The sequence below is a fragment of the Ammospiza nelsoni genome, chromosome 13 (genome assembly GCF_027579445.1).
Source record: "Ammospiza nelsoni isolate bAmmNel1 chromosome 13, bAmmNel1.pri, whole genome shotgun sequence".
In the NCBI taxonomy this organism is placed as follows: Eukaryota; Metazoa; Chordata; class Aves; order Passeriformes; family Passerellidae; genus Ammospiza; species Ammospiza nelsoni.
Window position 1 is genome coordinate 20,569,069 of NC_080645.1, and position 70,385 is coordinate 20,639,453.

At 50.3% G+C, this 70,385-nt stretch overlaps 1 long non-coding RNA gene across 1 annotated transcript; it reads left to right on the top strand.

Moving 5' to 3' along the window:
* Window positions 1–3,374: 3,374 nt before the first annotated feature.
* Window positions 3,375–35,145, top strand: LOC132079287 (uncharacterized). Its single transcript, XR_009419380.1, has 3 exons — window positions 3,375–3,562; window positions 10,287–10,340; window positions 34,958–35,145. It is a non-coding gene; the product is annotated as an uncharacterized LOC132079287 (long non-coding RNA).
* Window positions 35,146–70,385: the final 35,240 nt, after the last annotated feature.

Sequence of the window (70,385 nt, forward strand, 5' to 3'; positions counted from 1 at the left end):
CGGAGCAGAGCCGGAGCCTCGCCCGCTCCGAGTGCATCATGACCTCAGTTAAGCAAACACTTGCTGTAATCGCCTCCAGATCTGCCCTGGCTTTGATCAGCTGCAGGATCACTTTATCTTATGATATAAATATGTAAAACATGCATTTGTTTTCAGGCAGGATGCAAATAAATCATTGCGTAAGTTCAGGCCCGAGCGAGGAGTGCGGCCTTGGAGCTCTTCAGGCTCCACCTCCTGGAAGGTCATTCCTGCAGGAACACGGCCTTTCTCCTCCCCACTCTGCTTCATTCCAGGCCTTCCTGTCACTCATGGACAGCTCTGGGTGTTCCCAGCAGAGCGGTGACGTCGGTGTGGACATGGTGTCACTGCTGTCCCATAGAACAGCGATCCCAATCCCACCCAGCGATCCCAGTCCCACCCAGTGATCCCCAGTGCTCCAAAACCAGCTTCAAACTCCTTCTGGGATCACTCAGAAGGTCTGGTGGTCATCACTCTGGTGGTCACCTCCCAGCCCTGCCACCCATTCCACATTCAGCTCATCCCCTTTGCTGTTTCCACAGGAATTATTCATCAGGCAAAGAGGGTTTCTGTTTAACCCTCTGGCTCTTCTCCAGCCTTTCTCCAGAGCCTGTGCCCATCCCAGCCCTGATCCCACTGCTCCGGCTGGGATTCCATCCCTGGGTCCTGCTGGGATTCCACCCCTGGATCCTGCTGGGATTCCACCCCTGGATCCTGCTAGATTCCATCCCTGGATCCTGCTGGATTCCATCCCTGGATCCTGCTGAGATTCCACCCCTGGATCCTGCTGAGATTCCACCCCTGGATCCTGCTCATGGCTCTGACCCCCAGCCCCGAGCCCTTCCCCAGGTTGGTGCTGCTCCAGGCTGGAGCTAAGCAGCAATTCCCAGTGGGAAGCTGCTGGGAGTGCTCTCAGGGTGGTTTTACAGAGGTTAAGCTGAGCTCAGAGCTCAGCAGCTCCTCTGTGGTGTCAGCCAGGCTTAAGTGCTTGCTTGGTTGATGGGAAATTGGGATTTGGGCTTTCCCCAGCTGAGATTCCTCAAACTCGGCTTCCTCTGCCTGTTCCCAACCCAGGCACGAGCACAGCCCCTGTTTAGGATGTCAGGGAAGGGAATCTCTTGCCAGGAGATTCAGGAAAAATTATAAAAAACAACAGCTGATGGCTGGGGAATCTAATCTGCTGAGCCAGGAGAGGCAGATAAATATTCCCATTTTTCCAGAGCTAAGGAAGGATCAGGGTCTCCACCAGCTGTGTTCTCCAAAGGTTTCCCAAGAGAAAAGGGATTTTGGGCACCTCTGGCTTCATTCCTGCTTGTGGCCTTATATCCACCTTCCTGCAGGCCCTGGATTTTAACAGGTTGCCCAGAAAAGCTGTGGATTCCTCATCCCTGGAATGTCCCAGGCCAGGCTGGAGGGGCTTGGAGCACCCTGGGATAGTGGAAGGTGCCCATGGCAGGGGTGGGACTGGATGAGCTTTAAGGTCCCTTCCCCCCATCCCATGATTGTGAGATTTCCCCTCATTATTCAAAGGATTTTCCAGTTTTATCCCAAATGCTCTGGTGCACTTTGGGGCAGAGCCATGCCCGTGTTCCCATCTCCCAGAGAAGAACGTGGACACAAGAGCAGGAATCAATATTCCAGTGCTGCTCCAGGGTGTCCTGGGAGGGAGCACAGGAGCTTTGGGGAGATAAGATGGGTGCATAAAGCAGTGCCAGATGATTAATGAACCTTTGTCCTGGCGAGGGAGATAAAACCCCTGCAGCTGCTGCCCCCTGCTAACAGCTTTTCCATCACATTGGAAATATTTTTCCTCATTCCAGAGGTATTTCATTATCTGCCTTTATCCAAGGGCAGATGGAATTGGAAATCTCCCCCAGCCCCGTTGTGCTCTCACACCAGAGCTCCTCCCTTTGCTGTTTGTTTGTTTTCTCACCTCTGCAGGCTCCAGAGCTGGCAGAAACCCACACCAGTTACTGATATCCCATTTCCCCTCCTTCCCAAACTTCCAGCAGGGCATTTTATCTCCTGGCTACCACTGCTGGTGGATCCCTGGCTGTCCCCAAGGGAGGAGGGACAGCTGGATCCACACCAGAGCTTTGTAATTCCACAGAGAGATTTCCACCTGGAAAGGGAGGAGGATGAGGCAGAGATCCCAGGGCACTTCCAGGGAGTTAAACTGGGATGGACTGGGAGAAGACACCGGGATTTGGGTGGGCAGAGCTCTGGAGCCTTTGGAGCTTGGTAAATCCCTGGTGCCTGAAAAAGCCTTTTCTCCTCTTCCTCCTGCAGCTCAGCTTTCTCCTCTCTTCCTTTCAATTTTGCCACAGCTGATCCAAGGAGAACCCTCCTGACAGGGACAGGCTGGGAATTCTCCAAGGAGGCAGCAGGGATGGAGGACGCTGCTGAGAAATTGGGAGTGGGATGGTTTGGGTGCTGAAAACCTCCATTTTTCCCATGGAATTCCCTTGGAATTCTTGCCACACCATCAGCACAGCCCGTGGCACCGTCCCTGGGAGGTGAAGCTGTTCACACATTAAAAAAAAATTGTATTTTCTCTGTTTGGAACTTTTTCTCCAAACTTTCAGCTGCAGAGCAGGCTATGTTTTGTAACTTTATCCAACAAGATTCCAGACAAACCTGTGGATGCTAGAAATGCCATTTCCCTGAGTTTGGGCAGATTTTACAGAGCCAGCACAGAAATCACTCCCAGCACAGAAATGAGGAGCTCAAGTTCACTGCAAAGGTGAGGACTTCAGCTGGGACAACCCACAGGAACATTCTCTGCTGCAATGAGTGGTGTTACTTTCATCGCATGAAATTGCTGCATTTCAGCGAGTTTGCTCCAAATTTATTTCCAGGACAGGGCTTGGAGCAACCTGGGATGGTGGGAGGTGTCTCTGCCATGGCAGGGGTGGGATGGGATGATCCTTTTCCACTTCTTTTGAAGAAAACCCCTGGAAAACGGGACAATTCCAGCCAGGGATTCTCTGAGCGAGGCTGGAAGGAGCAGAGCATCCCTTGAGCTGCTCAGCTCCCTGAGGAAGGACCAGGAACCCATTCCTGGAGAGAACAGCTCCGGGTAGGGCTCTGGGATCCGCAGGGATGGGAGCAGCCAATGCCCTTCCCTGGTGCCCTGCAGGTGCCCAGCGCTGCCCAGGTGGGGCCATCACCGCCCAGAGCAGCTGCAGGTGATTATGGGGTGATTGCGGTGATTATGGGGTGATTGGGGTGATTATGGGGTGATTGCGGTGATAATTGGGGTGATTGGGACGGGCGAGCCCCGCCCAGCCCATTTCCCACCTGCCTGCGGGATTAAAACCGCCCAGAAATTCTGGTTCTGCTCCGGGAAGAGCCTTTGGTGGCGTTTATTCATCATTTCTGAGTTTTTAGGGACAGTAAGTGAATTAGAGGCGGGTTTCCCTCTTCCTGAGGGGCAGCAGCGGTCTTGGCGACCACCTGGATTTGGGGGATGAGGCGCCATGGAAGTTTTGTCGCCTATTTTTGGAACTTTGGGCACCTTCCAGCGCCGGAGCTCAGCACTGAGGTGTGTGTGTGCTCTGTCCTCGGCAGGTCAGGGAGCTTTTTGTCCCCCCTGTGTCCCCAGCAGGTCAGTGAGGTTTCTGTCCCCTCTGTGTCGCTTCTGTGTCCGTAGTAGGTCAGGGAGCTGTGTGTCCCCTCTTTGTCCTGAGCTCTCTGTCCCCTGTGCGTCCCCAACCCGCCGCTGTTGGAGCTAAATTTTGGATTTCCCGGGATGCTCGGGAGGGAGGCTGAGCCGTGCCCGGGTTCCTGCCCGGAGCTGTGTGGGATGCAGAGCCCGTCCTGCTCCTTCCCCTGCGCTCGGAGCAGGGTTCGGTGCCAGCCCCTCAGCCCTGGGGCTGGGAAGGCTCAGGATATGGGAACCATTCGTGCCTCGCGGGATGCTCCCTGCTCCGCTCTGCTTTCCTCTCCATTTGTCCCAAACCTCATCCCTGCTGCTCCTGTGCTCCGCTGGCACCCCGAGGTACGGCTGGTTTTCCTCCTAATCCCCCCTTTTTAACCGATTTTAGCTGTAATGAGTATTTGGCTGTTGTTGGGCTGGGTTTTGCTGGTTTTATTGCTCTCCTTGCGTCCCGTGAGCTCCGCCTGAGCAGCCTCCCTGAAATCCGAATTTTGGGGGGTTTGTGCTATCCCTCTGCTCCCTTTGGAAGGACACAACATTCTGCCGCTGAAAATCCTCTTTTTAAATTATTATTATTGCAAAAAAACCCCGAATCCAAACCCGTCCTGCTCTGGACACTGCTGGGTTTGTTCGGATGCTTCCCCTGCACTCTGGGATTTTTGGGGGGCTCCATCCCAGGCTGTGCCACCCCGACCTGCCCCTCTCGGCTTCCCCCGCTCTCACATCTGGGGCAGGGGAACAAAGGCGCTTTGTGCTCCCTCTGGAGCGGAGTCCTTGTGAATTGTGCAGGAAAAGCAGCGCCTGGGGCTGAGCCAGAGCCTCCGAAGCTGCTGCGAGATTTCCATGCGTCTCTCGGCCTTGGGATGCTTTTCCTCCCTTTTGTCTGAAAGTCGCTTTTGCTTTCCTTCCCCAGCTGAGCGTGCTCCGCTCCCAGCTGGAACCGCTTGGGCTCATCAGTGGCCCCGCCCCACTAATTAACTAATTAACCAATTAACCCCCCCGGGCTGCGCAGGTGCCGCCACTTTGGGGCTAATTAAGGGAAAAACGGCCCCGTGCCTTGCTTGGGATCCTTCCCGGGCTGTGCTGGGTACCAGGAGAGCTTTAAAGCTCCTTTACGTGACCACAGGGTCTGAATATTTCTAGGATTAAAGAGCAGCTGAGCTCGGCTTTTCAAATTTATTTTAATTTTTTTTTTTTTTTTTTTTTCTGAGAGCCTCTGATTCAGTTGTGGGCTTGCCTTCACCTGTCAGGTGTTTGAAGAGCTTCATAAACCTTATTTAGAGGTCCTGGAATTTTTGGCTGCACTCTTGAACCTCTGCAGCAAGTGCTTGTATCCGTGCTTTTCCTAGGGGAAAAAGGGAGGGATTTCCTAGGGGGAAAAATCTGGTTTTTTCAGGAGCTCTTTTCCTGTTCCTCCAGGGGCTGCTGGTGGGAAGAGGGCTCTGATTTGGGAATTGGCACTGGAGGAAACTGGAATGGGAAGCAGGAGCTGGTGCCCCCATGGTTGTCATCTGCTTTAGGAAGTGGGGATGGCTGGGCTGGTTTGTTTTCCTAACTGGAAAATTCTTCCCCTTTATCCCAAAGCACTCATTTCCCTCCTAACTGAAAATTAAAAAAAAAAATAAAAATTGAGGGGAGACAAGGAGAAATCCCACGTTTGGTGAAGGACTTTGTTGCTGGAGGCAGAGATTTGGGAATGCTGTCCCCAAGGGAGGGAGGGGCAGTGTCCCTGCCAAGGTGGCTCTGCTGGGTTGAGTGAAATGAGTCCAGGATTTGACCCCATCCTTGGCTGGGGAGGTGCAGCACCATCCCTGGAAACTGAAAAATGAATTTATGAACACCTGGAGTGCTTGGGGCTCTCAGGGAGAGAATTGGAGAATGAAGAGCTGGGCTGGGGCAGGACCTGGCTCATCCCGTGTGCATCCAGGTCCTGGCAGCTTTTCCAAACCCCTCCTGAGCTCCATTTCTCTCTGCTGAGACCAAATTTCCCCTGGGATGTGCAGGAAGAGCCCCCAAAAGCCTGGGGTGGCACTGGGGGCACTGCCGGGGTGCAGGAGCTGCACATCTGCAGCACAGCTGGCTCAGTATCCCAGCCTTAGCTGGAGCAAATGTGGAAATAAATGGATTTTATTTCGGATCAGGTTGCAGCACAGCCCTGATAAATGAACATCCCATTTTCCCCAAATGGAGGAACCCAATCCTGGAGGTATCAGTGCATCTTTTAATGGCCTTGCTCTGGGAAACACAAGGATTCTGTTGAAATGGGGATGTAATGGTTCCTGCTTCTCCCTGCAAAGCCTTTTGAGCTGGGAAGGAGGCAGGGGATGGTTGGAATGCTGCTTCTTTGTGGGCAGCCCAGTTAAAATCTAATTATCCTGGTTATCAGTCAGTAAAAGGCTCTCCCAGAGAAAAGGGGGTTTTATCTCTATTTGTTTGACAGCAAACCTGAAATGCATCACTTGATACCATAACTGAGCTCTATTCACCCATTTCTGCCATTCCAACAGTAAAAAAAGGGGAAGTTTGATGCTCCCTTTAATGCAAAGAACTACAAAAAAGGTCAATTTAAGTTTTACTGGCTCATTAATTCAAGCTGTTCACTCAAAGTGCATCTTTCCCATGCAATGGCCTAGCCTAAAAATGTTCTTTATTTGGGTTTGGAGATAAATGGCTCATCCAGGGAAAAGCTGCAGGCTCTGGAGAAGATCCTGCATCAGGGAGATGTGGAATAAGCCCACAAAATGGGCATGGAATGATGGGAAAATGGGAAAAGTTTGCTAAATCCAGGTGGGAATGTGGATGCAGCCACTCAGTGCTTGGTTTTGGGGGGCTCTGATGGGATGGAGCTGGATCCCAATTTTGCCAGGGGAAGCTGCAGGAAGAGAGGACAGGTTATCCTGGAATTCTTTTGTCTTTATGGAGGCTGAAATTCAGGAATTGTCTTTGGAACCAGAGGGTTTTGTATCCCTGTGGAAAGCAGGTAACTGATCCCTGGATGAGCAATCCCTCCTGCTGGAAGCTCCACCTGTATGGGATGGAAATGCTGGTGGAGGGAAAGTTAAAAGTGCCCATAAAACAAAATCTGGGTTTTGTACAGAGCCAGAGGGGTTGAGTTCCACACAGGAATGAAAACAAGACCTTGGAGGCTGAGGGTTTGTTCCTTTGGTGTTGGAGTTTTTTTTTCCCTTTTTGGAATGGAATGGAGTCAAAACATGAGATTTTGGATAGGAAAGGCTCCCCCTCCCAGCACTCTGCCTCCCTCCATCCCTCTGGAGGCAGCTGAGGGATCATGCTGGACCTGGGATTCTGTTCCACCAAATATTGCCAGAATTAATCCCATCCCCTTGGACTGTTTGGGCAGAAAACATCAAGTTCCTTCCATGCAGCCAAGAGGAACCATATCCTGAACCCTAATCCCAAAAAAACTGGGATGAAAAGCTTCACTCCCAGCCAGCAGAGATGGTCCTGCTTAAATCAAGTGCCACAGCAAACTTCCTGTGCCTGATTCCCTGCTTGAAATGGGAATGGTGCAAACAGAGCTGGTGGCTCCTGCAGGGGCTGGAATGTCCCCACCTGGCAGGAGAGGGCCTCTGGTGCCATGGGGAAGTGCAGGTGCTAAGGACAAACCTGCCTTCACTGTGGATGAGGGCTCAGCCCTGTTTTTCCAAGGAGTTCTGAGCCTTTTCCAAGTGTAACTCTTGGCTCACGGAGGCTTTGGGAGAGGATGGAGCTGTGGGAGGTGCTGGCTGCCAGCTGCTCTGTAAAAGTCCTGCCTTGATCCTGAATCCCTTGGGAAGCTCATCCTGGGAGGGTCAGGCTGACCTAAATTCTGCTGGAGTGGCTGAGGTGGAGCTGAATGCCACCAAATGTGGCTTTGATTGTTCCCAGAGTGCATCCAGAGCAAGTGGAACATGCAGAGAGCTTTGATTTCCTTGGAAAGCCATTGAGGCCAGAGCTGCTGCCACATGGTTGGGTTGGTTTTTTTGTGATCTCACTCCCTGATCCTTCTGGAGGAGTTTCAGGAGGAGCTTATCAGGCAGCTGGGAATGGCTGGGAGAATCCATGAATTTATCAGACGCCTGGGAGACTCTGGAGGAAACATTTCCTGGGATGAGCAGCTTTTCCTCTTTGAAGTTCCCATGAGTTCAAGGCAGACATTTCTTGTCGAGGTGGTTTTTTGAGGGGGGATGGAATGCCATGGGGAAGGAAAAGTCCATGTTTTTATGGAATTCCTGGATAACACTGGGCAGGGCAGGGTGTCTGCAAGAATTCCCCATGGGAGTTTGCAGCACTAAGGGCTGGTGCTGCTCACAGCTGCAGTTCTGCACTCAGGAGTCTCCCAGAGCCTTGGGGGGTTTGGCTTCCTGAAGGTGCCACCTCCTTATCCTGGAACTGGGATGGAAATTTGGGCATGGGAATTATTGTGTGTTTGATCAGGGGATCCCCAATGCCTGAATCATGGAATGGCTTGGGTGGGATCTGTGAAAGTCCTCAAATCCAGCTCCTGCCGTGAGGATTCCCAACTTTCCACTGTCCCAGGGTGCTCCAAACCCTGTCCAGCCTGGCCTTGGGCACTGCCAGGGATCCAGGGGCAGCCACAGCTGCTCTGGGCACCCTCACAGGAACAATTCCTTCCCAATATCCCATCCAGCCCTGCCCTCTGGCAGTGGGAGCCATTCCCTGTGTCCTGTCCCTCCATGCCTTGTCCCCAGTCCCTCCCCAGCTCTCCTGGAGCCCCTTTAAGCCCTGGAAAGGGCTCTGAGCTCTCCCTGGATCAGCTGAACAACCTCAGCTCTCCCAGCCTGGCTCCAGAGGGTTTCCATCCCTCAGAGCCTCTCCTTGGCCTCCTCTGGACTCACTCCAGTAGCTCCATGTCCTGATGTTGGAGTTCCCAGAGCTGGAGCTGCTGTGGGGTCTGACCTGAGCGGGATAGAAGGGAAGAATCCCCTCCTTCCCCTGCTGACCCCGGGCAGGAGGATTCCCTGTGCTCACCTCCTGGGTGCCATCCCCCCTTCCCAGAAGGGTTTTCCTCCCTGTATGTGCCTTGGACAAGGTTCAAACAGAGGGAAATGGGGTTGGAATCCCAGCTGTGCTCAGGATTAGCCCAGTCCAGGTGTCCTGGTGACATCTGCACACCTGGGCACTGCTGGCCCAGCTTGGCTGGGTTCCCTCTGCAGCTCCAGGGGAAGATTCCCTGCTGTTGGTGTGCAGGAATTGTTTCATGGAGCAGGAACATTTACACTCCAATCCTCCTCCTTTTGGGCAGAGGACAGTCCAGGCCCATTTCTCCAGCCTTGCTTTCATTAGTGCGGGGCTGCAGTTCATCAAGCCCCATAAATATTTATATCCTGAGCATTCCTTGGAGCACTGCAAGCCCTGGCCGTGATTTGAGGGGATGCTTTGTGTTGTTTGTTGTGCAGCAGCTTTGCCATGGATGCTCTGACAGGGAATTCCCTGGTGCTCAGCAGGGAGGCACGTTCCCCTCTGGGTGTGTTTGTGAGCCTGGTAGGAGCTGTCCTGCTCTCAGTGTTCCCCGAGTGGGTGTGGAGCAAAGCTCGGTGGGGATTCCCCCATGGATGCTCTGAGTCCAAAGGATTTGCAGCTCTGCCAGCCCTGAACGCTCAGAAATCAGGAGCTGTTTCCAAAAAATCATGGATTTGTAATAAATGAGGGAATGGAGGGGGATTCTGGCTCGTTTCCCAAGAGCTGTGGTTCTGGGTGAGATCATGGAATGGTTTGGGTGGGAAGGGACCTCAAAACTCCTCCAGTCCCACCCCGGCCATGGCAGGGACACCTCCACCATCCCAGGGTGCTCCCAGCCCCGTCCATCCTGCCCTGGAACATTCCAGGGATGTGTCCCCTCACTTGAGAGGCAGGAAATGCCAATGTTGGCTCTAATGGATGAGGATTTATTGGGATTTTAGTGGCATTTGGATTTTGGACCTTGTTCTTGCTGCTCTAACGAACCTGGTTGGTTGTTAAGCCATCAGTGCCAGTGGACATCACTGGGAATGACAAGAATGGAATTACAGAATCATTTAGATTGGAAAAGACATTTAGGATCATTGAGGCCAAGCATGTCCTGAAGTTTTAGGTGTTTAACTGTTGATTTTATTTTTTTTAACTGAGAAAATGAAAATAAAATGGTCTTTCCTGAAGGTTTTTCCAGAGTTCCGTGGAGTAAATGGGATGTGTGGCTATTCCTAATATTTATACTCCCAAAAAATTCCCTGATTTGGTGCCTGAAGGAATCAGCTGCTGGAGGAACCTGTGCATGTTACTTCCATATGAAAGGATTCCTTTGAGACTGCTTAATATTTTTCTTCCAAACCTTTTATTTGTTAGAATGAACTATTTCTGGAGAATAAAAGGAGGAGAATTATTAAAAATTATTAATTATAAATAAATATTAATAATTATTCAAAATTATTATTATTATCAGAAGTTCCTGGTGTAAAGAAAAATACAACCCCAAAGTCCCTACTATTTAATCAGTAAATCTAAGTGTTAACAGCTTTAATGAATTAATTGTATATATTTTGTTCAATTAGAGGATATCTTTATTTTAAATTTTAATAGAATATTAATTTTCCTTCTCTCTTTTTTCCAGGCAGGATTATTGACTCCACACTGTGAGAATTCCCCTCCTGAACACCTGTGCCAGGTACTGCATTTCTTTCATTGCATTTCTGTGCTGTTTTCCTGTTGAATGCCACTTCCAAAGGTTTTAATGCTGGAATATTTGTGCTGTGCTTGCATTTGAATTTTACTTTTGGTGGTCTGGGCTCCGTATTTTGCTCCCTGGCATCTCAGATTTTAATTGCAGGAAGAGGTGGTGGAGCCTTGGAAAAGAGGGATATTGTGCAGAGTGAATTGAGATTCTCGAAGGCCTTGGAAAACCCAAGATCTTTACTCCCTGTTGCTCCTGCATAGTGTGGTGAGGGACTTTGAAAACAGAGATGTTTTTGTGCAGGGTGAATCAAGGTTCATGGAGGTCTTGGAAAACGTGGGAATTTTGGTTCCTCCTAAAGCTCATGGTGAAGTGTGAAAATGGTGATCCTTGGAAACAGGGATATCCTTGTACAGAGTGAATTGAGGGGTTCATGGAGCCTTGGAAAATCCAGGATCTTTGTTCCAGTTGTTCCCAGAGCTCATGGTGAGGGCCCTTGGAAACAGGAATTCTGTTGTGCAGAGGGACTGGAGGTTCACGGAGGCCTTGGAAAACCTGGCATCTCTGTCCGGATGAGCACCTGGGCGTCTCCGCCGCTCCGGTCGTGCTCTCCCCGTGCCTGTGTAACTCAATCTTCCTCCCAGCTGTTCCTGATCCCAGATGGAGCCTGTCAGGAGGAGCAGCCCCATGTGTGACCTGAGCCATCCCCGTGGCTCGAGTGTCTGAAATCCTTTCATGCTCCTGTCAGCCCGAGCCCCCCGCCCGTTTCATCACCTCGCAGCTCTGGCGTGTGCCGGCACGCAGCGCCCGAGGTGGGCTGGGGAGCGCTTGACCAATTTCTGGGATGGTTTTCAGATGGGATTTTATTGGTTTATGAATTGTTACCTCTGTTTCCTCTCCTAAAGGAGGCTGCAGAAGTAGAGAGGGAATCAAGGCCAATTCTCCCTCTTTCCCAACACGGGGAAGCCAATCCCGTGCATCAGCCCCGCTCCCGTCACGTGCTCATCCTCCACGGATATTTTCCAATCCCAAACCCGGCACTGAGCCTCGCTGGTGTTTTTTGCTCCTTTGTTTATTCCCCAGCCGCTGGGGATGAGCGCAGAACCCCGCTGGCAGGAACATTTGTGGGAAATCACATCACGTTGCACGTTTACACGAGGCCAAATCCACCAGAGAGCCCCCGGCGAGCGCTCGCGCGGCCACGGAACAGATTCTGTTCCCATTACTCACCAGAGAGGCTCGCTGGGTGTTTATAGCTGTTGGGTGGGCAAGAAGGTTGGGAAGAGCCGGGATTTGTTGGAGCCTTTGATGGTTGAGGCTTGGGTGGGAATGAAAGCAGCTGCCCTGGCTTGAGTCATGGGGTGGCACTGGTAGCCCTGACTCGTGGTAACTCATTTCTCACTGGAGTAACACGTTTCTGTCTGTGGTGACTCGGGTTTGCCTGCTCAGCTTCTTCCTCAGAGCTGCAGGCATTGCTGGAAGGCTCCGAGTCAGTTTTATGGGTTGTTATGACTCGGCCTAAGAGCCGGATTTGCCGGATAAAGGAGCCGAGGGCTCTTTGTTAATGAAATGTGAGGACTTCATTTAGCAATTCCCGCTTAGTGCCTGTGCTCCTGGAGAGCTGCTCCTGAGTGATGGCTGGTCCCAAATTCTCTGCTCCCAGTGCCCTGCACTAATGGATAATTTTGTGTTTTCCTTGGAGAACACTGGGAAAAGCAGCTGTGGCTTCAATGCTCAGATTGAACTTCACAGCTGAGTAAAGCATCCCTTGATGGCTCTGCTTTCCTGCAGGGGAGGAGAAAGCCCCAATAAACTGTTCCAGTTGTGGTTCTGGAGACAAATGTGGGCTCTGGTGGACACTGGTTAAATGGAGGTCAAGCAAAAAGTTGCCTCATCCTTGAAGGATTTGCTTGACAAAGGTAGCTGGAATAAAGCCGGGTGTTTTTCTGGAGGGCTGGCCGTGTATCTGAGGAGAACAATTAGTGTTTTACAGGCTGAAGCCACACCAAAGGATCCAAAACTGGCTGAGACATCTGAAAGAAAAATCCTCCTCATCAGGGAGGTTGGTGCTTGGGCTCAGTGAGCTTGGCCTGCTCTTGTTCCATCCCCTCCTTGGCGACCCCGAGTCCTGATAGAATTCCTGCTGCTGGAGCTCAGCCTTGGCTGGGGAGGGCAGGGTGGTGGTGGAGGAGCTGTGCTCTGGGAGCTTTGCAAAGCTCAGCCCACGGAGATGAAAAGGGCTGGGATGCAGCTGGAGCTGGGGTTGAGGCAGGGGTGCTCCCCATGGCACTTCCAAGGGAATAAATAAAACCTTTGGGAGCTCCCAAAAGGTCACTGGGGTGCTGGGATGGGTGTGAAGGGAAGCTCCATGTCCCTCACCAAACTGGTCCTATTTTTCTTTTCCAAAGGATGTCAAAATGTAGAAGTTAGTGTGAAAAAAAAGGGCTAAAAAAACGAGAGCAAGAGATTGAAAAGCTCTTAATCTACTGCATTTCTGAAGAAAAAGCTAAAATAAATGGAGTGAGTTGGTATTTATGCACTGGGATTGTTTTGAAAGAGAAAACTTTGGAAACAAAAGGATAAGATAGAGTGAGAATCCGAGCTGGAAGTGAAACCCCAGCACTTTCTGCCTTGGCCAAGGCCCAGCCTTTGTGATGGAAGTGCCACAGAGGATTTGCTGTCCCCTGCTGCTCCTCAAACCAGCCCTGCACAGCAGGCTGCTCAGCCAGAACCCCAATTTTAGGATTTTATGTAGTTTTGGGGGTTTATGGAGTGGGGGAGTGAGGAAATGGGATTGTTGGGGCGGTGCAGGAGGTCAGCACAGATGAGTTCATGGTCCCTTCAGGACTCACAGCTTTGTGAAGAAATGCGCTTGAAAATCCTCTGGTATTGCAGGGGAAGGGATTTTTGTTCCTGGGGATTTACAGGAGATTGAGACCACAGGAAGATCCTTGTTGGCTGCAGGTCCCACCACGAGGTGCTGGCTCCTGTGTCCCTGCTGTGGTCCTCAAGGGAGTGAAGTTCCTAGAGCTCGTTACTCTAATGAGTTTTCTCTCATTAGGCATCACAAAATAATATTTAAAGGACACACTGGTCAAAGAAAGCAGTTGGTTGTTGGGTGCTTTTAGGTGTTTTTATATTATGAATATTTGGAGTTGAGGGCAGCTTGGTGCCTTGCACTGGGAACTCTGAAATGAGCAGTGGATTTTAGAGAAAAATCCTAAAAGGAAGCTCTGTGTCTCCTTTTTCTTCTTTTCCTTTCAATCTGATTTATCTCCAGACATCTCCATAGGTACCATTCCCTTGTCATGTTCAGAGTTCCATCAGGACAGACGTCTGAAACAGAGGGTGGTGATAAATCCCCCCCTTAAATCCCATTTATTCACTTCCCAAAATAAGTCATCTGGGGAAAACAAATATTTGACTGTGTAGGAAAACCAGGGAATAAAAATATTTCCAGATCAGCTGTGTGACTGATGATCAGTTCTGGTTCTGATCCTGTGCTGGGGGACTGATCCCAGTGGTTCTGTGCTCCCTGAAATCCCATTTTTCCTTCAGGCTGTGCTGTGCCTGTCCTGCCTTTCAGTCCAATTCCATTTTGCTGCTTTAATCATAAACCTGAGTGACTTTAATGAGCTGTGTTGTGCTGAATTGCTTCCAGACTGGAGGTGAAGTGCCTCCAAGAGGAGGTAGATAATGTTCTCCATGTGATCCTGTTGGGATGGGACTGAAGGATGCTGAGGAGTTTGGGGGTGTTCCCCTGGTTTTGTCATCGTTTGAGCTGGAAAGGAAACACCTCTGGCTGTCCCCTGGAATGTGAACCATGTCCATCATGGATTGGGGTTGTTGGGATCCATCTGCTCTGGCAGGGGAGGAGCAGAGTGCTGTGAAAAATCAAGTTCAGAGCCCTTGGAGCTGAGCAGATCCCTGTGGTCACAGCTGGGTGGGACTGGGAGGGTGAACATCCCTCAGTGTGGCACAGGGGATGAGCTCCTGAGCCCTGTGAGGAGCTCAGGAAGCTCCCAGGCTGCCCAAGGACAAAGAATTGGTGTTCCAGGGGTGCAGGGTGGCCCTGGGGACACAGCTCTGCTGGCCTGGCAGCATCTCCAGGCTGTGGAAGCTGGGAGAAGCCTCCCCAGGGCCATCAGCTCAGAACTTGCAGGAGGGATTTAATCACAAAATTTATTTGGCTCTGAAGCCTTTTTGGGGCAAAGCAGTTCCTGGGGATGTCCTGGAAAACCAGAAGGTAGCTGAGGGGTTCCTGGGGGTGTTCTGGAAAACCAAAACTGGCAGAAGGGTTCCTGGAGTTGCTCTGAGAAAGAAAAAGTGGTGAAGTCATTCCTGGGGGTGTTCTAAAAAACCAAGAAGGGGCTGAGTGGTTCTTGGGGATGTTCTGGAAAACCAAAAAGGTGCTGAGTGCTTCCTGGGTTTGCCCTGAGCTGGCTGTGGCCCCTGGGGTGGCAGTGCCAGGCTGCCACAGTGGGCTGGTGATGCCCAATTCCAAATAACATCCAGCTCAGAAAGAGGAAAAAAGCCCTGCAAAAAGCAGCCAGGATGATTGGACTGATCAATTTTTTTGTCACTTATCTCCAAGATTTGAAAAGCTTTCGTGGGAATGGGAGGGAAATCAGCTGCTCTGGGGGGCAGGAAATGGAATCTGGGGGCCCAGCTCCCTGTGCCTCAGTGGGAGCATGGCTGTCCCCACAGGAGCTGTGCAGACGTTTCTTTTTATCCCAAACAGAGCAATTTCCTGCCTCCCTCCTGTTCCTGTCTGCCCGTGCTTCCCCAGGAGCCCTGCAGCAGCAGGAATGTGGCATCTGTCAACACGTGCTGCAGGAGAAGCACAGGAGCTGAGAGTGGGGCTGAGTGTGTCTGAAATAATTTCATTATTTATGTGCTGCTGGAGGAGCAGGCAGGATGTGGGGAGCACCAGGACTGTGGGCTCAGAGGGCAGAGGAGGTGGCAGAACTGCAGGTGACAGATGTGGCAGTTGTGGTGGCATGAGGTCAATCTGGAATTACTGAAAGGAGCAGATTTCAACAGGGTTTAGTCTGGGGCAGCTTCAGCTCTGTGGGACTTGGAGCTCTCTTACACCTGTTGGTTAATTTGCTTTTTTGGCCAAAACTCTTCTCCTGCTGCATCCTGAGGTGCTGGCACCTCTTGGAATCATAGATTGGAGGCCCTGGAGCATCACTTGAATTTCCAACCTGTTACTTCCCAGTGAATTTAATCCAAGTTTTTGGGTTCATTTGTTTAAACATTAAATACTGGGCTAAATCTGAATTCTCCCTCTTGGGTTGGATGTGGGGGTCTCCTGGAGGTTTTTTATGCCATGTGAAATCTCCATCACACCTCATTTATCCAATGCAGGTGCCACCAGCAAAAAAAAAAAAAAAAAAAAAACCAAAAAAAACCCCCCCAAAAAAACAAAAAAAAAAAAAAAAAAACCACCAAAACTTGTCCTGAATGGGCTCCTCTCTTGTAATGCTGAGTTTATTGATCATTTAAACCTTAAATATTGGGCTGAATTCAAATCACTTTCCCCTCCTGGATTGGACCTGGGAGTCTCCTGAAGGTTTTTAGACCCCGAATCTCCATCACACCTGATTGATGCCCCCAGAAAAAACAAAATAAAACAAAAGCCTTGTCCTGAGTCAGCTCCTGTCTCATAATGCTGAAAAATGAGACCTTTGGTAACTGGGGCAAGAAAAGTGCTTTGATTATCATCATTCCCTGCCCCAATATTGCTGCTGCTGGGCAGGGAGGGGAAGGATGGGCTGGCAGGAGCTGAGGATGCTGATTCCATTCCCTCTGGCTCCAGGTGGGACTGTCCAGAGCAGCTCCCTGAGCCCAGGGATGGATTTCAGGAGCAGGGGATGGCTTTGAGCTGAGCCTACAGAACAGTGCCCTCTCGTGTGCTGACAGGGCTGCGAGCTGCACTCCCTCCCTAACTCCTCCTGGATTCTGGAGTGTGCAGAAGGAATTCAGCCTGACCTGTGTGCACAGGTTGTTATTTGTATTTTTTCCTCTCTGTGGCACAATGGCTCTAAAGATTTTTTGTGACAGATTTTAAGTTATGTTAATGAATGATATTTTTTAATATAATTTATAGTTCAATAAACTGATTTTTTTTTTTTTAATTCTAATAGGGAAAAATGTTGCAGTGTGATGCAAAGGCCTAACAGCTCTATTTTATTTTATTTTGATGTTGAAGCTGGCAGAGGTTGCTCTGTCTGGCAGCAGCTGAGCTCAGGTTTAAGGTGTAGATTCCAATTTCAGAATGATCCCAAAAGAGAAAACCCACCATGACTATTTGCATTTCTGGGTGGTTTTGGTTTGGCTTTTCCCATCATTGTTTGTCTCTGCAGTGGGACTGTTTGAAGTGCTCAGTGAGGTTCAAATCCTTCTTTTGCCAGAGATTTTGCAGATTCCAAACCTGTGTCCTCTCTCCTGTGCTGCTCTTTGGGCACAGCCTCCCAGTCCAGCCCATTTTCTCCATCATTTCCCTGTCTGGGGATGATGAATCCCATTCCTGATCTCATGGAATCATTGAGGCTGGAAAGGAGCTCCAGGATCAGCCATTCCAGCCCTGCAACCTGCGGCAGTGCTGCTCCTCATGGTTCATTCTCATTTATTCTCATGTTTTACTCTTGGCTACTCCTTGCATGATCTAAGTTTGGGATTTATCCGGGTGAAGTTATCCAGCCTGGAGCTTTGTCTGCTCCATGGACAGATGTTATTTCATGTCTGGGTAAATATGGAGAAATCAGCTTCATTCCAGGCCCATATGTGAAATAAAAATGCTTCAGTGCTTTTAGGCTGCTCCCACAGTAAATGGACCTACAAATTAATATTCTTTGGGATTGTAGCAGAACCTGTGCTGGGAATTAACTTGATTTGAGGGTGTGTTTTCTGAGCAGATTTAAAAATAATTCCTCTGGTAAAACGTAGGTTTTTTGTGGGCTTTGTAATGCTGCTTTGCCTGTGCCTCCTCCTGCTTCAGGAGAGTGATTTTTGCCTGATTTTCCCTGTGATTTGGGGGTGTTTTCATGCAGGATGGATGGAGCCTGTCCTGAAGTGCAGAGTGCATGTTCAATAAACAGCCAGTGTGGGCCCTGCTCATGTTGGGTGTGTTTCCCTGGTTTTTAGGAAGGGGATGTGTTTGGATGGAGGATTTCTATTTTGTGCTCACTCCAAGGGCTGAGATCCCGTGTTTGGATCAGCCAAGGGAAGTCAGGAGCTGGAATTGCCTCAACCAGAGATGGTGTCCATGTGGATGAGCTTGGAGCACTGCCTGACATCTTTATGATCTTGCTGTGAAGGGTTGGCCTGGATGACCTTTAGTGTCCCTTCCTACCCAAATGATCCCAAATTTCTGTGGGATCTGGGTTGTCCTTGGTGGCGTTTCCCTGTGGTTGATCCTGTTTTGCTTCCAGCACTTTTCCTGCTCAGTTCCTGGCTGTGAGGATGGAGATTCCAGAGTGACCCTCATGGAGCCTCCTCTGCTCACAGCCCCAGCGTGCTGGGGGAAACAAACATTTCTTGATTTTTGCCAAGTGGAACAATGGAAATTCCCATTCCAAGGGCTGGGTCCCTCCAACCCAAACCAACCTGTGGAAGCTCTGGCCTTGCAGAGGAGCTGGATCAAACCAGCTCTGGGGAATCTGCAGGGTTTTCCCAGAGAGTGGTTGTGAGTGGGGCTGGAGCCCCAGCTGGTTTGGAGAATCTGGGTCAAAAGGGGCAAATAAACCAGGAAAAATCCCTGGGAATGCTGGTGCTGTGCTCCAAGATGCTGCTGAGAAAACAAGAAGCTGCTCAGGTAGAGTGTGGGATTTAACCTGGGAGAGGATTGTCCTTCTGGTCCTGTTCAAGTCAGGGAAAATGATTTAGTGTGCAGATTTCTCAGTTTGAGTCAATCAGTTTCCCATTTTTCTCTTGGAAACCAGGTAGGAGAATCCTGAGCATTGGCAAACCTGGATGGGAAGGGCTGGTGCTGCACCCCTGCTTCTCTTGTTAATGAATTCCAAATTTGCTCTGAGCTTGGTGCTGACTCCAGAGTGGAGAGGCAGCACTAATCCCACTGTCCTGACCAAGGGAGGTGCCAAAATTTGGGATACTCTGTTCAGGGAAGCCCAGCTGATGCCGCAGGGTGCAGGACTGGGCTGTGGTGGTCCATGCTGGGCTGCTGGGGCCTCAGAGCTCTGAATTTCTTGCCTGAATTTCTTGTGACACCAGAATTATCTCCCTGACATTGTGCCTGCATGCAAAGGCTGCACCAGCAATTCCATGTTCTTTTAATCCCCCTGCTCGGATAAAAATCAGATGGGAACAAATGTGCAGCACATGAGGACTAAAGACTTTTATTACAGTATCTTTTTAATTATCAAGGTGGGGAATCACGTTTTACAAAGTCCAGTAAATTGAATTTTATTATGGTTTGTGTGAGGACTTATTTAATAGCAGGCTGCACGAGACACTGCCACAATTCCTCTTTTTTTCTGGAGGTTTATTTGTTGCTCTTGAACTCGGGGAAAACGAGCTGGGGCTGGAAGCAGAGGGTTGCAGATCTAACCAAGGGATGGTTCATGTTCATGGTTTAGATTAGCTGAGTTTAATTCCAGATTGTGTGCACTTGGAGCAGCTGGGAAACCCAGACCAGGCAGTTGGGCTTTATTAGGAAAGAGCTCCTGCTCTTTTCAATCGGTGCTTTGGGAAGTCTCAAATCCTGAATTATGGCTGTTTGCTTTGGAAGGAGCTGCAGTTCTGCTCTCTGCTCCTTGCTGTTGGAATTCAGGGCTTCTGTGGAGCCTCCTGCCTGGTGCAGGTGTGGAGAGGGGATGGATTTGGTTCCCTAAGCTGGGAACTGCTGGGTTATCCATGGAATCATGGAAGGGTTTGGGGTGGAAGGGATCTTAAACTCATCCAGTTCTACCTTCTGCTGTCCCAGTCTTGTCCAACCTGGCCTGGGACACCGCCAGGGATGGGGCAGCCACAGCTTCTCTTGGAATTCCATCCCAGCCTCTCCCCACCCTCCCAGGGAAGTTTTCCTTCCCAATATCCCATCCAGCCCCACTCTGGTGAAAATCACAGTAATCTGTGGGTTTGTGCTTTGTTGGGAATTTTTTCATTAACACTGAGGTCTGTTCGCAGTGTTTTCAGCTCTGGGTGGTGAAAAGTTCCCCTCTTGGATTTCAGATTTATTATTTGGATTTATTTGGTTGTCTTCCCTGTTTCTGACAGTTTACAGTCTCTGGGAGGGTCAGTCCACACAAAAAGCCCTTTCAGTTCTGGATGCTGCTGCAAACAAAAGTTATGAGCAGTATTTTGGATATCAAGTTCTGTGTGTTGAGGAAATGCCAGTTTGAGGGAATTGCATATGGATCCCCTTTCCCAAATTTGTGTCTGGAAATGCAACAGACAAAACTGATCCCTGAGCTGAGTAAATGGGAACACAAGTTACAACTTGCACATTGAGGTTCCAATGTGATCAGGTTTATATTCCCATTTTAACTCCTAAGAAGAGTTTTGGAAATGAAAATCAATCCTATAAACCCATGGAAGACCTTTCTGGCCCCATGGCTACAGCAAACACAGACATTTAAGAGATGATTTTCATATGCATGGAGTCTTCTTAGAATTCTGGAAGGGAACAGTTTGTCTGGGATTCATAATAAATTATTCATCCTTTTATTACCATAATAATCGCTTTTTATGGTTACCCAAGTGAATGTTATTATGAAAGCACAGAAAAATCTATTAATTATTTTCCAGGTTTTTACAGTATTTCGGTTTTTTCCTCAATTTTTCCCCATTCTGGGAGCTTTTTTGATGTTATCAGAAAGCAAAGTTATTTTTTTCCAGAGATAAGTCTCTCCACACGCTTGTTTTGTGTATCAGAGCTGGAAGAACACGAGATCACCTTATCCAGAGAAAATGCCAGTCTGGAGGCCTCTTCCCTGCTTTTTGGTCCCTATGGATCCTGGGGTGTTTCCTTTTAACCTTGTGTAGGTCCATAATTTACTTATAAAAAAATCAAAAACATTGGGTGGGGTCTTAAAAATAAGAAATGCTGCCTTGTGCCAGGAACAACTGGAAGCAGCCTGGAATGGAGGATTTCCCCCCTTTAATAGGAAGAGGGTTTAGTGCTGATTAATAGGAGCCTCCAGGGCCTAAATTTGTCCAGAGTTTCACAGGGATTTGTGATAAATTTATAAATTCTTGTTCACAACCTGGTTGTTGGAGGGATGGATGTTTGTTGGTTGGATTTTCCCCAAATAAATGATTCCTGTGTGGATCAGCAGCTCCCAATGACATTTATTTCCATGGTTTTGACCAGCCTGGTCTGTGGAAGCTCAGCCTCAGCAGGGGTTGGGATGAGGGGAGATTTAAGGTCCTTTCCAACCCAAACCATTCCAGGATCTTCTGGAAGTTTCCCAGAGAGCATGGACTGGGTTGTTGCTGTGGAGTTTGTAATAATTCTGGCTTTGGAGGGAAAAGCTTAGTGGAATGTTGTTGAACCACGATATTTGGTGGTGTTAGAGGCTGAGGGAGTGTGAAAAGGACAGATAAATCTTGGTTTGTGTGTCTCTTGATGGGCTGAGTCTCAGGTAATGCCAAGTTCAAGGTTGCCTGTGATGCTCTTTGGGTCTGTAAGTGATGTGGAGCACTGAACACTAGGGAATCTTGGAATAATCAAGGGATAAGCTTGGAATTCTTCAGTGAGATCAGCTCTGTTGGTCATTGTGTGGTGCTGATGACACCGAGGTCGTGGTTCAATGCCTGGATGGGCCTCACTTAAGAGTTGGACTTGATCCCTTCCCACTCAGAATATCCAGTGACCTGGAAATAAAATGGGAATGAAAAATGCTTCCAGAGCTTCCAAAGTGCTTAAGAAAATCAGTTTTGCACGTTGGATCTCCTGAGGGAATCCTGCTGGATGGGTCCATGTGGTTCTTGTGTGACCCCGCGCGTGAGGGAGTTTGGGGGTGGGAGATGATGATAAAAGCCCAGCACAGCTGGGAGGTTGATCCTGGCTCATCCCAAATCCCTGATTTTCTGCTTGTGACCCAAGGTGGGTCCGAGAGGACCGGGTTCAGCAGGAGAGCTCAGCACATTCCTAAGCCTAGGCACAGGCCTAACCCTGTGGAGCAGCATCCTGGGCTGCAGCCTGGAGAAATATTCTCCAGAAGAACTCGTCTTTGGAGCTGGCTTGGTTCTGAGCATCCATTTGGCCTCTGGGTGTTGGAAGGATTGGAAAAGTGTCACATTTTGGGGCCTGTGTGGGGTCTGGGGTCCCCTTTTGGGGCCTTGGGTCCCCTTGTGGGGCCTGTGCTGGGCCCAGCCCAGTGCACACCCTTCCCATGGTGTTTAAACCCTTCCTACATGCAGAAAATCCTGGATAAATACACTCCAGGCTATTTTATGGTGCTTCCCTCATGGCCCTGCTTCACCCACCAGCAGATCCAGTAGCCCTTTGGCCACCTGGTTTTGGTGTTGGCTTCTTGTCGCCAGGAACGTGGCACTGGAAGCTGGGAGAAGCTGCTGGGAGCTGAATTCTTCCCTGCCAGATGCCAAGGAGCTGCTTGTCCAATTTTTTTCCTGTTCTGAGTTTATTATATTAATAGAGAAGAAGTGCTTAAAGCCCTCAGTGGTTGCTCAATGTAGCCTTTGGCACCACACACAGCAGTGGTGGAAAAAAAGCAAACAGAAGTGTGAAGAGCCCGACAAAACACATGGAAAATATCTTGTATTATATAAATAGGCTCAATGCCTGTGCCTCAAGTGCTGCCTCTCATTCGAGTAAATTCCTCCCACCAAGGAGGCAGAAAAATCAGAAATTCAGAGGTGGGAGCAATGAAAAGGGGGAGCAGTTGAGTGTTCTGGAGGTGTTTTGCCCACAGTGGATTTTTAGAATGGTTGGAAGGAATGTAAAGGAAGGAGATGCGATGATTTGAAGGTTGTTTCTGAGAACACACAACAAAAGAGGTGCTTGAACGGGAAAATCTTCACACTGGGTTGTCAGATGTTGGGGGTGTTGCAGAATCAAGCTGGGACCATGAGTTCCACAGCTTGACACTAAGATAAGAGCTGAATGAAGTTACAAAACCCAAGAACTCCAAAACTAAAACACCAAACAACTGCAAAAATCCCCAACAAAAATCCCAACTAAAGAACACCGAGAATGGGAATGTTTTAGTGGTGAACATAGTGCTGCTGGGTTAATGGTTGGATTTGATGTTCTGAGAGGTCTTTTCCAACATTAAGGATTCCAATGACATGAGGTGAACACAGGGGTTTATAACAGACCAAAAATGATTTGGGTTTTTTGTTTGCTGTCATAATTTGGGGGAGTTCCTTCCTCTCCATGTGCTGGCACAGGTGCTGGTGGTGCACAGGTGAGGGTCCTGTCCAGGAGATGTGGTAGTACCTCCAGTACATCCAGATCATTTCAGGAAAATTGCCTTTGTAATTCTTTCTGTGATCCAGGGATTTGGGGCTTTTGGGGATGGAGAACCCTGAGGGCTCCCAATACAACCTCCCCTCTCCATCCTCTAAGGAGCATCCTGCCTCTTATCCACCCCCTCTTATCCATTCTCTGCTTCCATCATCTTTCATCTGCCCTTAATTAACTTTTCCAATTCTGCTGAGCGTACAACATCCCCAGATTAACCTAAGAGGGAGTGCAAAGTTCCCAGAGAATTGAAAATCAATTTCTGTGTCTTCATGTACCTGTCAAGGATTGAGTGCCAGGGCTGGAATTCATCCTCTGGTAGCTGATGGTATCGTGTCCACCTAAATCACCTTTTTAGCAGTGCCTGAGATGGGTTAGGCCGAGTTCCCTGGCTGCCATCCCCTCCTTGGTGGGATGGGGAAGAAGAGGGGTTGGAGTCAGCGCTGACTGTTCCATGTCTGGCAAAAATCTGGTTGTGGAGCAAGAGGGAAATGCTGGCTGGTCAAAATTCCTGGGTGTCCTCATCCCTGACAACAGCTGAGCTCTGCTGTTTATAAAAAGGATTGAGGGCCTTGAGTTGGGCTTAGTCAGCTGCTGATCCCTGGGAACAAGGAAGGGGGGGTGTTGTTTCTCCATCTAATCACTTGCAGGCTTGTGATTACAACATTTAATGATGATGGCCGAGGTCAGTTTTTAATTAGCTGAGCCACATGATGGGCTCTCGCAGTGCCAGCAAAGCCTTTCCTCATTGATGTCTGGCGTGATGTTCCAGAAGAGCAGCTGTGCCAGTGAAATCCTGGATTTATGGGTTAAATCACGCTGTGTATTTCCCAATCCCAAGCTGTTTTGCTCTGATCTGGATGGGACACAGTGGGTCCAGATTGCAGTGTGCAGCAAGTCCCTGTCTTTGTTCTACATGTTGAGTAGTGAGCAATAAATAGGAAAAATAATACTCCAGAAGTCTTGGGAAGTTGGCAGATGTGGCTGTTACCAGGACTCACATGATGCCGTGGCCCGGTGGAACTGAGCTGTTGCCGATTGAATCACATGTTTTTGTCCTGGTAACAACCAATAACACCCCGCTCCTTCCCAAAAATCCTAAATATAGTCCTGAGAAGCTCCAACCAGGGAGAATTGGCACTGGGCTGTGCCTTTTCCACAAGCCCCGTGTGATGGCTGGGATGCAGAGGGTCCATGCCAGGAGCAGATGGCAGAACAGGCTGCACATTCCTGAGTCCCTCAGCCTCTCCTCTCCCCTTCCCTGCGAGGAGGGACGGAGGGATTCACGCATGGCTTCGCCTCCAGCGTGGCTGGAAAGGTGTTGGAAAGGGCAAAGGGATGACTTGGGTTTTCCTGGCCCACACGTGGATGATAACAATCCCCCCAACTCCCTCCCTGCTGTGGGATGGGGTGGAGGAGATGGTTCCCCCAGGGATGAGCCAGCCCCTTCCCAGCTGAATGCACACATTTGTTTTCCTGAACGTACATCTCGACAGGCTCCGTGCACGCTCTGCCCTTGACCCTGCTTGCATGTGAGCTATAAAATTTTCCATTGATTTCCTGGAGGTCTGGAGCTTTCAGGCGAGGCTGGGTCCCTTTGAGCCATCCAGGTCTGGAGTGTGTTTAGGGGATGAGGTTTAGCCAAGTCTGAGGTCGCTCAGAGCTCTGCACGTGAGCGCAGCTTTCCTTATCGTGCTGCTCTGCCAAGCCAGGGACACGTCCCTGAGGTGCTGCTCCTCAACCTGAGGCAGATTCTGGGGGGGCTTCATCTCCCCTCAAAGTCTGGGGCTGGTCCCTGGTGAAGGCAGAGCTTCCAACCTGTTGCATTGTTCATAACTTCATCAAATTTGGCTCTCAGACATCACTACTGGGATTATTTTTATGTTTCCCTGTAACGTCACTGTCAAATTATGGTTCCTCAGTTGTTTTTTATTTACCTCACTTTTGTCATCAGGTTTAGCCCAGTTTGTGCCTTTTTTCCCCTCGCTTTTGTAATCAGGTTTAGCACAGTTTGTTTCTGCCTTCCCTGTTTCCATCAGGAGCCAGGGCCCCTACCAGGAATCTTCCAACCCTGACCTCAGGCACTTTTCTGCTCTAAAGAGAAAAGAATGAATCTTCCTGAGAACCTTTCTGCTCCCCATTCTGGACAGTTCCTGACACCCACTGGTCCCATTCCAAAGGAGATGTGCTGAGTCAACTCTCTCCAGTTCCCTCACATTTAACTTTGAGCCTTTCACAGCACCCAAGATTCCCAGTAAGAAAAAATTGGAGTGTGTGAAGTTGGTCCTGCATCTCTGTTAATTCAACACTTGATGATTTTTCTGCTGAAGTTTTGGTTTATGCAGAGCTGAGATAAACCAAGGCTGGGTTTTGCCTCAAGGATTAACATTGTGCTTTGTGAGGTTGAGCAATGTTTTGTCCTCTGAGTCTGACCTGGAATTGCAATTCTGGGGGAATTTGGAGGCAAGAGTTGTTTGAATTACAGGAGCAGCTGTGGACTGAGGTGAGGGCTTGGTTGGGATGTCCCCCTTACTCGCGGTGGGAGCTGTTCCTCTTTTATTCTTGGCACCCAGGAAATGAGAATGGCTGGAAAATCCTCTGGAAAACTCAGAGGTGAACCTGAATAATCCAAGATTTGCTCTGTCACTTTGGCACTGTTTGACAGGGTTGGCACAAGTTTGGCTCTTAAAATTCCTCAGGATCCCTGCAAAGATGAGGATGAGGAATTTCCTTGCATTTTTGTCTGGAAAGGTGTTTGCTCAATCCAAGTGTATCCAGTTCTGCCCTTGGGGAAGAATGAAGAGCATAATTTGGTGATGGTTGGGTTTTTTCCAGGCCACTTTGGGTTAAGCTTTGGCATTAGTGGGTGTCCTGCTGGAAAACTCAGGGCTTGTGCAAGGAGATTGCAGGGAAGTGTTAAATCCAGCTGGTTCTGCAACAGGATGTGGCTCCCACTGGGAGGTTTTCTTGTGTCTGGACAATGCCAGTGGCTTTCATGAGGCTCTCATCTTTTCACCATGCTGACTTCCTTCTCTTATCACTACTGGCTTTACACATGAATTCCCATCACCAAGCGAGGGTTTGGAGGCTCTGATCCCGGCCGGATCAATTCCAAGGCGTTCTGAACGTGCCAGTCAGGAAGGCACTGTAGCGTAGCCTGATATGAAATATTTTGAGTGTCCTGCTGTAGGTCTTGCCTTTATAAACAAGAGCCATTCCAGAAGTTGAGCGAGGATTGATAGGATCAGGATGTATTTGCAGGGAGGGCTGGCTCAGATGGAGCAGCTGTAGCTTGCCCTCAGTGGGAAGCGGAATAATCTGCTGTGCTCCCTGTGGCTGTGGGGGGGAAAAAAGGCCTAAAAATGAGGAGAAACTCCTTGAGTTGAAATGTATTTTCAGAACGAAGTGTTGCAGGATGGATTTGGGATATTCTGGGGGTGTGCTAAATTAATTCCAGTCTTAATTAAAAGGGTGTACTCAATTCTTAATGAGTGCAAGCACATAGTTGGGATATGAAGTGAAATGGAACACTTGGGATTTTTGGGAGAAATCCTCTCTTGTGAGGATGGGGAAGCTCTGGTAGAGGTTCCCAAAGAAAGTATGGCTGGTCTATCCCTGGGTGTGTCCAAGGCTGGGTTGGACAGGGTTTGAAGCACCCTGGGATAGTGGAAGGTGTCCCTGCCATGGCAGGGGTGGAATGGGATGAACTTTATTGTCCCTTCCCATACCATTCCATGATTCCTTCAGGGCTGGGTGTGCTCTGTGCGGTCTCAACATCCAGGACCTTGGGATCCAGCTGATATTGGGCCTTTTGGGAGCCTGGAGAAAGCATTGGAAGGTGTGGTGTGGGCAGACCCACCTGGACAAAGTTTTGGAGTGATGTTGGAGGACACACATTGGAGGAGCTCCATCCCAGGGCACCTTTCCCTGGCCCCAAGCTCTGCGAGGGCGAGCGCAGCTCTCCCATGTTTCACAGAGCCCCATTCCATGGTGTAACACCACCACACCCTCCTGGAACAGCGCGGCATCCTCGGGGAAAGGAGAAGTGGATGGGGTGGGGAGCCCTTGGTGGAGCTCCACACCCAGCCCTCGGCTGCTCTGCTGGCCACCCCCAAGCTGGGGAGCACCGGGGCGCTCGCTGCGGGGCCGCTCCATGCCTGGTTGCCGTCGGGCCCCGCAGCTGGGCCGCAGTTACAGCACAAACACCCTCAGCCATCCCAGCTGGACGCGAAAGCAGCCGCGCGTTCCACGGGAAGCGCCGATGCCAGAACGGGGAGGTCAAGGCTGTGCAGTGTTTTTCTGGCAAAGGAAAAACCCAGTCGGATGGAAGGCGGTGCCTGGGGAATCTCCGCAGCGGTGGGATGAGCTCCGAGCACGACTGGAGATAATGGGGCTTGGGGAGGGGATTGAGCCAGGGAATATTGGAGAGGATCCAGTTCCCCAAGCCCAATGGCCACCCTTCTTCGGGATGAAGTCATTGGAAGCAGCACAACCGCTTATCCAGAGGGCCAACCTGCTTCCAGGAGTTTTGGGATTGTGGTTTAAACAGGTTTTTGTGTTCCCAGCCCTCTGTGCCCACTGGTGCTGCCTCATTTCCCCCTCGGAGCAGCTCCAGCTCATCAGATTCCCTGTCTGTTTTCTTATCCAGGGGAAGGCTTTTAGCTCTTCTTTCCTGCAGAGTGAGGTGCTCGGAACTGTCAGCACCATATGATCCATCCCTCCAGGAATATCCAACAGGATGGAGGCAATGTGTCAGAACATGTGGAAAAATCCCCCAGAGCTTCCAGTTGATGCTGGAATTATTAAAACCAAAAAAGTGGAGAAAGCGTTCTTGGAGCTCTGGAAAATGCCACCGATAAGGATCTTTTTAGGGCTACTCAAATTTCTCCCATGAAAAGATGATCTCAAAGTACCAAGGTTTGTGTCTGGATTTGCAGTTTTCCAGACTCTGGGGGACTTGGAGCTTGGAATAATCTTTTGGCTTCTTGCACAGTGTAAGAGGGACCAAAGCTTCAGCAGCAGGAGGCACCTGGAAGCTGCTGGAGATGGGCATGGAGCTGGTCCTCTTTTCCTGGACAAGGATGAAGCCAATGTCCCAGTGATGGCCACAGCCCCTGGAATGGGTTCTGATGAGCTTTGGATGAGTTTTGGTTTTGCTCTGCAGAAATCCACAGCTTTTCCTCGTCACTCCCCAGAACTGGATCCATTCTGAAGAGCAGCAATACATGGAAAATGGAATATTTTGCTTATTAAAGTCACTTGGAGAATTGCAGTTCCGAGGTTGGCAACCAGAGCTCCGAGAGGCTGAAGGAGCTGGAGAGTTCATTGTTCCCCTTTTCCAAGAGAAACTTCCACATGTGCCAGCACTTTTATTTATAATGCTCAAATAAATAGAGTCCATTTAAAGGTATTATTGAGGGAGCAGCACTTCAAATATATCATTTTTATGTTATTAGACTGCTTGGAGTGAGGTGTCCTACTGCAGGCAGATAATCCATCCCCCTGCCTGGATTCCAGGCTGGAACTTACTGGAAGCTTTGCACCACAAGAATCCGAGTGAAGGGATTATTTTCAAGGGAAGAAAAGGGAGCTTGAGGAAAATAAGGCTGGAAGGCAGAACCTCAAACCACGGTGGAGAAATTTCCTGACAGCAGCTCCGCGTCTCGTGACCACCTGATGGCTCCTGAGCTTTTTGGGGATTTCAGCAGATGCCCAAAGGGGAGCTCAGCTGGCTGGGAAGGATTTGGGGTAGGCTGCACCTGGAGTTGGGGCCGGCTGTCCCCCTTCCTTCATTCCATCCGTTCTTTTTTTTGTTGGAACAAGGGAAATCCGGAAGGAATCCAGACGTTCTGAGAACATCAAATGATGGCACTGACCTTTGCAGGCTGTTCCTGGTGTCCTGTGGTGTGAGGGAATGCTGCTGCTGGGACAGGAAAGGTGGTCCAAGCAGCAGGAGAGAGGGAAGATGGGCTTGCGCAGGAGCGCCGGGCTCGCAGAGGATCTCGTGTCGGAGCAAGGTCCCTGTGTCCAGCTGAATTCCCTGCAGCCAGGAATTCCCAGGAGCTGATTCTGCTCTGTGAAATCCATGAGATTATTCAGGAACACCAGGCTTGTGCACATGCCCTGTGAATTCCTGATGGAAAAGTTCTGTGGCATGTGAGCAGGTGTAGGATAAAGAGGGATAATTCCCCATGTATTTCCCCATTCTCACAGGTGCAGAAATCAGGATTTGGTCATGGTCAGAACTACCCCAATAGCTGTTGGAATCTGGCAGGAAAAGGTTTAAAAAAAGTGGGAAGAGAACTGGTGTTGTACCTGATTTTGTCAGAGAGGAGCTGAACTCCAACTCAAGGGAGTGCACAGAATTAAAGAGAGGAGCAAAACAAGATGCAAATATGTGGAGTGCAGGGGGATTGGAAAGTCCATTTAATTCCCAGCTCTTTGGGAGCTGGTTCTGGTTTTCATCTGCTCCTGGTGCAGCCTTGTCCAACTTCCTCCAGCTTTTCCATGTATCTCAATCCCTCAGGAGCTAAGACCAAGCTCAAAGGTTTTTTAGCTAAAAAGGGATTTTCATGTGAACATTGGAAGCTTAGGAAGAAACTCTTTTATCTTGAGCTCTGCATGTTGGTGTGAGGCTTCCAGGTTACTCCAGGGCTGCACCAGTTGGGTACTGTAGGGGAAAGGGCTTGGGAGATGGAGAAGGAAAACTTCTCAGGAGATGGAGGGGAGAAGCTGCCTCTGGAGGCTCTTGGACGAGCTCTGTGTTATTAAAAGTCATTTAGTGCTCTCAAGGAAGTGCCTGGAGGCTGGAGCTGGGATCTGTCACTCCCAGTGTGGTGCCCAGGCAGAACAAGAACCAGAGGAAAGAGCAAATGAGGTGAAGGAGAGAGAGGAGGAGGCAGAATCTCAGATTTGGGATCAGAGTATCCAACCCCACAATTTTCCAGGAGGTTTTTTTTTTTTTTAACCTGCAGCTGCAGGAAGGACCCATCCTTGTGGCAAGGCTCCGGAGTGATGTTTGTAAATTCCAATCTCAGTGTTCCTGACAGCAAATGTTTGATTCTTGGGGAATTTCAGAGCCTTGTGGCTGTGCTTGGATGGGTGGAGGGGAATGGGAATCGGGGGTTCCTTAGGGATGGATATAATTGATATAAACTTCAGATTTGGTGAATTTTGTATGGATATTCCTGAGCAAATGGTTAAAATAAGGAAAAGGTGAAGGAACAGAAGTTTGCTTTCCCTGTTACTATTTTTATTTTCCTTTTTACTGTGTGGTCGCAGTAAAAATTCTCCTTCTGGAATCCCAGAGTTTTCTTTCCCTCTCACCCTGATTTAGGGCAAGGGTTTGAGCTCCCCCCTCCTCCTGGCTCCTTTGAATGGGGGAAATGAGGAGGTTTCTTAGGAATATTCTGTTCCCTCCCTGCTTGCTGCCAGTTGGCATCTCTGCAGCCCCCCTCCACTGCTGCATATTTGGGGATGCAGGAGATTTCTCCTGTTCTTTGAGGTTTGCTGGAATTTCTGTTAGCTCCTCTGGGCAAAACCACCCTGATTTGATTGGGAAAAGCCAACATGGAGCTGAACTGTCTCTGGTTGTGTTTGCTTGGGAAGGAACAGCCTCTGCCTTGGGTTTGCCAGGATCAGCCGTGTTTTGTCTGGGAATTGCAGCAAACAGAATGATTTGGGGTTTTATTTGCATTCTGCACATCCAGCCCCGTGGAGTGCTCCAGGGTGGCATTTTTATCCTGATCCAGCTGCTTGCAGCTGTTTTCCTGCTGCTTGGGCTCCCAGATGTGCTCAGCAGCTGCATCCAGCCCCAGTTGTGGCTCCATGGAGCTCACTTGGAGCATGGCAGGGAGAGGGGGTGGCAGATGCCTGAGGGGCTTCTGGAGGTGTCCCCTCCAAGCTGGTTCATGGAGAAATTCCCTCAGGTGATCCTGCAGCTCCTGGAAATGGCTGGGAAGGGATCCCAGTGTTGGTGGCCCTTTCCTGGCCTGGGCACCTGCCAAACATCCCTGGATTTACTGATGTGGGTTGGGGTTGGACCGTTGGTTCCAAATGCCATTCCCAGCTCCCAAAGCCTGGAAAAACCCCAAATTCCTGCTCTGCTGAGTCACCTTCCACAGGGATCCTGCCCTGAGGTGGTCCCTGCCTTGGGAGAGGGCATTTGAATGCTCCTGACTCCTCAGATTAATTAATTGGAGGATGGATATTCCTGACCCAGGCTCCAGGGGATCAAACCACCAGGAAATTCCATGTGGTGGATTCCCACAGGGATTTAGCACCTGATTCCAGGCTCCAAAGCATCCAGAGCAGCTGTGGGCAGGGAAAAGGGGAGGGCAGGAACAAATCCAGAGCATGGATGCAGCTCCAGGAGAAGTCCTTCTGTGGGATGAGCCCTCAGGCAGCCCAGAGGGTTTGTGTAGATGGTACCTGTGGATCTCAGCTCTTTTTGTTTCAATTCCTTCCCTGGAAAAGATGGATCTGCTGGTTTATCCCACAAGGGTTGGGGTACCTGAAAGCACAAAGGTCATGGAATGGTTTGGATGGAAAAGGACCTTAAAGCTTATCCAGTTCCAGCCCTGACTGTCCCAGGCTGCTCCAGTGTCCAGCCTGGCCTTGGGCACTGCCAGGGATCCAGGGCAGCCACAGCTTCCCTGGAAATCCACCCCAGGGCCTCCCCACCCTTACAGGGAAGTTCAAAGGAACACTTTGGAATTGGAAATTGGCTTTTTTCCTGTTCTTTAACCCATCTGGGGGTGCTCTCGGTTTTCCCCTGGCACTGCTGATCCACACTCCATGTGTCCAGCTGATGGAAAGCAGGAGGTGGAATGACATCATCCACCCTGCAGGAGTTTAATCCCTCTTGACAGGAGCAAACCTTTCCCTTCTCCTTTTCTCTTTCCTTCTTTTTCTCTTTACATGGAATCCTTGTCCTTTTCCAGAATGGACAAAGGATGAAACCAGCTTGGAAAGTCCTGAAAGAGCCTCACTGTCACTTGTCCAGCTTTTATTTCCCTCTGGCTTCAGCTCCATCCTTTTCCAATTGCATCCTCTCTATTCCCTATCTTTGATTGGAAACAGGACCCTTTCCAAATCCTATTTAGGGTTTTAATAACCCTGAATGCATCCTCTGAGCACAAAACAATCCTTGTGGGAAGATCCCAGGTGAATCCTGGGTTCTTGGGAGCCAGATATTCCGCGCTGCTGGCTGGGCATGGAATGAGGGGTGCAAAGAGATGGAAAAGGGAATTATCTTACTTGGAAACTGCCAATGTCTTAGGGGAAAAAACAAAAAAAGGTGGAATGGCTCCTCAGTAACAGAGCAGCTGTGGCTGCTCCAATCCTGGAAGTGTCCAAGGCCAGGTTGGAATGGGCTTGGAGCAGCCTGGGACAGTGGAAATTGTCCCAAGAGTAGGATGGGATGGGATGATTCTGAAGGTCCCTTCCAACTAAAAGCATTCCATGATTCTCTCTGGAGGGAATAACAGTGCCCTTGAGGAAACTGGTGTGGAGTGGTGTCTAGCCAAAAGATTACTGGGAAAGGGGCAGTTTTTGTTTTAGAGTCAGAAATGTAAATTATTAAATTTTGACTATAATTCTGTGAAGAATGGGAGTGGTCGAATTCCTCCCATCAACTTTGAATTAATTTTGATGAGCTAAACCATTTTTTTTCAATGGAATATTCTCCATTTAAAATAGTTTGCTTCTCCTGAGGGCATCCACAAACCTTCCTGTTAAAATGTTATCAATTCTGAGAAAACTTCCAATTATTCCTTCAGTCTTCCCTTCACCTGGAGCTGGGTGTTGTTTGTTGGGAATTTGAGTGTGTTTTCTGCCCATCACCACTGAGTGAATAATCCAGGTTTTTGCCTGAGCTGCCCAAAATTTGGAGCAGGCTCAGATTTTTGTCTTTTGGAGCAAATTTCCCCCAGGAATGGTTGGATCCTGGGTTGGATCTGATTTCTTTCCATAGGGCCCTGAAGCTGTGCTATTAAATAGGGCTTTTTATGGGCTGCAGCAGAATCTCTCTTTCTTCCAGCCTTTCCTGAGCTCTCTTCCCACCTGGAATTCTGAGCCACAGCAAGGCCATAAAATGTCTGCTCCTGTCAGACCTCCATGGTTTGTAACAGGACCTTTTCCCCAATAATTCCAATTTCCACTACTGTGGTCACGGTGGGATTTGCCCACAGGACACACGAGCTGGTTTTTGTTTTTTTTTTTTTTTTTTTTTTTTCCCTGGATAAATTGTGCTGCACTTCCTTGTGCTTTTCCCAAATCCTTGGCATGGCCACAGCTCCACCTTTTCCCCGGGAAATCTTTGTGCTGCTCAGCCCTGTGTGGTTGGGAGCACATGGATCAGGACTGGCAGGTTCAGATGGAGCTGGGTCATCCTCCAGGACACCCAGAGCTCTGGAGCACACACCCAAAACTCTTGGGGACCCCTGAGGTCTCAGCACAGCCCCCATCCCCATAAACCTGGGAATACCACTGCTGATATTCCATACACCTCCATCCCACACCTGTGCAGCCTCTTTGGCTCCCAGCCTGGATTCTGCTCCCCAGGAAACCTCTTTTTTTCTGGATTCCTAGAGAGGGGGAGAAGTTTCCAAGCTCCCAAGTTCAGCGGGGTTTTCTCACCTCCAAAAAATGCCTGGAGCTGAAATGTTGGCGATAAAAGATTTTCAGGGCGTGGGTCCCTCTCCTGAACTCCCTGCTCATCCCTAGGAGCTGTGTCCAAAGAAAAATGTGGAGTTTTGAGCTGGAAAAAAAATGCATTTTGCAAGGAACCAAAGCAGGGAGAGGAGCTGCTGCTCTCTTCTTCCAGCTGATCCATTTGTGCTGAGTTCCAAATATTCCTGAAGGGTAACAACCCAGACAAGATGGGAAGAGCCCAGCACGTGAAAAAGTGGCTCTTTAATCTATGTGGTTTTAATCAACTGGTTTTATGGCATCCCCAGAACCTATTTCTGGGTGCAGGAATGGGATTTTTCCCACAAATTGTGTGGGGAAAAGCCAGGGCAGTGCCCAGGTTGGTGCTGGGCTGCAGGGCTGGATGTGGTGGGGCTCAAAGCCTGGCAGGAATTGGCCACTCTGAATTTTCAGCTCTTATTACATTTATCTAAATCTGCATCCAGTGCAGAATTCCATCTGTGCCTGCTGCTTGGAGCAGGGAGGGAGCACATCTGGCCAGATGTGCTGGAAAAGGGTTTGCAGTGCAAGCCCAGCTGTGAGGGCTGTGATGGTCTCGTTCCCTTTGGGGTGATGATACCCAAAATATCCCAAAATTATGCTTAAAGATAGCCCAGGATCTCTCCCCTTCCTCCTGTTATGGCCAGAATCCCTACAAATGGATTTTCTGGGAAGGATTTTTGGTGTGGAACAGGGAGAATTAGGGAGATAAGTTACTCTGTGCTTTGTGCTCTGCTTTGGTTTAATCGTGTGGTGAATGAAGCCTCCAAATGTCTCCTTTGGGATCTGGAGGGAACCTTTGCAAGGAAAATGGGAATTTCTGAACTCAAGGATTATTAGGAATCCTGTATGATGGGAATGTGCTGGGTACCAAATGATTTAATGTATCAATCACTGAGTAACATAAATCAGTGTTCAGTGTAAATCTTTGTCCCATCACTTTCACAGATCCTTTCAGATTGGATTTGAATTTGACCTTTTCCTCTGGATTCACTTGGAAAACACATTTTCCCAGGTGCCAGACATCTTTGTGCATGAGGAGTTTTTGGTTTTTTTTTAAAGGATAACTCAATTTTTTTTTTTAGTAAGTTGCAGTGCTTTAAGTGAGGAATTGAATGGTGGAAGGTGTCCCTGCTGCTGGCAGGGGGTTGGAATGAGCTGAGCTTTGTTCCCTTCCAAACCAAACCATTCCACTGTTCTGGGGAGGTGAGGTCATAAAAAGAGCCTGGACTTTGATCTCTTTACATTTGGCTGGAATGTGCAAATCATGTGGAGGTTCAACTTTTCCAGAGCGATCCAGAGCAAAGGCTGGTGGTGACACTGGGAGGGAACAGAGATGGACCAGCCAGGAGTGCCCTTCCTTAGATATTGTGGCAGAGGGTTTTAGGATCACCAGGGTTGTGTGGCACCAAATTGCTGCCCAAATTGTGGGGTTGGAGGTGACTTTTGCCCTCATCCTGCTCTCTTCCAGCGCATCCATACGGTGTCCACGCCACTCAGACGTTCCCCTCCCGCCCTGCCAAATTTCCAGCTGCTGCAAATGAGTGTTGAGGTTGCTGTGAGCTCATTGTCAAGGCAAACAGCTGGCTCTGCTGGAATATAGGTTTGGATGGGGCTCCTCGGGATGGGAATGTCATTAATGCCTCTGTGTGAAGTGAAATAAAATTAAATTCCTCCCGCGCGCCCCGCGGGATTTCAGCGCTCCGAGTTCAAGGGGAACGGGGAAAATCCCTTCAGTGGAGCTCTCAACATTCAGCTCCCACCAGGGGAGAGGCAGTTTGTGACCTGGGCATTCTGAGTGTCTGAAAATCCTCCTGAAATTCCAATTTCCTGTTCTTTATTGCTCGGGGAACATTCAGCCTAATTGGAGTCGGTAGGGAAAAGGCAGAGTTAAGGTGATGATGCTGATGGAGCTGCTGGGATTGCAGCTTTTCTGGGAGTTGCCCTCACACGTGTGAAAATGAGGCATTTCCTGCTGTCTCCTGGGCTGTCAGCGGGCTCTAAGAGTCGGGATAAACCTCGGGATCCCTCCTTTTGCTGGCTGGGCTTTCTTCACCTTCCTACAGGGAATTGTACCAGGAGGAAAAATCCTGCCCTGGTTACAGCCAGAAGGTGGAATCTGGATTTCCAAACTCTGTCCAGCCCTGGGCATGTTGTTCACCACTCCCAAAATGCTTTCCCCAAAATACAGGTGCCAACTTGTGTGCATCCCCATAGCTTCCCCCTGAGCAGGGAGAGTCCCAGGTGGGAATTCTGTGGCTGGGCCCTGTAACAAATATCGGGGTGTGCAGAAAAAAAAAAGGAGTGGGGAAAGGAAAGAAAAGCCCACCTGCCTTGCTTTGAGCAGCCCTGATTCCATTGTCTCTCCTCAGAACATCCTGCTTGGCAGCTGAGCCCTCTCCCCAGAGCTTTTCCACACCCCCTCTCTCCTTCCTGCAGCAGAACGTGGCTCTGCAGATGGAGGTTGTTTGCTTTGTGGTTACAGATCCACAGAGAAATTAAAAAGGGAGGGAAAAAAACCCCCAACTTTTCCTTTTTTTAGGTTTAGGGGGTGGAGTCACTCGCTCTGTTCATCTTGGGTTTCACCAAACTCCAGGGCTGGGATGGGAGGTGAGCTCCCAGCATGGAATCCCAGACTGGATTGGGTGGGAAGGGGCCTTAGAGCTGCTCCAGTTCCAGCCCCTGCCATGGGTTGTTCCAGGTTGCTCCAAACCCCATCCCTTGAGCTCTTCCAGGGATTGGGAAATTCCCAGCTGTGAGCATCCCGGTGTGGGGAAGGGATGTGGGCAGGCAGGGAGGAACTGGGAGATGATTCCAGAGGAGGAATTGCTCTCCATGACCTTCCCTGGGCTGGCAGCGCTCCTGTGCCTGCTCCCTCCAAGGATAATGCACTGATGAGGATTTTTAGGATGGCAAAGAGCAGGATAAGCAGGATGATGGTGAGAAGTCTTTCAAACTACACCCAGAGCATCCATCTCCTGACACACGTGGTCTCCCAGCTCCCCTTGGAGTGTGTTGCTGATCCATGTTGGGATTTGGCATTCAGGGATTGCAGCACCTGGAGCGCTGAGCCATCCAGAGGCTTGGGAAGGAGCAGCCAGCTGTGCCAGCCTTGTCTTTGCTTCTCCCCATCCCTCCTGGCACAGCAGGGGAGGGGGATGTGCAATTCCAGCTCTCCATGCTGGAAGTGTTCCTTTGGGAATGGGATGGACGGGAGAGCTCGGAGCAGCCAGGGGATGTTTGTAGGATGACACAATTAACGACTGCCCCACCAATTTTATGGACGTGCTGAGAGTTCAGGATGTCCACTGGAGCTGGGGCTGGGAGGTGGGCGAGGGGAGATGGTGTCAGGAGCGTGGGGCTCCTCCAGGACCACCCAGGAACGGCGCAGCTTCCGCAGCTGTGGCTGGAGAGCCCCAGGGCTGCCAGGCCACGGCTCCAGGGCAGGATGAGTGGGCAGGAGGAGCTCCCTGGGGCCAGAACTCACGTCAGAGGGGATCAGCAGGAGGGGCAGGATCGGGGATGCTGGGGGCGATGAGCACGAGGCAGGAGTGGGGATGCTGGGTGGGATCAGGGATGCTGGGGAGGATCGGGGATGCTGGAGTGGGATAGGCAGGAGTGGGGATGCTGGGGAGGATCAGGGGTGTTGGGTGGGATCAGTGGGAGGCAGCATCAGGGAGCCCAGGATAAAAGGGATGGAGCAGGCACAGCACAGGAGCCACAGCTCAGAGCTGAGAACTGAGAGCTGCCACTGCCATGAGACATCTCCAGGACATTCCCATGGGATTCCATCTCTGTGAGGGACTCTGGAGGCCCTGACCTTCCAGGTGAGGGTCTTGCCCACCTTGCTGCTTGTTTCCTGCCACCCACGTGGAGCTGGAATTCCTCAGGAGGAATTGGAGTGAGCCCTGGGCTCTTTGCATGGTTCAGTGTGGGGTTTGCCCTGTCCAGTGCTCTCCCCATCCCACCCATTCCTCCTTCCCCCCATCCAGAGATCTCTGAGGCCATTTCTGAAGGGAGCAGGCAACAAAGGGGAGCTGGGATGGGATTGGCATCTTGTTGGTTTGGGGTTGGTTGCTTGGTTTGATTGTTTGCTCCGAATGGTTTTGCTCTGGTTGCAGCTGGAGCCTTGCCCCGAGCTCCAGGGGGTGTTTTTTGGGGAATCAAAGGACTTTCATGCTGTGAAATGCAAATGTGAGGGTGCTGTGCAAGACAGGCTGAGGGCTTTGTAAATTTATATATTTGTATTTATAAAAGCCCTTTTATTTCCTTGGAATTCTGTGACTGTGCTATTCTAACAAAGTGAGCTCTGATTCAATTTGTGGTTCTTATCCAACCTGCAAACAAGGCTGACTTCTGGAAGTGCTTTAAAACCCATCAATTCCGGCAGGCTTTTCCTCTCAGAGCTCATTACAGCATTTCCCTCCTTTGTTTCTTCCTGAGTCCCACACTGTAACTCAAGTATCCTGCCCTGGGATGCATCTCAGAGGTGAAATCCCTGGAATTCTGCATGGGTTTCACCACAGGGTTCCTGTTCTGCTGCACTAAATGGATCTACTCAAACCCTTGGTTCTTTAGGGTTTTTTATTTCAGTTGTTGTAACTAATTTTGCATTTTTCACATCCCTCTTGTTGCCTGGCTTTCCATCTTTTACCTTTGCAGAGGTAAAGTCATGTGCAGTATCATTATTGCTGGAATGAGCTTGAAGGTTCGTTATGGCACAAGGAACATGGGCTGGGTTTTGTGCTCTGATTTATTATTGCACCTGTCTTGGCTTTAAAACAAATTAATAGGGAAAAATCTACTAAAAACTGGAAATCTGGGGCACTATTTTAGTCGGGGTGTTGTGAGGCAGGGCAGGAGCTGTAATTGCAGGGGTGAGTTGGAAAATCCTTCCCTGTGAGGTTGGGGAGACCCTGGAATGGATTTCCCAGAGCAGCTGTGGCTGCCCCTGGATCCCTGGAATTGTCCCAGGCCAGGTTGGACAGGGCTTGGAGCACGCTGGGACAGTGGGAGGTGTCCCTGCCATGGCAGGGATGGGATGAGATGAATTTTGGGATCCTTCCAACCCCAACCATTCTGTGTGAGGCCTCTGAACTGGAGACAACTGGTGTGTACCCAGAGCTGCTGGCTGGAGCTGGGAGATTGGGAATTTCAGGCTTGCAAACCAAAGCAGACAGGCGAGAAGGGCTGGGTGGCTGCGATGGGAGCATGGAAAGCTCCTGTGGATGCTGGGGAGCAGATGCAGCCAAGATGCTGCTCAGGCCCTCAGACACAGCCACATTTCCCTCTCCTCTGGCAGGAAGGGCCATTGGAAGTGGGAAATGCCAGGGATGCTCCCGAGGGATGTTGTGTTTGCACTGCAGAGGTTTTCCTTCCCCCAAGCTCTGTTTTTGCCCAGGGAGCTTTGTTTTTGTTCCTGGTAGCTGTTGTTTGCTGGATTAGCAGCAAGTCTGATAAAATCTGGATAGGTTGGAGAAATCTGAGGGATTCTCTCTCCTTTGGAGAAGCCTGGCTCAGATTCAGGTGCTGTTTTTGTCCCTCATGCAAAGGTGCTGCAGCTCAAACTGTGACAGCTCCTCACGCTCTCTGCATACCAGGGAAGGAGTTGGTACAGAACGCTGCTCTCGGGAGGGTGTCCTTTAAGGGCAAATCTTCCACCAGAAAATTCCTCAAAAGGTTTTTGGGATTGGGATGAAATGTGCCAGCTTTGCAGTTCCAAATTCTGCTGGGAAAGGGGGAGTAGAGCTGGTGAGCTCCTGACACACCTGGATGGGAGGGAATGGGGAGGAGCTCCAGAGGTGATCCCATGATCCCAGAGTATGGAATGAGCCTTTTTGAGGCAGGATCCTTCAAGCACCCTGGAAGTTGCTCAGAGTTGGATTTATCATCTTGGAACTTTGATTTTTTTAATCAGAACCCCCCAACCTTGTCCTCCACCCTGAAAGGCTGGAAAAGCAGCTCCTTTTTGGTCCATCCAGTGTTTAAATCCCTTTTTCTGTATGTGGAGAGGAGGTTTTTGTCTGGGTTTGGGAGGAAATTTGGACACCCTTTGCCTGAGGAGATGCTGCAGTCCTGAGTCATCCAGAGCATCCCAAGGACTCCATGTGCCTGCCTGGAGCTCCATCCCAGCTCTGAGTTATGGTTTGGAGTTACAGCTTTGAGTTTCAGCAGATGGATTCATCCTGCTCAGCTCCCAGAGCAATAAACACAACAAATAATTCATGGATGCACAGCATCCCCAGGGTCCTCCTAAAGCCCTTAATCACTGCCTGGGGCTTTTCTCCCTCCATGTTAATGAGCCTTTCTGTTTTCCATGGGTATTTCTCCTCTGCAAGGGTGCTTTAACTCAAAAATCCTGGATTTAAAGTCAGTCAGAGTGAGGCTTTGAGGCCGCAGAGCAAGTGCTGCTCCTGTCCCAAAAAATTCTCATGACATCTGAAAGGGATTTTTCTCAGCAGCTGTTTGTGTCTCTGGGGATGAAATTAGGTGACCTATATTCCATGGAAGGGCTGCAGGACAGGGCTCATCCCGAGGCAGGAATTTCACTCCTGATAAATAATAACCAAATCAAAAAGGAGGAAACCACATCTGACTCTTGATCCCGCTCAGACTCTGCCCGTTCCCAGGAGCCAGCGTGACTAATGGGATTGCTCCGGGGCAAGCTGGATGTTTCACTGGAGTAAAAATAAAATCCAGAAGCCCAGACTGGTGTGTGTGTGTGTGTGACGTGAGTCATGCTCAGGCTTCTGCAGCTCCAGCCCTGCTCTGTGGGATCAGACAGCAGATCCTGCTGAGCTCCGTGCCAGGGGCAGGAAGGGCACGGAAAGTCCTGACAAAATAACCGGGAGGTGACTCTGCCATGCTTGGAATTGCTCTGTGGCTGGAAAATTGGGGTGTTATCCAAATTTTGGCATGGAGCACAGAGGACTGCTCAGCCTCTTTGTGGTCCCAGTTTTGGGGTTTTCCAGCTGGGATTACTCCTTGTGCAGCCCCAAGCAATGCGTGGCATTCTCACCTTCCCATGATGTGCTGGGGCTTGGAGCAAGCTGGGAGAGGGAAGGTGTTCCTGCCCATGAAGCAGGATGAGCTTTGAGGTCTTCTCCAACCCAAACCATTCCATGGTGACTGCTGGAATGGCCAGAGGGAACTGGGGTGATCAGGATGCAATGGCTTTGTAGGGAGTTGTGGAATTGGCCAGTGGGGCTCGAACTGGGAGTGGGAAGGGCAGGGAATCACTTCTCCCTCTCTCCATGAGCAGCAATGGCTGATGGAAACACAGAGGCACCTCCAGGACCTTGGCTCATTCTCCAGAGGTGTCCTGGTTCTGCTCCAGGAAGGATTTCACCCACAATAGACCCAAAATCTGGCCCCAAACGGAGCAGGAGCCGGCCTGAGCTGGGGCTTTGAAGGCGCTCGGGTCATTTCACACTTGGGGGTGAGAACTGTGCCAAGGAAGGGGAAATATCCCAGGTTTCCACCCAAGAGCAGGCAGGAGTTGATATCTTGGACTGGGCTGGGATTGAGTCATTGAGTTTGGCTCCAGGAGAAATGAGCTGGAATCGCAGTCGGTGCAAACCAAACTGGATGAAGGCACAGGGATGGTGCCAAAAGTGGGAAAAGGTGCCAAGGTTGGAAGGGGTTGGGCTGAATTCCTGCTGGGATGAAGCTCCCCTCCATGAGGGGCAGGGGACAGTGACCTTGAGGGGCTGCCACAATTAAAGTATCTTTAGGAACACAATATCCTCCTATTCTTTACACAAAACCAGAATAAAATCCTCCCAATAACTCTGCTGGGGAAATGTGTCTCAGGCTAGATAAAAATGAACTAAAAAAATCTTCCAGTAGTTTTTGGTTGTATAACACTGAAGGCATCACTTATTTCTTGCCAAACCCCCCTGATAAGACCCCTCTGTGTTTTTCCTTTTAATTAAAACAAGGCTTTTTATGTACAAATAAAACACTGGTGCCATATTTTTCTTTTATGGAATATTATGTCATGGCAGGATTTGTGGCTGCACCAGACACTGAATTCCCAGCGGGAGGGAAGTAAATCTCAAGTGCATTCTCCAGTCCTTCTCTCCACCACTCCTTGCTGATATAGAGAGGCCCAGTGCCTGCTCGTAAATATTCCCAGCTTTCCAGAGGATCCTGCATGCCTCTGCTGCTTTAATGCTTTGGATTAAGAGTTGCAAGAGGGACATAAATTTAATCTCTGGACCTACAGAAAGGAAAAGGCTGTCTAAGTTTAAAAATGTTTTTCTTTGCAATAAAACCAGCAGAATTATTGATTGGAGTTCCTGGGACTTGCAGAGGCTGGGGGTTTTTTTCCATTTTTATTTCATTTTATTAAATGCCCAGGAGCAGAGGCTGTTTATTATGTGCCAGCACAACCCCCGCCAGGGCTGCTCCCAGGCTTTTTGGTGACATTTGGATTTGTTGTCCCAGAAATGAGGAGAACATGAAGAAATATGGGAATGTAGGGGAATGTGTGTGGGTGACAGTGAGAGCTGGATCTGCAGCAGGAGGCCTGGAATGATCCAGCTCTTCTTGGTGGCCTTCCCCCGGGAGGGAAGGGAGAAAACCCCTGGACAGGAGTGAGAAATCTGTGGGATTTTGGGAATTACAAGGACATGGAGTCAGCAGCCCTGGAAGTGTTTATTAGATTAAAGGGAGTTGTGACTCAGTTTTGGGGACACTGGGGAAGTTCCTGTCTGTGGTTCAAGATGTTCAAGAATCTCCCGCCCTGCCAGGGAGGTAGAGCAGAAATCCTGGGAGTTTGTAGATGTGATTCCTGCAGGTTTTTAAAGGAAAACTTCTCATTGGAGAGAGGCTGGTGCCAGTTCCTGCTGGAACCTGGACTTTGGGCTCTCGGGGAGTTCCCTCCCAAGCCATGGATTTGTTGCATTGCTGGAATTTATTTGATGGGGGGTCCTGCCGCGCCTTGTGAAGGGGAGTGGGATCTGCTGCTGGAATCATTGAAATCATCCCATCCATCCAGAGCAGAACACACTCCCAAGTATTCTAATGCCTGATCTGGGCATTCCTGGGCTTGAATTGCAGCCAGTTTGCTGGAGTGATGTCATTTGGAGAGCTGGCACAAGGAAAGCTCTCCTGACTTGCAATCCTAAACCACTTTCCACCTGCCTTTCCATCTTGGCTGTGCATGAGAGGAAGGAAAATCCATTGTTCCCATCCCCCTCGATGTTTTGGGGCTGGAATATTAAGGGTCCTGGTTTCCCCCCCCCAGGAAAGGAGAACTTGGAGTGTTTCTTGTGTGGTTTTTGGGGTGGTTTTGAGCATGGCCCCCCCTCTGCTGCTGGCAGGGTCTGACTCCTGCCCAGAGCAGCAGCTCTGGCCCCTCTGCCCTTTCTCCACGAGCTTTTTCCAAGGGAAAATTCATAAAACACAAACTCTGCTCCCCTCATCTCCTGGCTGCCCCTGGCTCTCTCCCCAGAGCACGTTATTGGATTTTGGTGGAAATGCTCTGGGAGCCCCCCAGAGTTTCCAGGGGGTCTCTCGCCCTCTCAGCTCCCTGATGCTGCCTGGGCTTCCTCACCTTGGATTCTTTTTGTGGACCCTTCCCTTGTCCAGCCCCCCTTATCCCTGATCTCCTTGCTTTTCTTCTCTCAGCCTCTTCATCCATCAGTATTTCTGTCACCATTGGGACAGAATTTCTGTCACCATCCTCTCCTTTTTCAGAGATCCTTCCCTCTTGGAGATTTTCTTCAATCACTTTTCACCTTTTTCTTTTAGTTCTTGGAATTTAGGGAAAATCTGTACAAATACCTTTGAAGTAATTTCATCTTCCTTGCTCTGATGGCTGCAGCCAGGACTGGGGCAGTGCCAAGCAAACTTCCCAGAACTTTTCCATGGCTCCCTTTTAATCCTGAAGTGCTCTATTGTCTCCTTATTTATCAAACTTCCCATGATACAGAATCCCAGAATTATTTGGATTGGGAAGGACCTTAAAGCTCACCCAAACCCATCCCCTGCCATGCACAGGGACACTTTCCATTATCCCAGGTTATTCCAGCCTGGCCTTGGGCACTGCCAGGGCTCCAGGGGCAGCCACAGCTTCTCTGGGCACCTGTGCCCATCCCTCCCTACCTTCCCAGCCAAGAATTCCCTCCCAAAATCCCATCTATCCCTGCCCTGCTTCTTGGGCTGCTTTGTGTTGGCCAAGCTTTGGCCTCCTGGAGCCCTCTCAAAGTGAAGAATTTCCTTTTCCATATGAAAAATCCACATTAATTGTCAAGGAGCTAAGGTCAGGGGGAAGCTGGGGGTGAGAGAGAGTCTGCAGGTTCTGGGATTAACATCAGGCAAGGAAAGGGAAAGGGGAGAAGAGGAAAGGGGAACAGTTCCACACTGAACATGTGGTTGCTCTTTTGCCTCATTGTGCATTATCAGCCCAGTGATTTACACAGGCTGAAATCCATTCCAGAGCATGACAGCAGATTAATAAATATGGGATTTTGGGCCTGCTTGAACAGATATTTGTCTGTAGAATGGCTCCCTGAAGGTGTGGCCCGTGTTTTGTGGATCAACCACTTTCCACAAAAGCAACGTGCTCCATCCCTGACACGGATTTGTGGCATCAGCAATTCCTAAAGCAGCTTCAGAGCAGGGAAAATGTTTGGTTTGGAGTTTTTTTTTCTGTCTCCGTCCTTTTCAGTGTCTATTTTTTAACCTAAAGTACGTTCTTGGCTCGGCCAGGAAGACCAACCAACTTTTCTTTTTTATGATCCTTTATTTGCCAAAGATATTAAAATGTATATATTTATATATATTTATATATTCCTGGAGGAAGCTGCCAAAGCAAACTGTCCTCACTGTGTGTCTGCTCCCGGGTAGCTCTGCCAAGGAGCAGCTCTGGATTTTCCTCCCAGTCTAGCCTCCATCTGGGACAGAAGCAAAGGAATGGGAGCAGAATCCAGGTGTTCCCAAATTGCTGAGCTGGTACCTTCCCATCTCATCCTGGGGCAGGGAAAAGTGGGAGTGTGGGGCTGGTGTTCACGTCCATGTGGAATTGGAAATATTCCAAATCTGTTTGGGAATATCCAAAGTTGAGCATTCCCAATGAATCCGTGCCAAACTTTGGAAATTCTCAGTGGTCAAGGTCTCAAACCAACCCCGTGAGGATGAGGGGATGGAGCTGCTTGAATGGGTGGAGGGATGGAGCTGCTCCTGGGAATGAGTGGTTGGAGCTCCAGGGATGAGAATGGAGCTGCTCCCATGGATGAGGGGATGGAGCTGCTCCTGGGGGTGAGGAGGTGGATCTCCAGGGATGAAGGGATGGAGCTCCAGGGATAGAGGGATGGAGCTGCTCCCAGGGATGAGTGTTTGGAGCTCCAGGGATGAGGATGGAGCTGCTCCCAGGGATGGATGAGGGGATGGAGCTGTGCCAGCGCTCAGGCGGGTGAGTCACGGCCCCTGTGAGTCACATCCCAGATCCATGATTTCATCGCTGGAGGTTCAGGCTGAGAGTGCCCCAAGGAGGGAGATTGATGACCCTGGAAGAGCAGAGGAGTGGGAGTGGGATGTTGGAGGGGAGTGGAGTGGAGCCCCGAGCTGGATGAGGCCCGCACGTATCGGGCTGTGCTGATGTCATCGTGTTGACAATGTGTGCTGGAAAGAAAAGCTCCAGGCCGCAATCTCCATGTTCCTGGAAACTCTGAGGAGGATTTATTGTTCCGTGCTGCTGAATGGGGCTTTGCATCCGCCTTTCCCTGCCTTATCCCTGGGTTTGGGTGTGTGGTTCCAGTGCTGGAAGAGCGCGTGGCTGCTCCGTGCAGCTCCAATGCCTGCGGAAGGAGGGAAGGCCGAGAACTCCCAGGAACAAAATCCCCTCCTCAGCAGCCTCCTGAACTCCCTGAGCCCTTCCTGACCCTTCCAGGCTGTGCCTGCAGCCAATTAACGAGCCTTTGCAAGCTCATCCCTTCAATTGTTCTGCTCCTGCTGCTCCTGAGGTTTTCCTTGGCTCTCCCTGCTCCCTGGGAACACCTTGAGGCAGGAGCAGCACCACGCTCCAGCCTGACGCCTTTTGCAGTGAGGATTTCCAAAATAATCCAGACTGTGAAATCCCTTCACTCTGCACCTGCTGTCCAGCCTGGAAAAGAGTTGTACAGGCTGGAATATTCACAGGGAGGCGGTAACCAAACAGTAAAAACAAGGACTGGGACAAAGACCAGAAGGTTCTGTGCAGATTTTCCTGGGATCTGAGGGTTTCTCCATGTTGTGAGGGAGTTTGAGCTGCCCCATCATTAACCTTGCTCAAAAATCAGGGATGAGCTCAAAGTGAGATACCTGTGGTTTTCCCAAACCTTCCCAAGGGCAGGAATCTGGGATTGCCTCTGCTTCTGCTCCATGGACAATTCCAAGAGTTCAGTCCCTCTGCCCCAATACCCTGTTCTGGCCTCTGAGGCAGAAAAGCAATAACACAAAAGTAATGAAGGTTTGGGGAGCTGCTGTGGGGAGATCTCTCTGGTTTGTGTCACAGACTGAGAGCTGGGCCTGGGGGTCTGCTTTCAACCTGATACAATCAGAAACAGCCCCAGAAAAAGGCTGCTTAATTAAAAAACTCCTTTGTGCAGCTCAAATAAAACCCAGCAGCTGAAAGCCAGGGGAGGAGATAAAGGCACGGGGAGAGGTGGATGCTCCGTGGCCTCGGGCATGAACAAAGCCCAGAGCAAAGCCAGATGTGGGCTGGGCTCCAGATGTGTGCTCTGAACTCTGCCTACCTGGGATGCAGCTGAAATGGGAGGAGTGTGGCCAGGAGGGGCAGATTTCCAGGAGATTGGGATCAGGGTGGGCAGTGCCTGCCCAGCCAGGCTCTGTTCCTGACAGGGGTGAGAGGATGGAACTTGGTCCTGCTCTTTTCCCTTGGGTGATGCTTCTCCCTCTATTCCTGTCACTAATTTCCCCTGCAGGACCTGGGGGCTGTGAGCATCTGGCACCTGCAAATCCCAAATCCTGCCCACTGTGTGTGCTGGGGATCCCTGCTGATGGATTTGGCCTTGGCTCTGGGTAGTTTAATTTCACCAAAAAAAATGGAGTAAGAGGGGCTGCACAGCCCTTCCAATCTCCAGGGATTTGTTCCTCTTAGTTTCACTTAAGAATCCCCAATATTCCTATTTTATATATTTTAAATAAAATATATAAAATATAAAATATGTTAAAATATTTTAAATATTTTACATATTTAAAATATTTATATATATATTCCTATACAACCCATTATATATTATATATTATGTATTATATATTATATATTATATATATTATATTATATTCCTATATGGAATAGAAATATATGGAATGTACAGGAATATTATATATTCCTATAGAGTCCTTGAGATTCCCCCTGCCTTGATCTTTTTCCTGCAGTCCTTTCCCTGTCCTTTGAATCCCTGTCCTTTGAATCCAAAGGTTCACAGCACTGTGGCTCTCAATCCATTTGGGAGCAGCGTGAAAGCTCCTGTGGTCCTTCCCATTTTTCCTGGCCTTTGGATGCTCCTGTGGCCTTGCTGGCCCCCAGCTCTTCTGCCCTTTGGTCTGGGCAAGATGTGCTCAGTTCTGCTCATCCTGAGCTTGCATTTCCTTCCTCACTCTCCATCCCTGAAGCTTTTGGAACTCCCCCCTGGGAAGGAGGAGAGTCCTTTGTGGGGTGTGAAATGCTGGGAATGCTGAGGAGCTGTGGATAAACCTGGCTGGAGCAGCAGCCAGAGCTCAGCAGGTACCAGGCCCCACCTGCCATTCCCAGCTCCCACTCCTGGCACGGATGGAGCAGGAGCAGCTGCCAGGGAAAACAGGAGGAGGAGGAGGATGAAAAAGCCCATTTGGATGTGAAAGCAGAGGAGTTGTGCAGCTCTTCCCCCAAAACAAAAATAGCAGCTCCAAGTGCATTCAGAGGAGTTCTGGCACTGCTCATCCTCCATGGATGGGAAGCACATTAGGAATGGTGCCTGCTCTGGAGCAAGCAGCTGTTATTGTGTCCACTGCAACTGTGGCAGTGTTCACAGAGCACAGCTCTCCTGCTGCCCTGGCATGGATTTGGGTCTCTCTGGAGTAAATCAGACTCCAGGGAGGGCAGTGCTGTTACTCCATTCATGCCAGGCCTGGCCTGGCTGTTCCAGGTCCCGTGGGTGGGTTTTGATATCCAGAGAACGAATCCTCGACATGGATCTGACCCAGCGCCCTGGATTTGGACTCTTTGCAGGCTGAAATCCGGATGCAGACTTCTCCCAGCTGCACCCTGTTGTCTCTGAGCCCAGTCAAACCCTGTCTCTGAACCACCCACAGGCTTCAGGGATTGAGCTCAGCTCAGCAGGTCAGGATCTGCTGAGCCAGCACTCAGAGCATCCCGGCCCCTCTTCCCTGCTCTCCATGAACATAGCAATTCATGGAAATCTGCTGGATCTCCACAGCCTGGGCTCAGCTGGGAGCGTGAGCAGGATCAGAGCTGGCAGAGTTTTGGGTTTGGTTGGTTTGAGGAGGGAATGAGCTCCCACCTTGTGCTGGACCAGCCCCACTCACCCAGGACACTGCCGGCCCTGTGCTGTCAGATCAGGGCTGGTTTTGTTCCAGCCTCAGCCCTCTCAGCTCATTGGGAAAGCTGATGAAGAGTCAGGAGGTCCTGAGGGAGAAGGAAGGATGGAGCAGAGCAGCGTGTGGGGATTCTATAAAGGAAACAGCAGCGTAAAACTCCTGGGAAAACTCTTCCCTTCAGTTCCTGCTCAAGTGGGAATCTTCTGCCATTTCTCAGTTCTCTCCTCACAGGGATGTGCAAAATGCTCAGGCTGACCCAAGTTAAGTGGAATATTTCTGTGGTGGTTCCAGCTGAGAGTGGTTCTTGCTGCCTCATCCTGAGCTGATTGAGTGTGATTTAAGTTTTTCTGGGCAGATTTTCCCGCCCAGAACAGGAATATTTCATTTCCTTGACATTCAGAAGATCCAATCCTCAGCTATAACTTTTATCTGTTCCTGTTTATTCATTAGTTTTTCAAATCTTAGGGATTTGGGGCAAGTATTTTATTCGATGTATTTCTTCTGGGCAATATTTTCATGATAAAACTTGATGTGTGCAGGTCAAGCCCATCCTTGGGTGGCAGGAGTTGTGCTGGATTTAAATTTTGGATATTATTCCTCATATCTGAGATCTCTTTTCCCATAGATGCAGATCTTTGCCAGGTGTGGTGTCTGTGTTTATTTTGCTGTTTGATAGGGGAAGTTTGGTGCTGCTTCACCTCTTCTGTGACTCTCCAGGAGCAGCAGCAGTTGTGGGAACAGAGGACAAGCCTTGGCTTGCAGGGAGCAGAATTTTGGAGCACTTTAATTCCCAGGGTCATGGGTTTGCTGTTTTATGGGAGCCCATGTGCTGCTTTCCCAGCAGATGAAAGGATTTTGCTGTCAGCACTTTGAAAAAAACCTAGAAAAAAACCAAACCCAAGTGGGACTCTGGGTCTGCCTTTGGCATCTCTTGGGGCTTTTTGGGTCAAGCCACCACTGGAAAAATCCCCCAATTCTTTCCACTGGGAAAACCCACAAAATGTGCTGGCAAAGGGAGGACAATGGAGGCAGATTAAAGCCAGGTAGTGGGGCCATGCATTTTTAGGGATGCTTCATGGATCATTTAACCAGTTTAAGCACCCGGTAGGGCAAAATTCCCATCTCCTTCACTTTTTATTTTCCTGAATCAAGGAAAAAGCTCACATTATTTCTCTATGTTCCCCTTAAGAACAAAGCTAAACACCATTAAATCACTTTAATCAAAGTCCTTCTTAAAATGTTTCCACACCATGGCTTGGGAGCATTCGGAGAGGATCCAAATCTGGATGTGGTGATGGAGATTTGAGCTGGGCTCAAAGTTTTGTTTTCAGAATCTGCAGAGATTTGGGCAATTTTTTTCCAGGATGAGGAGTTCATTTGCCAAGAAATGCAATTTTGGGGTTGACTGCAGCTCTTTTCTGAGTTGGCACCAGGAGCTCATCTTTCTGTAAAGAGCAGCTCAGTGTTGTTCCTACATTTTCAGAGCTCAATATTCCAGTTCTTCCATTTCCCAGTAATATCTTATAGCCTCCAAACCTTCCTGCAAAGGGCAAGAATGATCAGGAGCACCAAACCAAAACGAAGGGATTGGTCATGCTTTGGGGTTGACCTGAACTGAGAGGATTATTTGGGGTTTTCTTTTGCTGAGCAGAAAAATAAATCCGGAGCTTTTCACTCGGAGTGCAAACATAACCTTCCCTCACCCTTGGAACGAGCCGGGGAATCTCACTGTGGGATTGGCCTGCTGGGGACTGCAGAGCCAATCTCCACATCCAGGGGGCTTTTGCAGCTTTCTCACCAGGAGGGTGAATTAGGATTTAATCAGGATTTAATTAATGCTTTGATCTCGGGCACTTCTGGATCCTCATTCCCTGTGCCTGCTCCCAGACAAGTCCCTGTCCTTGTCCATGGTCACTTTGTCCTTGAGTGCAACCAGGTTCCATTCTTGTGAGTGCCAGGAGGGCAGATTCAGACCTCAATTAACTTGGGTAATTAATTAAATTGAGTTAAAAGGCCAGGGTGTTGCACCTCAGGGCAGCACTTTGAGCGTTGGGAATGCATCCATAAAATTCACCTCTTTTCCAACAATGTGTTCTGGGGGTTGGAGGGGATCCCTGCCAGGTTTGGGAGTTCCTGCGCTGTGGTATTGACCTGGAATTGATCTGTGCTGATCTGGAATTGGAAGGGTTATGGAATGGAATCACAGGGTGGGCTGGACTGAGAGGAATCTCAAACCTCATTGTGTTCCCTGGGCAGGGACACCTTCCATGGAGCAGAACATGCCTTGGGCTGATTTGGTCTGGAGCACAGAGCTGGCCGCATCCCAGAGCTGACAAAGCCTGGAAGGTGCACTGGGACACTGGGACACTCAGCTCTGCCACGCCAGCAGCAGTCCCAGCTGATGGCCCTGGAGAAGCCCAGAGGGTCCCTGCAGTCGCTGTCACCCACAGTGAGTGTTCTGGGGGATCAGTGCTCTGAGGAGCAGAGGAATGGCAGCATTGCTTCAGTGCTGTCAGCACCTCCCCATGCAGGCAGCCCTGCCTCCTGGAACAGCAATCTCCTCCCTGGCTGGGCTGAGCTGAGCTGGTGGTGTCACAGCCTGGGAGCTCCAGCAGGGCTGTGCTGACGAGTGATGGCTCTGCTGGAGGTGCTGACAGATTCTGGGGGAGATCCTGGGGCCAGGTTCTGTTCCTGGGTGTATGGGAAACCAGCACGCTCCCATCTCCTCCATCTTCCAGCTCCTTCCCTGCTGCTTTTCATTTTATTGCCCATCTCTCTTCATTTAGAGGCTGCCTTTTGGGAGATGTCTCTCTTCCATCTTCCTCCTGCTCATCCCTCACGTTGCCTCTTCCTTGCTCCTCCGGTTTTGCTGTCAGAAGCAGTTTGTCCATGGTTGTCCATGTTTATTAATGACACATCCGTTATCCTCTGGGCTGATTTTTCTGTGGATCTCCCAAATTCCTGCTGCAGTTGCATCTCCCAATTTCCCTGTTGTTTTATGGAGCCAAGGGAAGCTGGGGAATGTGGCTGAGGGGGGTTCCTGTGTGACAAACTTGGAATTTCCCAGCCTCCTGCCTCTTCTCAAATCCATGCAAAGCAAGATAAATATTTCCTGTCCTGCCATCAGATGGATTGGAAACGTGCAAATCTCACTTAAACCAAAGGACAAAACCACTCCTGGGTTTGCTCAAGTCTCCCCCACATGTAGGAAATAACTGTTCCAACTATTCCTGAGGCATCTCCAAAGAGTTTTAGGTGGCTTTAAGGGCAGGAAGCTGCAGCAGGGGAGGGTGAGGTTGGATTTTAGGGAAAGGTTCTTTAAGGCTCCCCAGGGAATGGTCACAGCTCCAGGAGAGTTTGGACACTGCTCTCAGGGATGCACAGGGTGGAGTTGTTGGGGTGTCTGTGCAGGGCCAGGAGCTGGATTTGGATCATCCATGTGGATCCAACGCATTTAATTGTATTTATTTCTGTATTTCTGCAAAAAATGCTCCTGAAAGCAGCTGTGGGTGATCCCCCTGTTCCTGTGGAGCTGGGAATTAGGGACACACACAGACACTGCAGCCCTGCAGTTGGGATGTGCCTCTGTGGATGCTCCTTTCCACTGCAAGGCCCCAATATCCAGATGTCTGTGGCAGGGAGGCTCTGCAGACATCAAACCCTCTTTCATATTCCCCTTTCAGGTCAGCTTTGCCTTTCCTTGGATGGAGTGAAAACAAACAGATGTTCCCAGAGAGCTGGGCTGACCTGGAAACCATTAATTAGGGAGTGAGGGAAGGAGCAGAGTGCAGGGTTTGGATTTCCTTTGAGGAGAACTATTTTTAGGCTCAGGGCAAGTTAACAGCAACCTGCTGCTGGGGCCAGTGGGGAAAAGGAGGAATAATGCTTTCCTTTCAGAGAGGGATGGTTCCTGGAGTGCTGTGGTTCCTGGGATTCGTTTAGGGGAAGTTCAGATGTATTAATATGGGGGGGAAAAGTGGATGTGTGTCCCTTGTCTTGGTCTGGAAGAATCGTAGGATCATGGAATGGTTTGGGTGGGAAGGAAACTCAAAGCTCCTCTCATTCCAGCTCTTGCAATGGGCAGGGACACCTTCCACTCTCCCAGGTTGCTCCAAGCTCTGTCCAGCCTGGACCACTTCCAGGGATCCAGGGACAGCCCCATCTCCTCAGCGCCAGGGCCTCCCCACCCTCCTTGTAAACCTTCACCTGCTCTGGATCCCAGTCCTTCTGTGGGATTCTTCCTGTGGAATCATCTATTCCCACCAGCTAAACCAGGCTTATCTTTGGTCTCTGGGCTGGTTACATGTTTTTGGGGCCAGCCTGGTAGATTTCCAGAGCTGTGCCACCCTCTGCCTGCCTGCAGAGCAGGGAAGGGGCATCAATCCCGGCCTTGCTCCCACAGCAGCCTTCCCAAGGCTCAGTTGGAATGGGAAGTTTGAGAGGGAAGTGTGCTCAGCTAACATATCAGGTTTAGATACCATATGTCTGTCAAACACAACCCAAAAAAGCCATTTTCCACTTCTCTGGTTAGTGTACCAGTAGATACTTGGCCAATTCCAAAAGAAGTGAAGGAAGCTGTACAAAGTACATTCCCCAGATCATCCACAAGGGATCTTCTCGTGGGCTTGTGTGAAATGACCCCAGCTCTGTTTGTCCTGTGCTGCTCAACCCTGGCAGGCCAAAGGCCACACGAGCTGCTGGAGCTGCATCCTGAGCTCCCCAGCACCTGGATCCAGTTCCTGGAAACCCGAGAGCTGTGGAAGGGCAGGGCTGGAGCAGCCCTGGGGAACGTGTGGGAGTCCCGGTGTCGTGTTCAGCTCTGGAGCCTCCCCAGCTCCATCCTCGGGGAGGGATCTACGCTGTCCTGGAGAGCTGGCCAAGCAGCAGTGAGCTGGGAGCAGCACAGAGCCAGCAATGCAGAGCAGGCTGTGAGCGCTGGGAATGCTGGGGATGGTGATCCCTGGGCATCCAGGGCTTGGGCAGTGCCCTCTTGGTGTCCTCTGTGCTGCCCAGGGAGCTGTGCCAGCCTGAGGATGCAGGGAATTGTGTGGCAGCACTGAGGATGTCCAGGCAGGTGTTAAAGCCTGGCTCTGCGTGCTCACAGATGTTTTCCAGCACAAGCACAGAGCCAGGGCCTGGGGTGGGTTCCCATCCTCTGTGAGGTATTTTTGTGGGAGCTTTTTCCTCCTCTCTCCACTTTTTGGGGGTGTCATTGCCACAGTTCATGTGCCACGTTGTGGGGTGTGGGAATCTATAAAATCAGAAGGTTTAAAATCAGGATTTGCTGTCCCCTTGTCCTCAGCCAGCCCCGAGTGCTGCAGGTCCCTGCTGAGGGGGAGAACTCCACTAAATGCATCTGATCCTCTCAAGCATCACATTCCTGCCTCGTCTGGAGATCAATCATCCCTCTGCCTCAGCCCAGGCCTGCAAGGCTGCATTTCCACAGAATTCAGTCATTTCTGGGAGCAAGACCTGACTTGCTGCTCTGGGAAGGAGGGGATGGATGGGGCTTGTTTTTATTGCTGTGGGTTTAAATCACCCAGATTTAATCATTGCAGGGACAGAGAATTCCCTTCTGGAGCTTGATCCATGGCAGGAGGAGAGGGGCTGTGCCCTCTGTTATGGGCAGGGAGTTGGGAGATGTTTTCCCTTGGAAAGGCTCCTGCCTGTGTGTGTGTATTGCATTAAAAGGTGTTTAATCCTATAATCATCCTGCTTGTAACTATGCCGTGATCCCATCCCTGGATCATCACAATCCCTGGATCATCACAATCCCTGATCAGCATCCCTGCAGTGCTGGTGTGGGATGGGGAGGCAGCTGAGCCCAGCTTGCACAGGTGAGTGCCTGTGGCAGTGGGACAAGGTGCTCTCAGGTGCTTCTCCTTCCTGTGCAGCCAAGAAAAACATCAGGGAGGATGGGATTGCAGAGCCCAGGAGAGAGGGGAGCTGTGCCTTCCAGCACATCCTTAAAATTGTAGGATCATGGAATGGTTTGGGTTGGAAGGAGCCTTAAAGGTCATCTCATTCCTGCCCTGCCATGGGGACATTTCTGCTATGCCAGGCTGCTCCAACCTGGCCTGGAAACCTTGCAGGGATGGGGCAGCCCCAGCTCCTCTGGGCACCCTGTGCCAGTGTTTCACCACCCTCAGAACAATTCTCCACCTGCTTCAGATCCCAGTGCAGTTGTGGGATTATTTTTCTAGCATTGAATTTTCTCCCAGCTAAAACAAACTTATTTTGGGGCTTGGGGTTGCTTATATTTCTTGGGAATGAGCTGGCAGATGTCCAGACACCCTCTGCAGGTGAAATACCTGCAGCAGGGCTTAGATCTTGTGTCCAAGTCATTTCTGTTGCCGCAGTGTGGATTGGTTGGGAGAGGCTTGGAATTCTTGGTGTCATCTCTTGTGAGTGAGGAAAATTCATGGCATAATCACAGCTGCTGAGCAGGAATTGTGCTATTCTGCATGTTCTCTCTTTTTTAATAAAACATGGGTTGGCTGAATAATGTGAACAATTTGAGCATTTTCTATAGGACTAAATCACAGGGATGTTTGTTTAACCTACAGCAACAGCCCCCAAATCTGTGGGGTTTAATTTGAACACATATTTTACATAGGTGAGATGACAAGGTTATTAAAAATGAAGCCATTGTGGATGTAAAGCATAAAGAGACATCAGCAGTGAATTTTCCTTCCCCTCAGCAGAACCTGCACCCCTGGAGCCAAAAGCTGAGATCCCAGAATCACGGAATGGGTTGGGTGGGAAGGGATCTTTGAGATCATCCAGTTCCACTGTCCCAGGTGGCTCCAAGCCCTGTCCAGCCTGGCCTTGGACATGTCCAGGGATGAGGAAGCCACAGCTGGGAATCTGTGCCAGGGCCTCACCACATTTATCCTTAGGGAAAAGAAACAAGGACTGGGTGTTTCAGTGATTTGCCTTGGTGTTGTGCTTGCTTTGGGGGATGAATTCCCTACAAATGTGGGGTTGTCCACGTGGGAATGGATCTGGGGCTGGGCCCCAGCAGCAGCTCCAGGCAGGAGCTGTTTATGAGGTGGGAGAACGCCAGCCCTGAAAGCGTTTGGGACAAAGGACAGGGGGAGGTGGCATGCAGGAGCACAGGGAGGATTGATTTATGTGCACCTGTAATCCAACTCCCCAGAGCTCCCTGTGCTTTTGAGTCGTGTCCATCATGCTGTAAATCAGTCAAACCCCATCAGCTTTCCCTCAGAGCAAGGCCCAGCTGCAGCTGAGCAGGAGCAGGGAGGTGCTGCAGCTCCCCTCTCCTCACCTTGGGGAGGAAAACAGGGAATCACTCAGCAAAGGGACACAGGGGGTGTTCCTGAGCCTGCTGTGGCTCCAGGGGTGACCCTGGTCACTGCCAGACAGGTTTTACCCTTTCCCTGCATTTCTCACCCCTCTCTGTCCCGTTCATCCTGAGGATAATCCGTGCTCTCGCTGCTCTGGGAGCAATTCTGCTGTGGGGTTTTGGGGTGAGATGATGCACTTGTGGTTCCTCCTGTCTCAGTGCTGATGGAGATTCCCAGCATCTTGGAAAGCTGGCTGCGTGGTTAAAGACCTCTAAAGGAATTTGGAATCTGTGGGATGAGGCAGAGAGGGCTGGGAGAGGGAGAGCCCCAGCCAGCAGCGCTGAGGATGGGCTGGAGGACACAGGGAGTGGGCCAGGAACACGTCCAGGTGCACATCCCAAAACTCAGCTGCTTCTGGCCCTCAGGAGAAAGTGGGAGCAGCAGGACTTGTCCTTTCCAAGGTGTGGTATTTGTGCTTCCAGAGAGTAAAGGAAAGAGAAGTAAATCAATTGCTGGATTTCAGTTTGACTGGAGTAAGAGCAGATTGTGGCATAATCTTGTATATTAATGATTAATATTCTCCTTTAATTAATATAGTTAATAATTAATATTCTCCCTTTAACTTATTTGGAGGCACATGTTTGGTTTGAAGCATCTCTGTTGCGTGTGTGAGAGAAATCCTAGGAGCAGTCTGAGCATTCCTGCAAATCTGGGGGGATTCCTGATTGCTTCCCATCCCAACAGCAGAACCACTTGGAGCAGAGCCCCGTGGCCCCCTGCCCTCTCTGAAGCACTGTGTGATGACATGTTCTGAGCCTCATCCCAGCATCCCCAATAATCCTGCTTTATGGCACTTGGAGGCCATTCCCTCCTGTCTGTCACTACCTGCCTGTGCAAAAGGTCACTTTCCCTCTATTTTCCAATTCCTCCTTTAGCACTGGAAGGGGCTCCAGGCTCCCCCTGGAGCTTTCCCTGCTCCATGCTGAGCATCTTTGTGTTCTCCTCCGGATCAGCCCCAACAGGTCCTTGCCCTTCTCATGCTCAGGACCCCAGACCCGCACTCAGGATTAGATTTTTGTGCTCATTTTTCCAAGAGGACATTTCCACAGATCCAAGAATGGTCCCCACTGGAAAAAAAACCTGTGCAAATTTAAGGCACCTCCTGTTGGAGTTGTCACTGAGCTGTTGAGTCTGTGCCACCCAACTGTGACAGTGTCGCTGGTGGTGGGGACAGCTCTGCCCCAGGGCTCCTCAGCTGCCTGGCACTCATCCCAAAGCATCCTTGGAGCAGGAGCATGAGTGGATCCTCCTTCCATTCCTGGAGGAAAACCCAGGAGATGGCAACCCAGCAGCTCCCACCCTGCTCTCCCAAACTCCCTGCTTGTCCCTTTTGGGTGTTTTTGCCCATAACTCAGTAACTCTTGCCCATAGCTCAGTACTCTTTGATGCTTGTGGAATATCTGAGATCTCATGGGGCCCCCGAGCTCCTGGGTGTTACAAATTGGTCTCTTGCTCTGAGTTCTCCTGGGATTTTTGCCCTGAATCAGAGCAGGGGAATCCTGCTGACCCGGGGCTGTCCCGGCAGCCTCGCGTGCGGAGCCGCTTGTCCGGAGCCGCGGCTGCTGCCAGGGAATCCAGAGGCTTCCAAAGGCTTCCCTGGGGCCTGGATTAGCACAGCTCCCTCCTCCCCCACCAGGGCTGGCTTGGGAAGAGGAGGAGGGGAGAGAAACCCGCGAGGGGAAGGGGTTGTCCCACCCTGTGTCCCTAATCCTGGGTGGTGTTGGGGGCAGGATGTGCCGGAGCGCTGTGTCCATCCCAGCCAGTCCACGTAGCACCTCCAGACATCCCTGGAATGCTCATCCCTGCAGACACTTGGACGAGGCTCTGCGTGAAGATATCCCTGCTTAGTTCAGGGCCTGGAAGTTTCCTTTCCAAGCCAGATTATTCCCTGATCCACACCTGATGTGGATCCTGTGGTTTGTACCCGAAGCGCTGCTGGGAGGGGAACTCGGAGCCCGAAATCCTGACGGGTTTGGGAGCACAGCTGGGCTGAGAGGTGCTCAGGGAGCCACTGATCCTGTAGAGCAGCTGGTGCTGGGCTCTGCCAGGGCTGGACTCACGTCTGGACACCTGATCCAGGCTTTTCCTGCTCATCCCATCATCCAGCCGGGGGTGGGAGCGGCGGAAAGCTCTCCCAGGGAACTGAGACAGCCTAAGCTTTGCTCTGGAGGTAACACCTTGTCCTGAGGCTAATGGGAAACACCTGTGGCAATGCTCAGGGAAAAGAGGTGTTTGGAACAAAATTCCAGCTTGGTGCTACTGCTTCTGTGATGTTTGGCAGGATCCCTGTAATTCCCAGAGCAGGTTGGTGATGGCACAGGCAGGGGACTGGAGCTGCAGGAAAAGGAGTTTGCCCAAGGGAAAACCTGGATTTTCTCCTGGAGAGAGTGAAATGCAACAGAGAAATCTTTTCCCAAGTTTCTGATATCTTCTGGGAAAAGGGATCATTTTAAAGAATTAATTACATCTTAATTTGTCATCCAAGCAGAGCCCTGCCATCTGTCAGGGCTTTGATCAGCTCCCACACCTGACTCGCGTGCAGCAGCTCCATTTCCAAACATCCACAGCTGTTTGCTGGAGCTTGGAAGCAGTGCCAAGAGATTGGAAGGTGCTGCCAGGAAAAACTCAAGTTGACGAATGGGAATTACCCTTCCTGGGATGGCTGGGAGTGTTTTTAGGAAATCCAAATCTCTTGCTGGTCTCTGGCAAGTCGTTTGTATTCCAGGCAGGATCAGGCAGCCACCTCCCATTTCAGTTTATTTTATTTTAGTTTGTTTGATTTTAGTGGAGAACCCTCAGCTCAGTGTTTTCCTTGAGCAGGTGAGTGGGAATTGTGTCCATATCCTGATGTGGGAGCTGGAGCTGAGGGGAGGTAGGGAGGAGGAAATTGCTGTGTGGCAGCACTTAATTCCTGTTCCTTCATTTATCCCACCCTCCATGCCTGAAATCTGTCCCTTGAGTGGGGTCTGTAATGCCCCAGACCCTTTGAATTGTGTCTGGAATGCTGATGGGCTCCTCCTGCTAGTGCAAGACCCTGGTTTTTTTGTCATCTTTATGTGCACACACATTAAAAAAAAAAAAAAAAAAAGTATTTTTTCACTCTATTGAGCCCAAGAGCCAAGGAAAGGAAAAGTGCAAGGGAAAGAGCAGTCCAGGCAGTTGTTAGCCCTTCCCCTTGCCAGAATGATTTGGAGATCTCTGCAGAGGAAAATGGTCTTTTAATCTGCCATCGATATCTGCAGTGAGCAGGACGTGGAATTCTGGTTCCAGGTCTGGATGGGGTTACTGAAATAACAGAAAAAGTGGGAAGAGGGCTCCTAAACCTCCCACAGAGCCTCAGTGATGAGGGCTGTGTGTGCAGAGCAGCGGTAGCTGCAGGAGGATGGGATCTGTCTGTCTCTGTGGCATTCTCTGGAGCTGGGGATGGAGAGGCCCGGGCAGCCAAGGACGAGCGTGCTCCTCTCTCTCTGTGCATTTTAAAGGATATGCTACTGGAAGTGTGGAAAACGGCTTTGACTGGAGCTGGAATTCTTCACAGAGCTGCTCAGGGCCCTGTCTGGAATTAGGAAACTCGTGGGTTTTTTCTTTTGTTGAAGAATAACTCAAAGTCTGAGGGTTTTTTACTTTCCTTCGGCCCTGTTGTAGCTGGAGTCTCCAATGCTTTCCCTGGTGATATTCCCTGACTTCTCCTGCCTCACTCCTGGTGCTCCAGGTCTCTGCCCCGGTTCTGTGCATGTTTCAGAACCATAAACATGATGGATCCCTGTTTTTTAGCGAGCTGTTGAATTATTTATGGATCTGCTGGGATGCGGGAGCTGCCAGCTACCGGCACGCAGCCAGCCGGGATTGGAGCCAAACTGGGAAAGGGAAAAGCCTTCCACACTGTGAGCTGAGCTCAGGGAACGCTGGGCGTGGGATCCTCGGGTCCTCCAGAAGGTCTGGAGCATCCCTCAGGAGCAGCATCCTGCTCTGAAGCCGTGGCAATGCCAGCAGTGGGGAGGGCTGGCCCCAAGCACGGCGGAATTCCACGCGCTGTGCACTGAGATGGATTTAGTTCCTGACCTTTTAAAATCCCGGGAAAGGGCTCGCTGTCTGGGCTGAAGCGTTTTCCAGCTGTTCCCTGTCTGGGGGTGCCACAAGCCAAGGCTGAGGTTTCTGAGGAGGAGCTGTGAGACTTCCAATGTCAGGGTGACACGCGGGGAGCACGCCCGGAGCTGCAGGACAGCTGGGATGTGGGATGTGGGAATTGGGATTTGGGATTTGGGGCTGGGCGAGGAGCAGGAGGGCTGGGAAAGCCACATGTGGATGTGGGAGGTCTGTGCTGAGGACTGGGCAGCGTGGATGGGATCCAGGCTGGAGGAGCAGGAGGATGAGGGATCTGGAGCACGTTCCTCTGGCAGGGCGCTGTGGGACGGAGCAGCTGCTCCTCCTCATCCTCCCTGTCCCCATGGGATCAGCTCTTTGGGATTACTGTCCTCACAGGATCAGCTCTTTGGGATCAGCTCTTTGGAATCCCTCTCCCCACAGGCTCAGCCCTTTGGGATCACTCACAGCAGGAATACCACTCCCTGTTGGTTGATTTTCTTGGAGATCTCCTTGAAGACCTTTTGGGAGAGCAGCTTTGTTGAGCCCCCAGGTGGAGCTGGGAGGATATTTGGGGATGTGCTCCCAGACCTGTTCTAAGGGACGGTGTCAAACAGGGGTTCAGAGGGCTGTAAACTCCTGCCTGCTCCAGGCTCTGCAGTGAATCCATGACCATCCAGAGGTTTGGGGGCTGGAGCAAACCTGGGTGAAGTAAAAACATGCTGAGATAAATTTAGGGTGCAATCCACCTCAAAGAGACGAAAGGTGGGCACAGGTGGGGTTTGCAGAGGTGATTTTCCAGCCAAACCCCGAGCCAGGAGCCAATGGATGCAGGAATATCCTTGGGAGGGAGTCTGGGAACGGGAGCTGTAGGTAGGGCTGCATTCCAGGTGCATTACAGGGAGAAAAGTGCATTTGTGAGCTGAGCTCAGCCCCTGCCAAGGGACACGGGGCCGCTTCCAGATGCCTGCCCTGAACCTCCAAACAGTCCCACATTGTTGGGCCCGTGAGTCACCCTTGTGTCAACACCAGGACAAGCCAAGCATATTATTCCTTGGGAGGGAAAGGGCTGGAGAAGACAATTCCTGCTTTTTTACGTTCCCGTTTCACCTCCAGGTCTGGCATCCAGGAGCCAGCGGTGCCTTTGCTCAGAACCCTGGGGTTGTGTGAGGGAAAGGGAACCAGAGCTGGGCTGGGGACAGAGCTGCCTTCCTAAAATATCCTCTGATGTCACAGCTCCTGGGTGTGGATTTTTGGAAGAGGGAGAGAACAGACTGGGACTTCTGCTGGGAAAAAAATAAACAGAGAGGAGAAGTCTCCCATTGATTTGGTCTCCTGAGGAATTAGGCAGGAATTTGCTTCACATCCCTGCATATTTTTCTCCTTACCTCTCCTGAGGTTGAGGGAGGAATTTTAAGCTTCCCAAAAACTCGGCCCTATTTTTTTTTTTTTTTTGAGAAGCACAAGGAAGAACCAGACTGAGGGTGGGAATCCCAATGGGCAGAGGTTTATTGGAAACTCTGGGCAGCTTTAAGGGCTGGGAGAAAATTCAAAATTCAAATAAATAAAAGCCAGTGCTGGTTGGGGGCTGGCAGTGGTGGCAGAGCAGGAAAACCTTGGACATGATCCACCTGGAAAACATGGCTTGATCACCCCTGCAGCAGGACTGAGGGCAGCAATCATGGAATGGTTTGGGTTGGAAGGGACCTTAGGGATCCTCCAGTTCTGTCCATGGGCAGGGACACCTTCCACCATCCCAGGCTGCTCCAACCTGATCTTGGACAATTCCAAGGATGGGGCAGCCACTTCTTCTCTTCCCTCCCAGGGAACAATTCCTTCCCAATGTCCCACCTCACCCTGCCCTGTGGCACTGGGAAGCCATTCCCTGTGTCCTGGCACTCCATGTTCTTGCCAGGTCTCTTGGAGAGAGGCACTGAAGGGGTTCCAAGGTCTCCCTGGGGTCTCCAGGCAGGTCCATCCCTGCTCTGTGCACCAACCTCATCCTGCTCTGGTGTTTACCTGGGAGAAGTGAGAGTTTCCCTGCACTTCCAGTGAGGAACTCTGAGCTCCTTCCCCCATGGACTCCCCTTGGAAAAATGCTCCAGATTCCAGATTCCCCCCCATGTCCCTGCTGTGGAGCTGGCACAGTGCTTGGCCCATGGGACACATGGAAAAGCCCTTCCCATGGGGCTGGAGCTGCCTGTGGGGGCTCAGGGATCAGGTTTGGGGTGCATTGGAGCCTCCCCCTGCTCCTTTTGGAAGCAAAGTTCTCCCTGTGTGTTCAAGGGAGGGGTTCAGAGGATGCTGGGATGAGATGGAAGCAGGATGGACCATCCCAGGAGGTGGATTATGCAGATCTGATGGGACACCTCCAGCATTCCAAACCTCTTGGAGCACATCCCTGCTCCAGGTCCAGCAGTGGGAGTCTCCCAAGGTGCTGCTGTGCTCTGTGGGAGCACCCATGGAGCAAATCCTTGCTGGGAAACATCAGGAGATGGTGTTGGAAGAGCTGACAGCTCCTTCCTCATCCAAGGGTGGCCCCAGAAAACCGGGATGAGCATGCTGCCAGTTCCTTTGACATTCCTTCTGAATGTCCTCCTCAGGGAGGTGATCTCAGGGCTCCAACACCAACAGGAGAGGAGACAAGGAGAGTGTTTCAGGGGAGCTGGAATGGCTCTGGGATTCAGGCTGGTGGCGTCGGGATGGGAGGGAATCCATGCCAAGGGCGGGCGGGGAGGGCGAAGCCTTGGTGGCATTAGGAAATTCCATTAAAAATTCATATTTTCTCCTGACCTTTCAGTTTCTGGAAGCGCAGACACAATAAACAAACGTGGAAGGGAGGAGCTGGTGCTGGAATATGGGGCTGGAGCAGAGTGGAAAGTGGAAAGCAAACAAGGAAGCAATTAAGGGCACAATGAAGGGAATTAAGCACCGTGCACTTCATTCCGGAGTTATTTATACTCCGAGGCAGAACTAAAAATAAACATAGGATTTCCACAAGGAAAACAAGCTCAGTTCCCTCTTTTAAACAACTTCATGGAGCCGTGATGGTTATAGATGGAGAAATTCCTTGGATCTCCTTCTCCATGACCCAGTTTTTGCCTGCAGCAGGGATTTTATAGCTGGGACTCTGGGATTGCAGAGCTCTGGGAAGGCTCTGCTGAGGCTCCTGCAGCATTCCAGAGCAGGGCAATCACTGCTTTCCGAGTGGAACCTCCACTCTGGATCTTCTGGGTACCACCAAGATTGGTAGTATCTAGATTAGATAAAGATTGAAGAATCATCCCTGTGATCTTTGTTTTGGGGGGGGACGGTGTGGGATGGACCCAAACCTCCTGGAGGAGGTTCCAGGCTGGCAAAGAGCAGCTCCCAGTGGGGTTTGGATCCCCTGGGTTGGTGGAGGGAATTTGGGAAGAGCAGGGTTTTCTCTGGGATACCTGCAGGTGTGGGGTCTGAGCCACCTCAGGGATCTCCTCCAGGGCTTCAGTGCTCATCATGAATTGGGAATTTGGGGGGAAAAGTGGGATTTGGAGGTTGTGAATACCCACAAAAATTTGGGCTTTTGAAGTGCATGGAGATGTGTGAGGAGATCCAGGTGGATTTGCTTCCTTGTGGAATTATCCTGGATGGGATAACACTGATCCTTCCACTGTTGGTCCTTCTCATGGTGTGTGTGAGAAGGTCCTTCTCTGGTCCTTCACTGTGGTCCTTGTCATGGTCCTCTCATGTGTGAGGAGATGCAGGTGGATTTGCCTCCTCCTGGGTGGGATAACATTGATCCTTCCACTGTTGGTCCTTCTCATGGGTGGTCCTGGCATGAGGCAGGATCCCTGTGAGCAGGCAGCAATCCTGGAATGGTCTGGGTTGGAAGGGACCTCCGGAAGTCCCTTTGATGAGCAGGGACACCTTCCGGAGGATCCAACAGCATTCCCATCTCCCTGTAAACATCAGGGTGTGTTCCTGCTGGAAATCTTTCCAAATCCTGGTTTTCCACCCTCTGGGGTCACAGAAAGGTGGTCCAAGGTGGTTTTCCCATTCCTTGCTCCCACTTTGTCTGTAGGCACTGCCTGTATCCGTGCTGGGATGGGGACTCTCACCATAATCTGGGATCATTCATGGATCCAACTTGAGCTCTTTTGGAAGCGAGGAGAATTCCCTCCTGGCATGAAGGGCTGACACTGGCCTGTCCTTTTGGGTCATTCCCTTTGGTGGAGAGCTTGGAATCTCCTCCCTGCTGAGGGAATATGGGGGTGACAGCGCTGTGCAAATCCCTTCCTTCTGCTCCAGGATTGCCCAGGATCCTTTTGGATCATCCCAAATTCTTGTTACTTGCGGGAATTGTTCATTTGCATAAAGCTTGGGAGATGCTACGGAAGGGCTCATTAGTGGTAGACGTTGTTATTAATTCCCTCAAATTTCGGTTGTTGTTGTTTTGTCTGAGGGCAGGACTGTGATTGCCAGTGATCCAGTTCATAGAGTTGTGGTTGGGCTGGATGTGCTCAGGAACATATGGGGAGAGTGGATGGGAGAGGGATTTGCCAATTAGGGGAACGTCTCTGTGGATGTTTCTGGAATGTTTATGCTTTTGCTCTTCCGAGTTTAGACGAAGGATGGGAAACATCCCGGGCCAGTTGCTTTGGAGCCATTAGAAAGGAGTGGAAATGAGGGGGGATAAAAAGATCAAGTGTGTCGAGTGCTGCTTGTTCTAAATCCTTCATTCTTTGAGTATCCAGACCCTGGATACTTAATCCAGGCACTTCAGTCTCTTATTTAGAGATAATTCATATTTTTTTGTTTATTGCCTTCAAATATGATGAATATTTATTTATTATATATATTAATCTATATATAAAAATTATATATCATAAATAAACATTCATATAAATACAAACAAATACATATATAAATATATAATAATATATATTAATTAATATATTAATATAATATTTCAAAAGGTCATGTTTATTTATTGCCTTTTAAAATCATAACTATTTATTATATGATATATATAATAATTCAAAATTTCATAACTATTTATTTATTTATTTATTTATTACCTTCCTGCTGCTTTTCTCAGGCTGCCACTTTAAGGACAGAGACGTCCCCAAGAAAGGAAAAAAAAAAAAAATCTCTTGCTTAGCAAGTTAAGGGAGATGGGATCCCAAGTCCCAGGTCAACTTCTTATCCCTCAGGATCAGTTCAGCTCCTGGCAACTCCTGCTGGGACTCCCCTGGTTCTGTGGTATCCAAAATGTGTTCCAGGCCTCTTTCCTACTTGAAGATTTTGGTGTGGGGTTCACTGAGTTTGAGGTCCCCTTGTTCCAGGAAGGTGAGATCCTTCCCAGGGATGGCCCAGGAGCTGTCCCTTGATCCACAGCCTCCATTGGAGATTCCCACTGTCCCTGTCCTGTGGCAGCTCCCTGGAACCAGCACTGGATTCCCTCAGACTCACTCAGTTCTCCCTCCTTGAAACCCCCCTGAATTTCCACCCAAATGTATTTTGGGTTTTCTCCTCTTCTGCAGTGTTGGATTGTCTCGTTTGGGCTGTGAAAAACTCCAAACTATCTCCAGCTAAGGGGTAAAATGGGCAGACTTGTTGCCTGTGAGGGTGCTGAGGCCTGGCACAGGTGCCCAGAGCAGCTGTGGCTGCCCCTGGATCCCTGGCAGTGTCCAAGGCCAGGCTGGGCAGGGCTGGGAGCACCCTGGGATGGTGGAGGGTGTCCGGGTTGGAAGTGGATGATCTTTAAGGCCCTTCCAACCCAAACCATTCCATGATTCCATAAATCATAACTAAAAAGCCCCTGAGGTGCTGAGGAGCTCTGGGAGCTGTGCTGGCCCTGGACAATGGGAAAATGATCCCATTTTCCTTGGATTTCCTTTGTTTTGTCCCAAACGTGAATTCACTGAGACTTTTCAGGAATGTGGCACGGCCATGGAGCTGACTCCTTGCTTAGACTGTGGTGGTGATGCACAGGGATGTGGAACAGATTAATTCCTTCCCTCTGGAGCTTGCTGTTGCATCTTTCCTCAGCTGTGATCTTTTCCTTCTGGTCTCTCCCTCAGTCCTTCCCTCTCCAGCCACATCCCTGCCCTCTGCTCCGCATTTTTTTAAGGCTGGAAAAGCCCAAAGAGGTGATTTATTTTCCTGTAGAGACAGGATTGCATCTCATTACCTCCCACTTGGAAGTGATTTTTCCACTTGATGTCCTGGAGCTGTTGCACAACCCCCCTGGCAGAGGCACGGTGCTGGGCAGGGATGAGGGATGTGCTGGGAATTCCTGCTGGGAGCAGCCTCTGGAGTCTCCTGAGGACCACAATGGGTTTTGTGGGAAAAGAGGGGAAAAGGGGGCTGGCTTAGGGTTGGTTATTTCTGTACCATGAGGATTTTGGGGGTTGCTGACACCGTGTCGCCCTGTAAAATGTGTCCTTTGGGGACAAAGGAGGGAAAATCCATAGGGAATGAGGCACCACTTGTGGGGGAATGCCATCCCACCCAAGCTAAGCCTGAGCCTGAGCCCATATTCCACAACTCCCTCCATGGGCTGGCGTCACAGTCGCCAGTTGGGCCTGTCAGGAATTATTTAAACCCAACCCAAACATTGGCAGGATCCAAAAGTGCGACGGGAACCACGGGAAGAGGCAGGAACGGGATGCTCTGCCTCTGGCAAGCCCTGCTCCTTGCTGGCTCCTGCTTTGCATTAAGCTGGGATTTACAAAGCCAAACAAACAACTCTCCCTGCTGAGGGGAGCAGGGAGGAGGGCGTCAGTCGGGGTTTGCAGGGATCACAGCCCGTGGCAAAGCCAAGCTGCTCCAACGGGGTTTGTGTGAAATGTTCTTTTCATCCCGTGTAAGAGCCACGGATGTGCAGGGAGCTCATCACACCAGGCTGGGTTTGTGCCTTTTTTTATTTATTTATATCTCATATTTTAAGAGTTTAATTTTTGGGGGGTTTGGAAGGGAACGATTCTTACGGTGGTTAAAACTGCTTCTTCCTTGGAAATTCTCCCAAATTCCACTCAGAAATGAGTGTGGGAGAATCCAATGGTTGAAAGCGAAGCAAGCCATTTGTTGCAATCCAGGATGAATTTGTAACATTTTTTAACGAGCTGAAAATTTGGAGGGCAATGATTTCCATTCACTCAACATTTTTGAGAGGATGATTTCAAGAGGTTGTCAACAAATAGTAACTCTTGTCTCGGTCCTGCATGCCCAATGGGAATTTCCAGTCCCAAAGTTTGAGATGTGATTCAGTCCAGGCTATGATTTTCTGGTGCTTTTTGTGTTTAATACGAGGCGTTTCTGGAGTCCCACCACAATTGTTCTCCCATTAGCAGTGAAACCCAACTCCTTCTCTGAGACAGCCAAACGTGGGGATGTGGGACTGGGAATGGGTATGGAAATGGGTGTGGGACTGGGAATGGGATTGGGAATGGGTGTGGAACTGGGAATGGGTGTGGGGTTGGGAATGGGTGTGGGACTGGGAATGGGATTGGGAATGGCTTTGGGACTGGGAATGGGTGTGGGACTGGGAATGGGATTGGGAATGGGTGTGGGACTGGAATGGGTGTGGGATTGGGAATGAGTGTGCGGTTGAGAATGGGTGTAGGACTAGAATGGGATTGGGAATGGGTGTGGGATTGAGAATGGGACTGGGAATGGGTGTGGGATTGGGAATGGGTGTGGGACTGGAATGGGTGTAGGACTAAAATGGGACTCGGAATGGATGTGGGATTGGGAATGGGACTGGGAATGGGTGTGGGATTGGGAATGGGTGTGGGATTGGGAATGGGACTGGGAATGGGTGTGGGATTGGAATGGGTGTAGGATTGGGAATGGGTGTGAGACTGGGAATGGGTGTGGGATGGGGAATGGGTGTGGGACAGGAGTGGATGTGGGATCAGGAATGGGTGTGGGGTTGGGAATAAGTGTGGGACTGGGAATGGATTTGGGATTAGGAATGGGTGTGGAGTTGGGAATGGGTGTGCTGCTGGTGGTGTGAGCTCAGGTCGGATTGAGCTTGCTCCCACCTCAAGTGACACCAAGGGACATAAGGCCGAAGTATGGGGCAGAACTGGAGCCAAACCAGTTTGTAGATCACACAGATTTTGGGATTTGGGGAGGGAACGAAGGCCTGGCGGTGTTGTCTCCATCTCCATCCCAGGGTTTTGGTGCCTCCCCAGTGGGATGAGCTGAACGTGGCCAGCCCAGGTTTGCAGCTCTCCAGCATCAACTCCAGCTCACAAATCTGGGGCTCAGCAGGGAGCACCTGTGCCATGAACTAATCAGGGACAGATTCAATTCCCACAAACACCCTCCCCCTCATTAGGGACCCCTCAGGATCCCGAGGAGGTGCTGAAATTCCTCATTAACAGGGACAGCCCAAGGGGGCAGGAATTCCTGCCACTCCTTTGTGCCCTGCTAATGATTTAAAAGGCAATTAGCAATTATCCAGGCCAGTGCTGTGTCCATGGCCAGGATCACAGGGCCAAAGTGTGGTGGTGAACTGGTATTTGCCGTGGGACTGAGGAATTTGGAAGGTTTGTGTGAGGAAGAGCTGCTTTCCCTGCTCATCACCTGCCCTGCTGCTGTGTTGATTTTGTGCTGCTCTACTCCTTTTTTCCAAAATCCCCTTCCCTCCTCCCTTTTGGGTACATTCTCTTACATTTATTCTGTGTTGTCCTCAATGGTCTCAGTGTTGCAGCCCTGGGTTTTAGAGGATTTGGGTGGAAACACAGTCAGGTCTCATTTTTCAGCAGAAAATGTGTTTTGTGCCCAGCGGTGCCATTGTGGGACATGGAGGTGCCAGGCAGGAATCCCTGGTGCAGGAATTGGGCTGAGGCAGCTCCTCCAGGCCCAGCCTTCTGCCCAGGCGTGTCCTGCTGAGCACACTCAGGGTTTCTGCAGGGAGCAGAAAGCTCCAGCAGCATTCCTGGGATGCCACCCAGGAGGGCAGAGCCTCTGTGTTTGCCCAGGTTGTGGCAGAGGGAACAACGCAACAAATTCTTTTAAAAAATGGGATTGTGAAGGGGTAAAGCGTGCAGCTGGAGCCCCTTCCAGATGTGTGAGGAGGAGAGGCATGCAAATGCCTTAAAATACCATTTAAAATAGCATTTAACCACCATTAAATACCATTTAAATTCCATTTATTCCCCAGTGCTGGGGTTCACCCCAAAAGACCCTTTAACACTTCCACCCAGATGCGTTTGGGTGCTGATGGGTCCCTGCTCATTTGCTTTAAAAGCCAAAACTCGCTCACAGCTGCTTGAAAAATCAAGAAGGACATTTTGTAGCAGCAATAATAACCTTGAAGGAAGGAATCCCTGGTGGGTTTTCCCAAACTTTGCTGCTTAATGAACCAACTGATTGAGCCTGTGGGGTTGAAATAATCCTTCCAAGGACCTTGGAGCCGTCCCATTAAGTCAGGGGAAAGATTTTACAGCCCAATTTTCGTTAATGAACCCAGACTTTGTTGTCAGAGGGAGAATTGGGGCTTTCTCCAGACCGACTTCAGGTGCAGGTGAAGAAATTTAATTTCTTGCCCTGCATTTTCAGCTGACACCTCATCATCAGTAAAATCTGTAATGTTTCTTATGTTTCTTTCTCTTCTTTCCTTATGGACTGAGGGACAATGGAGAGGTTTGTAGGAGGAAAATCCCCCGTGTCATGTTTAATGCAAAGATAACTCCTCCTTAGCTCAGGAAATCCCTCAGCTGCTGACTTTTTCAGGCTGGGGGAGAGAAAAAAAAAATCACAGTGTGTTTATGGTATTCTTAAACCCTTCCTTAAAATCTGCCTTTGGCCACTTCCAGGGACAAAAATCTGAGCTGGGGGGACCTTGGAAAGTCATTATCACCCTGGTGTCGTCAGGGGGCTGCTGTGTGTGATTGATGCTGTGGAGGTGTTGAGGGATGGCTGCACAGAGGGGGCTTTGTTGTCATCATCCTCGCCCTGCTTTCCTTCCCACCTTTCCCCGGCTGCTCCCTGGCTTCTCCTGCGGCTGTGGTTGCTCCAGCCTTTCTCCAGAGGTCAGTCTTGGCTGGCTTTTGTGGCTTTGCTCTCCCACCTTGCACTCCTGAGCGTGGAATTTCTTTCCCCCTGGATGCCAGGGCAGGGTCAGCTCTATCCAGAGGAAGAATTTCCTATCTGTGTGCCTTTTAATGTTGCTGATCCTCTCCCAAACCCAAGGAGAGGAAATTCAGTGAATAATTTAGTGTGGAAGGAGCTGACTCTTATCAGGGACCCCAGAGATCTGAGTGGGGGCAAAGCGCGGGTGGGATTTGAGTTCCCCGAAAATTCAAAAGCTCTGGATCCACTTTAACCTTTGGAATACCTGCAGATCTACTTCACTCCTCGCCAGAGATCCCTCTCAAAGTACAAATTAGGGTCTGAGTTCAAAATCCTTCCCTTGTAAGACAAAACTCCTCTTTCCTTCGGTGGGAGCAGCATTCCCAGCCCTGCCAAAGCCTGTTTGACCTTGGAGCAGCCAGGGGATGAGGAAAGCTGCTCCACAGTGACCCAGACAGGCTGTGGGTGAAGCCTGAGAGGGGAGAGCCCCTCGGGAGGAGGCAGCATCATCATCCTCATTCCCACCAAAGCCATTTGGCTCCCGGTTGCCAAAGCAGCGCCAAGCCCCAGTGACCTTTCAGCCTCCTCCTCAAAGATTTACAGTGGAAAAAAGCTCCTTCTTGCGAGGGAATCTTGCTCCCTGCTCCCAGGAGAGCCTGCAGCCGTGGTGACTCAGCCCTGGAGCATCCCGGCTTCCCGGATCCCTGCGGCAGCTCCGGGAGAATCCTGTGCTGGCCCGGCTGATGTCACCTCCTGCTCTGGCTTCCCTCAGCCCTCCAAACTGCCCGGAGCTCACAGCTTTGATCTCAGCTCTCCGTCACCACTGCTGGCTCGGGG